We start from the raw sequence: 71029 nt of genomic DNA on the forward strand, positions 1-71029 counted from the left end.
ATCCTGGCTGCGCATGCGCGGCGTCGCGAATTTGATGACGCCACTACGGTTCTCTCACAAAGACCAAACACGTTCAACCTACAGTATCCGGGCTGCGCATGCGCGGGATTTACTTGAAAGCGGTTTAAAAACTCTTTAACGTGGAGTCAAAGTTGTCCAACAATGATTTTAAACTTATTGTGTTGTTATGAAATAAACACGTGACGAACATCCGATCTTTGTTTACTTCATTCGTATTTTGTACACATCGCTATTATTAAACGAATCATAAATAAATGTTTGGACAGAGAATAATAGAATCCAAATATAAACGTTGACTAACTGTACGATACAAACCATAGTCTGTTTGAAATGAATTGATTTATAATGAGCTTTATTTTTATTCAGTGATTTCTAAAGTAGCATTTGATGACGTACAAAACTAGCGCCTCTGTCCACCGTCGTGTCTGTGGGTTGCCATGGTTGCAGTGCTTTTTGATTTGTGACGTCGCACTGATGATGACGTTGATGGTTCTCATCTGTGCCTGAGAGAGTTCGTGTGCTCTAGCAACGTCCACTGCTTTCTCCAAGTCACTTCTGAAGGTTCAAAGGTTTCTCTCTCACTCTGAGTTGATTCCAAACACGACGCGGTCGCGGATCATCTCATCCTCACTTGCAAACACAGTCTTTCACCAGCAGCTTCAGCTCCGTGACAAACTGTTGTTTCTGTGTTACCCTGCACTTTCTCATGAAACCTGGATCTGGCAAATAGGGTGTTCTTCTTTGGCATCACGTATTCCTCGAAGTGGTGATAGTAGATCCTCACACACACAGAAACCTTCAAATAAGTTGATACAACTTTATCACCTTTACATGATCTAATTTGATCAGATATTGCTGATGTTATACGTTCTTAATTTCTTGATGTTTCTTGTTAAGTTGCTTCATTTCTGTCAGATATGTCTCATAAACAGGATAAAAAAGTTGGTGCTGCTGCAGTTGTTATGGCAACAGATGTGTCAACAACATGTTCACAGCCTGCAGATGACGTGTACATTTGCATATTTCAATGAAACAAGAGTAAAAACAGTGTAATTACCACAGAGGCGACAAAAGACGACAGTAATTGAATTATTAAAACATTGTTATACATCTTAAGCTTTCTTTGTGATTCAATATTAAACCCAAAGTATTTTAAAATGTATTTAAATATATTATCTGTAAAAACACAAGAGAAAGAAAGTCACACACGAACATGCATCGATGTCCATCAGGGCCGACGATGACGGAGAGATTATGGATCAACTTCAATCCTGTGTTTGCTGCTACACTGGTTTTCTGAGTGAAGTTGACTTTAAGATTGTTTGACAATTTTATTACAACAATTCTGAAAATTAAATGAAACACCGATAAAGTTACTTCAGGAGAACAACGTTAATATCAAAAAAAGATCACTTTAGGATATTCTACAACCATTTATTTCAAAAGACTAGTACATAAGATTTGATTTTGAAGACTCTGAATTCCTGTAAAAACACTTTCAAATCAGGGAGAAACAGATAATGACGAAATTTGTTTAAAATTGTTCATCAAATCAGTAAATCTGATTGTCATGTATAATGTTACACAATGTTACATCAAACATCCTCAGGAGGTTTACACATCCATGCATCTATAGATCGTCTCATTCATTCATGAAGGACACATGACCCCTGAATAGAGGGATGCGTCTGTACATAACCAGCAGCAATATTAACTTCCTGCTGGTATCAATCAGATCAGTTTTACTCAGTTCAGTTGTGAGAGGTGTTAAATAATTACCATTTCTTAAATGATCAGTTCTTAAGATGAGACAAATGGTGTCATCTGTGGTGGTCAGAGGGCGCAAGGTTCTCCAGTTCATGGTTGTTATGTATATTCCATAGATATATTCCAACTACAGTTGTATAGTTTTACAAAACACACTTGGATTATATTGCGGTGTAATACTTGTATGTGCATCTTAAGACTTTCCAGAGTGAAGTCTCATGTGTTTAGTACAGCCTTTACTAGTTGTAAAACCTTTACCACACTGAGAGCAGATGTAAGGTTTTTCTCCAGTGTGAATTCTCACATGTGCTTTCAGGTCTCCCCTAATTATAAAACCTTTACCACACTGAGAACAGACGTAAGGTTTTTCTCCAGTGTGAATTCTCAAATGTGCCTTCAGGCCTCCACTACTTGTAAAACCTTTACCACACTGAGAGCAGATGTAAGGTTTTTCTCCAGTGTGAATTCTCAAATGTACCTTCAGGTCTCCACTACTTGTAAAACCTTTACCACACTGAGAGCAGATGTAAGGTTTTTCTCCAGTGTGCATTCTCACATGCGTCGTTAAAGATGAACTACGTGTAAAACCTTTGTTACATTGAGAGCAGATGTAAGGTTTTTCTCCAGAGTGACCTCTCACATGTAACTTCAGCTCTCCACTAGTTGTAAAACCTTTACCACACTCAGAACAGAGGTAAGGTTTTTCTCCAGTGTGAATTCTCACATGTGCTTTCAGGCCTCCACTGTTTGTAAAATATTTACCACACTGGGAGCAGACGTAAGGTTTTTCTCCGGTGTGAATTCTCAAATGTGCCTTCAGGCCTCCACTAGTTGTAAAAAAATTGCCACACTGGGAGCAGACGTAAGGTTTTTCTCCAGAGTGAACTCTCAAATGCGTCGTTAAAGATGAACTACGTGTAAAACCTTTGTTACAATGAGAGCAGATGTAAGGTTTTTCTCCAGAGTGACCTCTCACATGTAACTTCAGGTCTCCACTAGTTGTAAAACCTTTACCACACTCAGAACAGAGGTAAGGTTTTTCTCCAGTGTGAATTCTCACATGTGCTTTCAGGCCTCCACTGTTTGTAAAATATTTACCACACTGGGAGCAGACGTAAGGTTTTTCTCCAGTGTGAATTCTCAAATGTGCCTTCAGGCCTCCACTAGTTGTAAAACCTTTGCCACACTCAGAGCAGATGCAAGGTTTTTCTCCAGTGTGAATCCGCATGTGTATCTTCAGGTGAAACTTTGAGGGACATTTCTTCCCACACTCAGAACAGGTCACTGACCTCTGATCATCTTTCTTTTTGCTGACAGCAACCATCCGATTCTTCACAGAGTTTGAAGTTGACAGAGAGTCACTGGTTTCTCTCCAGTCTTCACTGTCATCAGTGTCAGATTCAGAAGACGGTGACCTCTGGTGGTCAGAGAGTAGAATTGAATTCAAGTCTGGTTCTGGTCCTCCACATTCTTTTTCATCAGCTTCTATTTTGATGTCTTTGATTGTCCAGCTGGTCAAAGACTCTCCTTCATCTTCTTCATCTTTAACCTTCTCATGGACAGGAGTGAAGGAAACTTCGTTTTCTCTTTTGAAGACACGAGGTTCTTGTTCCTCATGACTCAGACTGGAGCTGCACTCCTCCTGCTCCTCACTAGAAACTTCTTCTTCCTTTACCAGCACCTGCAGAACATCTACAGGGACACAAACACACTTCAGTCTCTGGATCATTCCTTCTTTCTTTGAGTTCCTGTCGTGTGGGAAGCTCAAGTCCTGACCTGCTCCCCTGTGTCTATTTTATGGGATGTGTTTACACCAAAAGAGGAAAGTTATACAACAGACCGGAGCCAAGAAAACAACTTAAACGGTCATTGGCAATAAATCATGTAACTTCGGGGAAATAAACGCTAACTAAGGACTGCCCACTGTGGAAGATCTTTAAAATTAAATGTGAATAATTGTGTCTTTGTGTGTCCTGTGACAGACTGGCGTCCTGTCCAGGGTGTCCCCCGTCTCTTGCCCCAAGAAGCTGGGACAGACTCCAGCCCCCCTGTGATCCCCATAAGAGAATGAATGAATAATAATAGTAAATTGTGTTCTAAGCATTGTTAACAATTTAACATTTTAACCTTTTTTGTGTTTTTTTACTTGTTACGTTGTACAAAAATATTCCATAGATTCATGTTCTCAGCTGAAGCATATGTACATCGAGTGTCAGTGAAACTAATCGCTCAAACTATTGGATGGACTGAAAAATCTGGATCGAGACATCGTGACTTATTATAGTGCATTATGAATCCTAAGATGGATTTAATAGTCACCGCAAGACAATATGTTCACTTTAAAGCTCAGAATAGTTCTTAAGCAACAAGAGTGAAGACAAATAAAAGTTATACAACACAGTGTTTAGACATTTATATTCTTACACATATTTCACCAGCGAGTTTATTCTCAAGATTGTACTACCTCAGTATTTGTTTTGTTAGACTAGAAGAGATATATTCCATTGTATTCTGTTTTAAATGTGAATATAGAACAATTACACAGAAGATATCATTGTTGATGGTGAGTTTGTTGTGAAATATATAAGTTAAAATATTGTAAACTCAACTTTGTTTTCCTAGAGACCTGGTAAAGAGATGTATAGGTTTCACAATAAGCGTTTAACGATGTTAGAAGCCTGTAAAAACACTTTTTATTTTAGCAAAAATGCGTTTCCTTTTGTTTGAGATTTAAAATAAAGTCACGATATTTAAAATCACTGTTTCCCCAAAACGTAATAATAAAAACAATAAGGCAACAATATTAATGAATTCTCTCGGTGAACATTCGGCTCAAATACATTTCGAACAACAGTTTTAATGATATTTCTCTCTATATTTCACTACAATAACAGTGTTAGCTAGCGTTAGCCACTGTTAGCACTGTCCGCATTATAGTTTACATATACATTTAAAACACTTCAGAAACACTTCTATACATATGCGTCGAACAAGAATGTAGACTCGACCGACGTAGTGGTGAAAACACTAGTTAAAGTGGAATAAACACAACATTACAGGAGCTCAACTCACTGTTGACAATGCGCGCCGCCATCTTGGATTTTGAAACTCGGGGATGTGGATCCTGTCAGTACATCATACACTATCCTGGCTGCGCATGCGCGGCGTCGCGAACTTGATGACGCCACTACGGTTCTCTCTCAAAGACCAAACACGTTCAACCTACAGTGTCAATCAAGTGTACAATGATTTTAAACTTATTGTGCTGTTATGAAATAAACACGTGACGAACATCTGATCTTTGTTTACTTCATTAGTATTTTGTACACATCGCTATTATTAAACGAATTGTGGTAGGAGTGAAGAAGCAAGGGATGATGTAAAACACAACTTTATTCTTCACTCAGCAAAACCAAACTGGACTGTTTGTCCCGAACACACTACCCTGATGGGTGAGATAAAACCGCGCAGGTCCTAGTGCCCGCCACACCACCCCCCCACACACACAAACACAAAATACTTTGGGCCTGGCTCAAGTACCCTAAAAGGTCCATCGTATGGCGGTTGAAGTGGTGTGCGGTGCGCATCATGACGCACAAAAACAAAAAGAGCGTTCTGTAGCTGAACAGGCACAAATATTTTAGGGAAACAGTGATGAACAGGTCCCGGGACCCTAACACTGTCCGAACTATCGGTCACACGGAACTGTGGAGCAGAGTTAACAGGCAAAAATCCCCCAGGGATGCGCAGGGGCTGTCCAATGACCAACTCCGCGGCAGATGCCTCAAGATCCTCTTTCGGAGCGGAACGTAACCCGAGCAGAACCCAGGGTAAGATCCACCCAGTTCGAATCTGCAAGCGTAGCGCGTAAGGCTGCTTTTAACGACCGCTGGAACCTTTCGCACATGCCGTTCGACTGCGGGTGGTACGCTGTAGTGCGGTGTGTCTGCACGCCTAAGGATCTCGCTAGTGTCGACCACAACTCTGAAACGAATTGAGGGCCCCTGTCGGATGTTATATCAGAGGGCACCCCAAAACGAGCAACCCAGGTTGAGAGGAACGCTCGGGCAACGTCTGCAGAGGTCGTGGAGGAAAGAGGGACAACTTCAGGCCACCGAGTGGTTCTATCCACCATGGTGAACAGGTGAGTGAAACCCTGCGACGGCGGCAATGGACCAACCAAGTCCACATGCACATGATCAAACCTCTTGGCGGGAATAGGAAAAGGCTCAAGCCCGCTGACACGCAACACAAGCGGCTGCCCACTCCTTAACATCCCTGCGTAGCCCTGGCCAGACAAATCTAGCACTGACCATCTTGACTGATGCCTTAACCCCGGTATGTTAGAGGGAGTGTACCGAATTGAAAACACGACGACGCCAAGCTATCGGAAAACAAGGGGCCGTGGGCGACCGGTAGAAACGTCGCAGAGGAGCACGGGACCACCTTCTTGAACCACAGCTTCCTCAAGCTTAAGGCTTGTATCTCCCGATTGGAGAGAAACAATATCTGGGTCGGTGGCTTTGGTCAGCAGCCATGGCTGAGACATCAAACCCCAGCTGAACAGGGCACACCAGCGCACGTGACAAACAATCCGCCACGTGGTTAGACTTCCCAGCTACATGTCGAATGTCAGTCGTGAATTCTGAAACGGCGGCAAGATGGCGCTGTTGACGGGCTGACCAGGGCTCAGAGACCTTCGACATAGCAAACGTCAAAGGTTTATGATCCACGTACGCGGTGAAAGGCCGACCTTCGAGCAAGAACCGAAAATGGCGTGTAGCCAGGTACAGTGCCAGTAACTCTCGGTCGAAAACACTGTACCTGCATTCACTGTCTCGAAGCTTGCGGCTAAAAAATGCTAGAGGCTGCCACACACCTCCAACACGCTGCTCAACCACAGCTATGTCCGAAGCGTCTGTTGACAACGATAAACGTGCAGCCGGTTTGGGGTGTGCTAGGAGGGTCGCTCGAGCCAAGGCCGATTTGGCCGACTCGAAGGCCTGGATCCGTTCCGGGGTCCAGTCGATAGGATCCTTAGCTGCCCGCTTGCGCAGAGCCTCGTACAGGGGCTTCAGGATGTGGGCGGCATGGGGAAGAAAACGATTGTAAAAATTGACCATGCCCAGAAACTCCTGAAGACCTTTAGTCGTGCTGGGCAAGGGAAATTCCGCGACGGCCTGAACTTTTAATGGCAAGGGAACCGCACCTTCTGCCGAAACGCGGTGGCCTAAAAAATCAATAACGTGCAGACAAAATTGACACTTTGTATTATTGACAATTAAGCCATGTTCCTCGAGCCGCTGAAAAACCTGCTTCAGGTGGTCTATGTGCTCTTCAGCCGACGCGCTAGCCACCAATATGTCGTCAAGATAGACAAACACAAAAGCGAGGTCCCACAAAACAGAGTCCATCAATCTCTGAAATGTCTGCGCCGCGCCTTTAAGACCAAAAGGCATGCGGAGGAACTCAAATAACCCAAACGGGGTCATTACTGCGGTCTTTGCTACATCGTCTGCATGCACCGGAACCTGGTGATAACCGCGCAGCAGGTCCACTTTTGAAAACACACTAGCACCGGCTAGGTGTATAGAAAAGTCCTGAATGTGTGGAACAGGATAACGGTCGTGCGAAGTGATGTTATTTAGACGACGAAAGTCGCCACACGGTCGCCACGAGCCATCAGGCTTAGGTACCATGTGAAGAGGCGAGGCCCACGGGCTGTCAGAACGCCTGACTATGCCTAAACGTTCCATGGTGGCAAACTCTTCTTTGGCGATGGCCATTTTCACGGAATCAAGACGACGTGCACGTGCAAACACTGGAGGACCAACCTTCGGAATATAATGTTCCACACCATGGCGGGCCACTGCAGCCGAAAAAGCAGGTTTAGTAAGCGATGGAAACCCAGCAAGTAACCCCTGATAAACGTCGCCCGCAGCTAAAAAGTTAGCATGTGGTACATGCACAGATCCCCCAGTAACACATGGAAAAGTGGTGAAAGACACAGAATGAATCAAACGCCTGTTAGCAACATCTACAAGTAACCCATTTGCACACAGGAAGTCTGTGCCAATAATAGGAACAGTAATAGAAGCTACTACAAAGTCCCACTTGAATGTGTGTCCCTGAAAATTCACAGTCACGAACCTTGATCCAAAAGTTGAGATGCTTGATCCATTTGCTGCACTCAACTGCAACCCACATCCCTGAGTCTTTAAGTCCCGGTGGGTCGCAGGGAGCAAACTTTTCTGTGAACCCGAGTCCACCAAAAAACAAGTCCCGGAGACTGAATCTTTGATGAACAGCAGCTCTTCATGGTCACCAGAACCCACAGCTGCTACTGGGTGCTGGCGCTGGCGTTTCCCGAAGCCTCAAAAGAGCAAGGTGGAACACATCGTCGTGCTTTGCGGCCAAAACGCTGATGGAAATGACACCAGCTGCTCTCGCGCCTCTTTCTCACTCCCGCCACCACTCCAGCGTCGCCGACCTCCGGAACAGTGGAGACACTCTGCACGTGGAACTGTGTGGTCGCCAGCAGAACACGATCCGCTTCTTCGGCCAGACCACGACAGTCTCCCGCGGTCAAGCACGCAGAGTTTGCAAGTGCAGCGCGCACAGGAGGAGGAAGTTGACGCAGAAATAAATGAAGAAAAAGAAATCCACCTTCATCTGGTCCCAGTAGTAAAAGCATACTGTCCATCAAATCCACCGCCAACCCGTCGCCCAGACCCGACAAGGACAGCAGTCGTTCTGCCCTCTCCGCCGCCGAGAGAGAAAACCTCCGGAGCAGAAGATCTTTGAGCGCGACATACTTGTGACGCTGTGGAGGATCTCGAAGCAGCGCCATGGAGCGACGAGTCGTCTGTTGATCGAGTGCAGACACGACCAGGTAATACTTGGAGTCATCGTCGTTAACTCCGCGAAGGTGAAACAGCGCCTCGACATGCTGGAACCAGGACGCGGGATCACTTTGCCAGAAGTCCGGGAGTTAAACAGCGGAGGCGGGGCAGGCTGCGCAGGTGAGCGAGACATGTCCGAGGAGGAAACTCCGTGGTCTTCGTCACCAAACATGCTCAGAAACGGGGTCACCAATGTGGTAGGAGTGAGGAAGCAAGGGATGATGTAAAACACAACTTTATTCTTCACTCAGCAAAACCAAACTGGACTGTTTGTCCCGAACACACTACCCTGATGGGTGAGATAAAACCGCGCAGGTCCTAGTGCCCGCCACAGAATCATAAATAAATGTTTGGACAGAGAATAATAGAATCTAAATATAAACGTTGACTAACTGTACAATACAAACAATAATCTGTTGGAAATGAATTGATTTATAATGAGCTTTATTTTTATTCAGTGATTTCTAAAGTAGCATTTGATGACGTACAAAACTAGCGCCTCTGTCCACCGTCGTGTCTGTGGGTTGCCATGGTTGCAGTGCTTTTTGATTTGTGACGTCGCACTGATGATGACGTTGATGGTTCTCATCTGTGCCTGAGAGAGTTCGTGTGCTCTAGCAACGTCCACTGCTTTCTCCAAGTCACTTCTGAAGGTTCAAAGGTTTCTCTCTCACTCTGAGTTGATTCCAAACACGACGCGGTCGCGGATCATCTCATCCTCACTTGCAAACACAGTCTTTCACCAGCAGCTTCAGCTCCGTGACAAACTGTTGTTTCTGTGTTACCCTGCACTTTCTCATGAAACCTGGATCTGGCAAATAGGGTGTTCTTCTTTGGCATCACGTATTCCTCGAAGTGGTCATAGTAGATCCTCACACACACAGAAACCTTCAAATAAGTTGATACAACTTTATCACCTTTACATGATCTAATTTGATCAGATATCGCTGATGTTATACGTTCTTTATTTCTTGATGTTTCTTGTTAAGTTGCTTCATTTCTGTCAGATATGTCTCATAAACAGGATAAAAAAGTTGGTGCTGCTGCAGTTGTTATGGCAACAGATGTGTCAACAACATGTTCACAGCCTGAGGCGACAAAAGACGACAGTAATTTATTACTAAAATATGATTATACTTAAGCTTTCTTTGAGATTCAATATTAAACCCAAAGTATTTTAAAACGTATTTAAATATATTATCTGTAAAAACACAAGAGAAAGAAAGTCACACACGAACATGCATCGATGTCCATCAGGGCCGACGATGACGGAGAGATTATGGATCAACTTCAATCCTGTGTTTGCTGCTGCACTGGTTTTCTGAGTGAAGTTGACTTTAAGATTGTTTGACAATTTTATTACAACAATTCTGAAAATTAAATGAAACACCGATAAAGTTACTTCAGGAGAACAACGTTAATATCAAAAAAACATCACTTTAGGATATTCTACAACCATTTATTTCAAAAGACTAGTACATAAGATTTGATTTTGAAGACTCTGAATTCCTGTAAAAACACTTTCAAATCAGGGAGAAACAGATAATGACGAAATTTGTTTAAAATTGTTCATCAAATCAGTAAATCTGATTGTCATGTATAATGTTACACAATGTTACATCAAACATCCTCATGAGGTTTACACATCCATGCATCTATAGATCGTCTCATTCATTCATGAAGGACACATGACCCCTGAATACAGGGATGCGTCTGTACATAACCAGCAGCAATATTAACTTCCTGCTGGTATCAAAACAGATCAGTTTTACTCAGTTCAGTTGTAAGAGGTGTTAAATAATTACCATTTCTTAAATGATCAGTTCTTAAGATGAGACAAATGGTGTCATCTGTGGTGGTCAGAGGGCGCAAGGTTCTCCAGTTCATGGTTGTTATGTATATTCCATAGATATATTCCAACTACAGTTGTATAGTTTTACAAAACACACTTGGATTATATTGCGGTGTAATACTTGTATGTGCATCTAAAGACTTTCCAGAGTGAAGTCTCATGTGTTTAGTACAGCCTTTACTAGTTGTAAAACCTTTACCACACTGAGAGCAGATGTAAGGTTTTTCTCCAGTGTGAATTCTCACATGTGCTTTCAGGTCTCCCCTAATTATAAAACCTTTACCACACTGAGAACAGACGTAAGGTTTTTCTCCAGTGTGAATTCTCAAATGTGCCTTCAGGCCTCCACTACTTGTAAAACCTTTACCACACTGAGAGCAGATGTAAGGTTTTTCTCCAGTGTGAATTCTCAAATGTACCTTCAGGTCTCCACTACTTGTAAAACCTTTACCACACTGAGAGCAGATGTAAGGTTTTTCTCCAGTGTGCATTCTCACATGCGTCGTTAAAGATGAACTACGTGTAAAACCTTTGTTACATTGAGAGCAGATGTAAGGTTTTTCTCCAGAGTGACCTCTCACATGTAACTTCAGCTCTCCACTAGTTGTAAAACCTTTACCACACTCAGAACAGAGGTAAGGTTTTTCTCCAGTGTGAATTCTCACATGTGCTTTCAGGCCTCCACTGTTTGTAAAATATTTACCACACTGGGAGCAGACGTAAGGTTTTTCTCCGGTGTGAATTCTCAAATGTGCCTTCAGGCCTCCACTAGTTGTAAAAAAATTGCCACACTGGGAGCAGACGTAAGGTTTTTCTCCAGAGTGAACTCTCAAATGCGTCGTTAAAGATGAACTACGTGTAAAACCTTTGTTACAATGAGAGCAGATGTAAGGTTTTTCTCCAGAGTGACCTCTCACATGTAACTTCAGGTCTCCACTAGTTGTAAAACCTTTACCACACTCAGAACAGAGGTAAGGTTTTTCTCCAGTGTGAATTCTCACATGTGCTTTCAGGCCTCCACTGTTTGTAAAATATTTACCACACTGGGAGCAGACGTAAGGTTTTTCTCCAGTGTGAATTCTCAAATGTGCCTTCAGGCCTCCACTAGTTGTAAAACCTTTGCCACACTCAGAGCAGATGCAAGGTTTTTCTCCAGTGTGAATCCGCATGTGTATCTTCAGGTGAAACTTTGAGGGACATTTCTTCCCACACTCAGAACAGGTCACTGACCTCTGATCATCTTTCTTTTTGCTGACAGCAACCATCCGGTTCTTCACAGAGTTTGAAGTTGACAGAGAGTCACTGGTTTCTCTCCAGTCTTCACTGTCATCAGTGTCAGATTCAGAAGACGGTGACCTCTGGTGGTCAGAGAGTAGAATTGAATTCAAGTCTGGTTCTGGTCCTCCACATTCTTTTTCATCAGCTTCTATTTTGATGTCTTTGATTGTCCAGCTGGTCAAAGACTCTCCTTCATCTTCTTCATCTTTAACCTTCTCATGGACAGGAGTGAAGGAAACTTCGTTTTCTCTTTTGAAGACACGAGGTTCTTGTTCCTCATGACTCAGACTGGAGCTGCACTCCTCCTGCTCCTCACTAGAAACTTCTTCTTCCTTTACCAGCACCTGCAGAACATCTACAGGGACACAAACACACTTCAGTCTCTGGATCATTCCTTCTTTCTTTGAGTTCCTGTCGTGTGGGAAGCTCAAGTCCTGACCTGCTCCCCTGTGTCTATTTTATGGGATGTGTTTACACCAAAAGAGGAAAGTTATACAACAGACCGGAGCCAAGAAAACAACTTAAACGGTCATTGTCAATAAATCATGTAACTTCGGGGAAATAAACGCTAACTAAGGACTGCCCACTGTGGAAGATCTTTAAAATTAAATGTGAATAATTGTGTCTTTGTGTGTCCTGTGACAGACTGGCGTCCTGTCCAGGGTGTCCCCCGTCTCTTGCCCCAAGAAGCTGGGACAGACTCCAGCCACCCTGTGATCCCCATAAGAGAATGAATGAATAATAATAGTAAATTGTGTTCTAAGCATTGTTAACAATTTAACTTTTTAACCTTTTTTGTGTTTTTTTACTTTGACGTTGTACAAAAATATTCCATAGATTCATGTTCTCAGCTGAAGCATATGTACATCGAGTGTCAGTGAAACTAATCGCTCAAACTATTGGATGGACTGAAAAATCTGGATCGAGACATCGTGACTTATTATAGTGCATTATGAATCCTAAGATGGATTTAATAGTCACCGCAAGACAATATGTTCACTTTAAAGCTCAGAATAGTTCTTAAGCAACAAGAGTGAAGACAAATAAAAGTTATACAACACAGTGTTTAGACATTATTTATATTCTTACACATATTTCACCAGCGAGTTTATTCTCAAGATTGTACTACCTCAGTATTTGTTTTGTTAGACTAGAAGAGATATATTCCATTGTATTCTGTTTTAAATGTGAATATAGAACAATTACACAGAAGATATCATTGTTGATGGTGAGTTTGTTGTGAAATATATAAGTTAAAATATTGTAAACTCAACTTTGTTTTCCTAGAGACCTGGTAAAGAGATGTATAGGTTTCACAATAAGCGTTTAACGATGTTAGAAGCCTGTAAAAACACTTTTGAAAAAACACTCATTTTTAGCAACAATGCGTTTCCTCTTGTTTGAGATTTAAAATAAAGTCACGATATTTAAAACGAAAGTTACGTATGTAACTAATAGTTTGCCTAGGACTCGCAGAAACTCCACATAATGCAACCACTTGCCCCTGCAAAAGAGGGGAAGGAGGCGGGTCGTCCACCCGCTGTGGTGACGGCCAGGCCTTCATTGAGACGGTATCGAGCGTCATCTTTGTGCTCTGGAGGGAACCAGGCAACTCTTTGTAGAGTTCAACCCAAGACCTAGTCGAGACACATGGGAAAGAAGGCTTGTGGTGTCCAGGGACGGAGCACAGATGAGCCAATCATCTGGATAGGGTAGGATCTTCATGCCCTGCTACTGCAGGGGCGAGAGGGCTGCCATCACAACTAATGTTCCCTCTAATTTTTTTCGCGTCTGAGCAAACATCTCCCTGAGCCTCCATTGTACCACTGTGAGCAACAGACTGTCATCAGGCCAGTATCGCATCCATTCAATATTAACTTGGGATAATATCATTGATTTATATAATAACCATGTCATCTTTGACAATTAGTATTATGCTTCCTAGCTCCAATCATATGATTTAATTATCAATTTCTCTAAATTCTACATTCAAATGATATAATATTTTGTGGAATAGTCACATCTTCAAGAAGAGATCAATGTCAGTCCATGATTGTTACCCATGGAAAGTATTTATTTATCATAATCTTAAATTTTCTATTTAAATGATCTAAAACAGGGGTGTCACACTTTTTCGGTTTGCGAGCTACTTTTATAAAGATCAAGTCCACAAGATCTACCTTCACATCCTTCACTCAGATGACTTGCACTGAATGAAGTGAATGGACTGATAATCAGTGATGATGGAAGGATGTGTGGATTTAATCATCTTCATATTAATGCTGACTTACATAAATAACTAGATGCAAATAGTTCAGTATGTGAGGAGCATATTTCCTCATAAGAAGATACTTTTCCTCTGAGGGTAACTTACATCTTCCTCTGGTTCCAAGATGGCTGGAGGAGGAGCAGGATTACCCAACTCTCTTTCACCAGTCCCAGACTTGAAGGCCAAGAAGAAGGATTTCATCTGATTAAAATCCTCTGCTAATTGGTCCACCTTGGAAGCAAGTCCAGACTCTTTAACCTTCTTCCTAGAAGTGGGGCCTCTAGTCTCAGCAGCCCGACGTTTAGATCGGCCGGATTGAGCTGGAGTCTGTCGCTGGGCTGAGGTCAACTGCTCAGGCAATGAAACAAGGCCCAACAGTTGTTCCACCTCAGCAAGTCTAGCAGCCCTCACTCCCCGGGGCATGAAGCTGCAGTTCATGCAGGGATCGGAGCGAGAGCACTGCCTTCACCAGCTAAGGGTAACTGAATAATGCGACAACCGAGTTGGCGCCAATTAATGTAAACAATAATATGCCGAGCAAAAAAACGCAGGCAAAAGATGTCCCATATAATGAGATAGAAGTAGCACAAATGTTGGGAGAGGGAGCGAATACACTGTCGTCACCAACAAATATAAAAATATAACCAAAAGCGAGTGTAATAGGTTGCACCGGTAGTTAATAACGGTCGCTGTATATCAGCGGTAAAAATGTCGGGAGAGGGAGCAAACACACTGCCGTCACCAACAAGTAATCAAAATACAACTTAATGCTAGTACAACAGGTTGTACTGACATTCAATGATATATAAATATTGAGAGTACAATGTTGGGAGAGGGAGCAAACACACTGCCGTCACCAACAAAGAATTAATGCAACCAAAAGTGATTACAACAGGTTGCACCGAACAAAATGTAAAAAGAAAAGTTGGTAATTAGCTAAACGATGATGATCCGAGGCGGAAGTGTCCACGACAAGACGCTACAACTTCTCAGCGTCAAAGTCCTTTGCAGCCTCTGGAGGGCGAAAGGTTTGCAGCTCCGACAGAAGTCAAGAGACTACCAACGCACAAAAGAACCAATACTTTGATCTAGCTCGTGACATGCGATCTACCTGCGCAGCGAGAAGATGAAAAGGAACAGATCCTCTGATGTCACCGGAAGATATACCCTATCCGGGGTCATCAGGGGTCCCAAGCTACTTTTTGGTATTAACACTCGAACAGCGCATGCGCGAGATGGATACATTCAGTGCTTGAAGCACCGCCTCAGGCGGTCATCCAGGACTCATAGAACCGTAGTTACATACGTAACTTTCGTTGTAATATCGTGACTTTATTTTAAATCTCAAACAAGAGGAAACGCATTGTTACTAAAAATGAGTGTTTTTTCAAAAGTGTTTTACAGGCTTCTAACATCGTTAAACGCTTATTGTGAAACCTATACATCTCTTTACCAGGTCTCTAGGAAAACAAAGTTGAGTTTACAATATTTTAACTTATATATTTCACAACAAACTCACCATCAACAATGATATCTTCTGTGTAATTGTTCTATATTCACATTTAAAACAGAATACAATGGAATATATCTCTTCTAGTCTAACAAAACAAATACTGAGGTAGTACAATCTTGAGAATAAACTCGCTGGTGAAATATGTGTAAGAATATAAATAATGTCTAAACACTGTGTTGTATAACTTTTATTTGTCTTCACTCTTGTTGCTTAAGAACTATTCTGAGCTTTAAAGTGAACATATTGTCTTGCGGTGACTATTAAATCCATCTTAGGATTCATAATGCACTATAATAAGTCACGATGTCTCGATCCAGATTTTTCAGTCCATCCAATAGTTTAGTTCCAAAATAAAGTCACGATAATTTAAATCACTGTTTCCCCAAAACGTTATAATAAAAACAATAAGGCAACAATATTAATGCATTCTCTCGGTGAACATTCGGCTCAAATACATTTCGAACAACAGTTTTAATGATATTTCTCTCTATATTTCACTACAATAACAGTGTTAGCTAGCGTTAGCCACTGTTAGCACTGTCCGCATTATAGTTTACATATACATTTAAAACACTTCAGAAACACTTCTATACATATGCGTCGAACAAGAATGTAGACTCGACCGACGTAGTGGTGAAAACACTAGTTAAAGTGGAATAAACACAACATTACAGGAGCTCAACTCACTGTTGACAATGCGCGCCGCCATCTTGGATTTTGAAACTCGGGGATGTGGATCCTGTCAGTACATCATACACTATCTTGCCTGCGCATGCGCGGCGTCGCGAACTTGATGACGCCAAACACGTTCAACCTACAGTATCCGGGCTGCGCATGCGCGGGATTTACTGGAAAGCGGTTTAAAAACTCTTTAACGTGGAGTCAAAGTTGTCCAACAATGATTTTAAACGTATTGTGTTGTTATGAAATAAACACGTGACGAACATCCGATCTTTGTTTACTTCATTAGTATTTTGTACACATCGCTATTATTAAACGATTCATAAATAAATGTTTGGACAGAGAATAAAATAATCTAAATATAAACTTTGACTAACTGTACGATACAAACAATAGCCTGTTTGAAATGAATTGATTTATAATGAGCTTTATTTTTATTCAGTGATTTCTAAAGTAGCATTTGATGACGTACAAAACTAGCGCCTCTGTCCACCGTCGTGTCTGTGGGTTGCCATGGTTGCAGTGCTTTTTGATTTGTGACGTCGCACTGATGATGACGTTGATGGTTCTCATCTGTGCCTGAGAGAGTTCGTGTGCTCTAGCAACGTCCACTGCTTTCTCCAAGTCACTTCTGAAGGTTCAAAGGTTTCTCTCTCACTCTGAGTTGATTCCAAACACGACGCGGTCGCAGATCATCTCATCCTCACTTGCAAACACAGTCTTTCACCAGCAGCTTCAGCTCCGTGACAAACTGTTGTTTCTGTGTTACCCTGCACTTTCTCATGAAACCTGGATCTGGCAAATAGGGTGTTCTTCTTTGGCATCACGTATTCCTCGAAGTGGTCATAGTAGATCCTCACACACACAGAAACCTTCAAATAAGTTGATACAACTTTATCACCTTTACATGATCTAATTTGATCAGATATTGCTGATGTTATACGTTCTTTATTTCTTGATGTTTCTTGTTAAGTTGCTTCATTTCTGTCAGATATGTCTCATAAACAGGATAAAAAAGTTGGTGCTGCTGCAGTTGTTATGGCAACAGATGTGTCAACAACATGTTCACAGCCTGCAGATGACGTGTACATTTTTATATTTCAATGAAACAAGAGTAAAAACAGTGTAATTACCACAGAGGCGACAAAAGACGACAGTAATTGAATTATTAAAACATTGTTATACATCTTAAACCTTCTTTGTGATTAAATATTAAACCCAAAGTATTTTAAAATGTATTTAAATATATTATCTGTAAAAACCGAAAGAAAGTCACACACGAACATGCATCGATGTCCATCAGGGCCGACGATGACAATTTTATTACAACAATTCTGAAAATGAAATGAAACACCGATAAAGTTACTTCAGGAGAACAACGTTGATATAAAAAAAAACATCACTTTAGGATATTCTACAACCATTTATTTCAAAAGACTAGTACATAAGATTTGATTTTGAAGACTCTGAATTCCTGTAAAAACACTTTCAAATCAGGGAGAAACAGATAATAACGAAATTTGTTTAAAATTGTTCATCAAATCAGTAAATCTGATTGTCATGTACAATGTTCCATCAAACATACTCAGGAGGTTTACACATCCATGCATCTATAGATCGTCTCATTCATTCATGAAGGACATCATTTTATGAATCACTTTTCTCAATTATTGACATTCATTCCTCAACACACTGAAACTTAAAGATTCAATGCAGGTAAAAAGTGGTTGAAGTTCATGATGAACAAAAAAATGAGAAAACACATGAAAAAGAGCAGACATAGTCCATCACAGTGTCTAAAGTTTCAAAGACGAATCATCTAAATGACCAATTTTCTCCGTAACTGCAAAATACATCAATAAACATAATAGTTCAGCCAAACTTCAAATTCCACTCATTTTCTACTCAACCTTGATCTAGGGTTGGGATTATTATTATGATTAGTCATTTAATCTCCAGATGAATCAATAAAGTTAATTACCTATCTATCCATTAGTAGTAATCTGTTCTTTTTTAGAATTGAGGGAAAGTTTGTTCATTTTCATCTTCGTCCCAAAAAAAAAAAAAACACTAAAAAACATCGAAATACCTTCATTCTGCTCGTCTGTAACGTCCCTCTTGTATTGAAGCTCCACATGAGAAGAATTGTTCAGGAAAGATTCAAACAGGTCTATATTTGAAGTTTGTTTTTAGTGGAAGTGCTCAGCCTCTCAGCTGCAGTCGGAAATCTTTCCTCATTGAAACACATTGAGAGTGTCAGTGCTCATGCACAACATTTAGGATGATGGTCTCGTAGCTTTAGCTAAAAACAAACTGAAATATAGACTCAATTCAATTCCTCATGTCGATGCTTTAATTCATTTAGGAAGGAAGACGAAGACAACTGAGCTCCAGTCGCTACATTAAAATGAAAAAACATTTTTGTCTATAACTCCAAAAAGAACAGATTACTCCGATTATAATCAACATTAGTGATCATGAGGGTGAGTAAAAATAAGTAAAAATTTGAATTTCGACTCATTTAAATCAACACTAATAATAACTAAAACATTGTTAAATAAAATAACATGCCCGATATTCCAACTCCAGTAGTACAGTTTTAAGACTCACATCTGGGTTTTATTGAGGTGTAATACTTTTATGTGCCTCTAAAGTCTCTCCAGTGTGAGTTCTCATGTGTTTCTTCAGGTTTCCACTTTTTTTAAAAACTTTACCACACATAGAGCAAATGTTAGGTTTTTCTCCAGTGTGAACTCTCGCATGTCTCTTCAGGCAACTACTGCTTGTAAAACCTTTACCACACAGAGAACAAATGTACGATTTTTCTCCTGTGTGAATTCGCTCATGTACTTTCATGTCCCAACGGTTTGTAAAAGCTTTACCACACTGAGAACAGTTATAAGGTTTTTCTCCAGTGTGTATTCTCACATGCGTCTTTAGATTTAAACTATGTCTAAAACCTTTACCACAATGAGAGCAGACGTAAGGTTTTTCTCCAGTGTGAATTGTAAAATGTGCCTTCAGGTCTCCACTAGTTTTAAAACCTTTACCACACTCAGAACAGACGTAAGGTTTTTCTCCAGTGTGATTTCTCACATGTATCTTCAGGCCTCCATTAGTTGTAAAACCTTTGCCACACTGAGAGCAGATGTAAGGTTTTTCTCCAGTGTGACTTCTCATGTGTGTCTTCAGGTGTGAATCAATTTTAAAACCTTTGCCACACTGGGAGCAGATGTAAGGTTTTTCTCCAGTGTGCATCCGCATGTGTATCTTCAGGTGAGACTTTGAGGGACATTTCTTCCCACACTCAGAACAGGTCACTGACCTCTGATCATCTTTCTTTTTGCTGAGAGCAACCATCCGGTTCTTCACAGAGTTTGAAGTTGACAGAGAGTCACTGGTTTCTCTCCAGTCTTCACTGTCATCAGTGTCAGATTCAGAAGACGGTGACCTCTGGTGGTCAGAGAGTAGAATTGAATTCAAGTCTGGTTCTGGTCCTCCACATTCTTTTTCATCAGCTTCTATTTTGATGTCTTTGATTGTCCAGCTGGTCAAAGACTCTCCTTCATCTTCTTCATCTTTAACCTTCTCATGGACAGGAGTGAAGGAAACTTCGTTTTCTCTTCTGAAGACACGAGGTTCTTGTTCCTCATGACTCAGACTGGAGCTGCACTCCTCCTGCTCCTCACTAGAAACTTCTTCTTCCTTTACCAGCACCTGCAGAACATCTACAGGGACACAAACACACTTCAGTCTCTGGATCATTCCTTCTTTCTTTGAGTTCCTGTCGTGTGGGAAGCTCAAGTCCTGACCTGCTCCCCTGTGTCTATTTTATGGGATGTGTTTACACCAAAAGAGGAAAGTTATACAACAGACCGGAGCCAAGAAAACAACTTAAACGGTCATTGTCAATAAATCATGTAACTTCGGGGAAATAAACGCTAACTAAGGACTGCCCACTGTGGAAGATCTTTAAAATTAAATGTGAATAATTGTGTCTTTGTGTGTCCTGTGACAGACTGGCGTCCTGTCCAGGGTGTCCCCCGTCTCTTGCCCCAAGAAGCTGGGACAGACTCCAGCCCCCCTGTGATCCCCATAAGAGAATGAATGAATAATAATAGTAAATTGTGTTCTAAGCATTGTTAACAATTTAACTTTTTAACCTTTTTTGTGTTTTTTTACTTGTTACGTTGTACAAAAATATTCCATAGATTCATGTTCTCAGCTGAAGCATATGTACATCGAGTGTCAGTGAAACTAATCGCTCAAACTATTGGATGGACTGAAAAATCTGGATCGAGACATCGTGACTTATTATAGTGCATTATGAATCCTAAGATGGATTTAATAGTCACCGCAAGACAATATGTTCACTTTAAAGCTCAGAATAGTTTTTAAGCAACAAGAGTGAAGACAAATTGTAATACATTAAAGGCGCCGACGAGGACGGCTGCCTCTCCAGTAGCTCCGCAGCAATTTCTATAATTTTCTGTTTTTCATTAATTTTTTTTACTGTAATTTTTTTAAATGGATACTTTTGAACATGGGGAGAATCGTCCTGTTTACTCAAGAGAGGATCTACTGTCGCTGAAGTCAATGGCACGGGCTGGAGATCGCCACGAGATCCCGATCTGACTTCAGCGCCGTTATCGTGGCTGTCGGGCAGGGAAGAGGCTAAAGGCTAAGCTAACGGACAATCGGAGACGTCGAAGATCAACGATCCCAACGATCACGATGGGGAACGTCAATTCACTGACGAATAAGATGGACGAGCTGTCTGCCCTCAACAACCAGCGGATCTACAGAGAGAGCAGCTTGTTGATCTTCACGGAGACGTGGCTCACTCACTGACTTCGGACTCACTCGTGGAGCTGCCTGGTTTCAGCTCCGTCAGAGCAGGAGGTCTGATCATGTACGTGAATAAACGCTGGTGTAGTCCGGGACACGTTACTGTGAAGAAAGTCTCGTGTTGTCAAGATTTAGAACTGTTGGCTGTCAGCATGCGTCCATATTATCTACCGCGTGAGTTCAGTCACGTGATCGCGCTGTGTGTCTACATTCCTGCGAGCGCTGCGGCGCCATCTGCCTGTGAGAAGATCCACACAATGACAGCTCGGCTTCAGAATCAACATCCTGACGCGTTTATCATCATCTCTGGAGACTTTAATCAACCTGGACTCTACTCTGCCTACTTTCCATCAGGCTGTGGATTGTCCCACCAGGAAAAACAGGAAAATTGACCTTCTTTATTCCAACTTGAAGGACGCCTACAGAGCCAAATCTCTTCCTCCACTTGGAAGGTCCGATCATAACCTGGTCCACCTTCAGTCACAGTACATTCCTCTGGTGCAGAGACAGACTGTGACCACTAAGACAATCAGAAAGTGGACACCAGCTGTGGAGGACGCCATCAGAGACTGTTTTGAAACAACAGACTGGGATGTGCTGCTGAGGTCTCATGGTGAGGACATCGAGGGTCAGACACACTGTCTAACAGATTATTTAAATTTCTGCTTGGACGTTGTCGCCCCTACTAAGACTGTCCGCTGTAACCCTAATAATAAACCGTGGGTAACAAAGGAGGTCAAGGATGTCCTTAACAGGAAGAAAGTGGCATTCAGGAGCAGAGACAGGGACGCCATGAGGTCAGCTCAGCAGGAGGTGAAGCGATGCTTGAAGGAGGCAAAGGACACCTACAGGAGGAGGTTGGAGGAGAAGCTGAGCCGAGAAGAAATAAGAGAGTCTGGGATGGTGTTAAAACCATCACTGGACACAAGACCAAGGCCTCTCTGACTGCAGTGGACACGGTGGAGGAGGCAAATGGACTGAACAACTTTTTCAACAGGTTTGAGCAGGTCACCTCACCCTCACTGCTGCCCGCCTCAGGACCTGCCCCACCTTCTTGTGCCCCCCTCAGCTCCACACAACCACTTCCCAGCTTCACCTCACTCCAGGTACAGGATGTACTTCGGAGGATTCGTCCAGGGAAGGCTGTTGGTCCTGATAAGGTGTCTGCTCGACTGCTAAAGACCTGCGCTGCTGAACTAGCTGAGCCACTCCAGCATGTCTTCAACCTCAGTCTACGGCAGGAGAAAGTACCAACTCTGTGGAAGACTTCCTGTATCGTTCCAGTCCCTAAAAAGATCCGACCAAATGTGCTGAGCGATTACAGACGGTGGCACTGACTTCGCAGCTGATGAAGACACTGGAGCAGCTGGTCCTCAAATATCTCAGGCCACAAGTCCAGCACGCGCAAGACCCCATGCAGTTTTCCTACCAGCCAGCAGTTGGTGTGGAAGATGCCATCCTTCACCTCCTGCATCTACTCCCACTTGGATAAAGGAAGTGGTTCAGTGAGAATCCCGTTCCTGGACTTTTCTAGTGCCTTCAACACTATCCAACCCACTCTGCTGCAGGACAAATTGACTAAGATGTATGTGGACCCTGGTCTGGTCTCCTGGATTACGGACTATCTTACGGATATCAAGTCTGACACTGTGGTGTGCAGTACAGGAGCACCTCAGGGGACAGTACTGGCCCCTCTCCTCTTCACCATCTACACTTCAGACTTCTGCTACAACTCAGAGCTGAGTCTCGTCCAGAAGTATGCTGACGACACTGCTATTGTTGGATGCATCAGGGACAACAGCGAAGACGAGTACACTGGAGTGAGAGGAACCACTTGCAGCTGAACACCTCAAAGACCAAGGAGCTGGTCTTGGACTTCGGGAGGTCCAGGACAAAGCCATGTCCAGTGTCCATCAGAGGCAACGAGGTGGAGATAGTGGACAACTATAAGTACCTCGGTGTGTGGATGGACAGTAAACTGGACTGGTCCTGCAATACAGACCATGTATATAAGAAGGTTCAGAGTAGACTGTACTTTCTGAGGAGGCTTCGATCATTTAACATCTGCAAGAAGCTCCTCTGCATGTTCTACCAGTCTGTAAGTAAGTAAGTAAGTAAGTAATATTTATTTATATAGCGCTTTTCGAGACCAGGGTCACAAAGCGCTTAAACAATCAAAACAATACTCAAAAAAGTACATACTTTAAAGATCAAGATAATACTGAGAACAACACAGGAGTTCGAGAAATTCAAGGAAAAGCCTGAACAAATAGAAACGTCTTAAGATGTTTCTTAAAGGAGTCCGTAGATCATCAAGAGCAAAGAGAGAGAAGATCGTTCCAAAGCTTAGGAGCAACAGCCTGAAAAGATTTCTCTCCTCTGGTCCTGAGCCGTGTGCGTGGAACCATAAGTAGATTCTGATCCACAGACCTCAGAGCCCGAGCTGGGGTGTAAGGCTGGATCAGATCAGTGATGTAAGGAGGAGCCTGACCATGAATAGAACTGAAAGTAAGAACCAGAATTTAAAAGTTGATCCTGAAAGAAACTGGAAGCCAGTGAAGAGTTTTAAGGACCGGAGAAATGTGAGTTCTTCTACTAGAGCGGCTCAGAGTTCTGAATCAACTGCAGGCGAGACACATCCTTCTTGTTAAGACATGAAAACAAACTGTTACAATAGTCCAGACGAGAAGAAACAAACGCATGGATTATAAGATCCAGATCATGTTGTGACAACATTTTCCTAAGTTTAGAGATTTTTCTCAGTTGAAGGAAACAGTTTCTGGTCAGTTTTCTACAGTGTTGAACAAGAGACATGTCTTTATCAAATACAACACCCAGGTTTCTCAGGCTCAGTTTGACAGACTGACCTAAGTCACTCAAGTACTGACTCAACCCTGAACTTTATCATCAACAATCACCAGTGTTTCAGTTTTGTCCACATTTAGCTGTAAAGTGTTTTCACTCATTGTTTGATTTCTAGCAAACAATTGACTAAGCTGTTCAGCCTCTAGGGCCCAGTTGGATCAAAAGAGCACTGTGGTGGCCAGTGTCATGTTCTATGCTGTGGTGTGTTGGGGTTGAAATGTGTCCAAGAGGAGGTCAACAGGTCAACAGGTCAACAGGTTGGACAGGTTGATCAGGAGGTCTGGCTCTGTGGTTGGAATGAAGCTGGACTCACTGGTGACAGTTGCTGAGAGGAGATCATTGAACAAACTACTGTCCATCATGGATGATGACAGTCATCCTCTGAACACTGTCATCAGTGAGCAGAGAAGCAGATGAAGCACGAATGCTCCTACCCAGGTGCAACACTAATAGACTCAGGGACTCATTCATCCCTCGGGCTATTAAATTGTACAATTCTGAGTTCGGGGGCAGGAGTGGAGTGAGAGTATCTGAATGTTCTGTTCCATGTTAGTCTTTGTATCCTTTTTCTTTGACCTATGTTCTTTGTCTTTATCTTTAGACTTAGATTGTGTCATCTTGTTCTTCCTCTTATGTTATTTTCTTATTTTATTTTTTATGTATTCTTTTTTATTGTTTATGAAAAATTGCTGGCTACTGGAAAAACAATTTTCAATCAATAAAGTTTTACCTTACCTTACCTTACCTTAAATAAAAGTTATACAACACAGTGTTTAGACATTATTTATATTCTTACACATATTTCACCAGCGAGTTTATTCTCAAGATTGTACTACCTCAGTATTTGTTTTGTTAGACTAGAAGAGATATATTCCATTGTATTCTGTTTTAAATGTGAATATAGAACAATTACACAGAAGATATCATTGTTGATGGTGAGTTTGTTGTGAAATATATAAGTTTAAATATTGTAAACTCAACTTTGTTTTCCTAGAGACCTGGTAAAGAGATGTATAGGTTTCACAATAAGCGTTTAACGATGTTAAAGCCTGTAAAAACACTTCTTTTTTTTTTAGCAAAAATGCGTATCCTCTTGTTTGAGATTTAAAATAAAGTCACGATATTTAAAATCACTGTTTACCCAAAACGTAATAATAAAAACAATAAGGCAACAATATTGATGAATTCTCTCGGTGAACATTCGGCTCAAATACATTTCGAACAACAATTTTCATGATATTTCTCTCTATATTTCACTACAATAACAGTGTTAGCTAGCGTTAGCCACTGTTAGCACTGTCCGCATTATAGTTTACATATACATTTAAAACACTTCAGAAACACTTCTATACATATGCGTCGAACAAGAATGTAGACTCGACCGACGTAGTGGTGAAAACACTAGTTAAAGTGGAATAAACACAACATTACAGGAGCTCAACTCACTGTTGACAATGCGCGCCGCCATCTTGGATTTTGAAACTCGGGGATGTGGATCCTGTCAGTACATCATACACTATCCTGGCTGCGCATGCGCGGCGTCGCGTCGCGAACTTGATAACGCCAAACACGTTCAACCTACAGTATCCGGGCTGCGCATGCGCGGGATTTCCTCTTTAACGTGGAGTCAAAGTTGTCCAACAATGATTGTAAACTTATTGTGTTGTTATGAAATAAACACGTGACGAACATCCGATCTTTGTTTACTTCATTAGTATTTTGTACACATCGCTATTATTAAACGAATCATAAATAAATGTTTGGACAGAGAATAATATAATCTAAATCTAAACTTTGACTAACTGTACGATACAAACCATAGTCTGTTTGAAATGAATTGATTTATAATGAGCTTTATTTTTATTCAGTGATTTCTAAAGTAGCATTTGATGACGTACAAAACTAGCGCCTCTGTCCACCGTCGTGTCTGTGGGTTGCCATGGTTGCAGTGCTTTTTGATTTGTGACGTCGCACTGATGATGACGTTGATGGTTCTCATCTGCATATTTCTCATTTGCATATTTCAATGAAACAAGAGTAAAAACAGTGTAATTACCACAGAGGTGACAAAAGATGACAGTAATTGAATAATTAAAACATTGTTATACATCTTAAGCTTTCTTTGGGATTCAATATTAAACCCAAAGTATTTTAACATGTATTTAAATATATTATCTGTAAAAACACAACAGAAAGAAAGTCACACACGAACATGCATCGATGTCCATCAGGGCCGACGATGACGGAGAGATTATGGATCAACTTCAATCCTGTGTTTGCTGCTGCACTGGTTTTCTGAGTGAATTCGACTTTAAGATTGTTTGACAATTTTATTACAACAATTCTGAAAATTAAATGAAACACCGATAAAGTTACTTCAGGAGAACAACGTTAATACAAAAAAAACATCACTTTAGGATATTCTACAACCATTTATTTCAAAAGACTAGTACATAAGATTTGATTTTGAAGACTCTGAATTCCTGTAAAAACACTTTCAAATCAGGGAGAAACAGATAATGACGAGTAAAAATCAACAAATGAGTTGATAAAGTGTCTGATCAGAAGAAAGTGTTTCGTGTTGCCGGCTCTTTTAAGAAATGCTGAAATATGTTTAAAATTGTTCATCAAATCAGTAAATCTGATTGTCATGTATAATGTTACACAATGTTACATCAAACATCCTCATGAGGTTTACACATCCATGCATCTATAGATCGTCTCATTCATTCATGAAGGACACATGACCCCTGAATAGAGGGATGCGTCTGTACATAACCAGCAGCAATATTAACTTCCTGCTGGTATCAAAACAGATCAGTTTTACTCAGTTCAGTTGTGAGAGGTGTTAAATAATTACCATTTCTTAAATGATCAGTTCTTGAGATGAGACAAATGGTGTCATCTGTGGTGGTCAGAGGGCGCAAGGTTCTCCAGTTCAAGGTTGTTATGTATATTCCATAGATATATTCCAACTACAGTTGTAGAGTTTTACAAAACACACTTGGATTATATTGTGATGTAATACTTGTATGTGCATCTTAAGACTTTCCAGAGTGAAGTCTCATGTGTTTAGTACAGTCTCTACTAGTTGTAAAACCTTTACCACAGTGAGAGCAGATGTAAGGTTTTTCTCCAGTGTGAATTCTCACATGTGCTTTCAGGTCTCTCCTAATTGTAAAACCTTTACCACACTCAGAGCAGACGTAAGGTTTTTCTCCAGTGTGAATTCTCAAATGTGCCTTCAGGTCTCCACTACTTGTAAAACCTTTACCACACTGAGAGCAGATGTAAGGTTTTTCTCCAGTGTGCATTCTCACATGCGTCGTTAAAGATGAACTACGTGTAAAACCTTTGTTACAATGAGAGCAGATGTAAGGTTTTTCTCCAGAGTGACCTCTCACATGTAACTTCAGCTCTCCACTAGTTGTAAAACCTTTACCACACTCAGAACAGACGTAAGGTTTTTCTCCAGTGTGAATTCTCACATGTGCTTTCAGGCCTCCACTGTTTGTAAAATATTTACCACACTGGGAGCAGACGAAAGGTTTTTCTCCGGTGTGAATTCTCAAATGTGCCTTCAGGCCTCCACTAGTTGTAAAACCTTTGCCACACTCAGAGCAGACGTAAGGTTTTTCTCGAGTGTGAATTCTCAAATGTGTCTTCAGGCCTCCACTACTTGTAAAACCTTTGCCACACTCAGAGCAGACGTAAGGTTTTTCTCCAGTGTGATATCTCAAATGCGTCTTTAGCGATGAACTACGTGTAAAACCTTTATTACAATGAGAGCAGATGTAAGGTTTTTCTCCAGTGTGAATCCGCATGTGTATCTTCAGGTGAAACTTTGAGGGACATTTCTTCCCACACTCAGAACAGGTCACTGACCTCTGATCATCTTTCTTTTTGCTGACAGCAACCATCCGATTCTTCACAGAGTTTGAAGTTGACAGAGAGTCACTGGTTTCTCTCCAGTCTTCACTGTCATCAGTGTCAGATTCAGAAGACGGCGACCTCTGGTGGTCAGAGAGTAGAATTGAATTCAAGTCTGGTTCTGGTCCTCCACATTCTTTTTCATCAGCTTCTATTTTGATGCCTTTGATTGTCCAGCTGGTCAAAGACTCTCCTTCATCTTCTTCATCTTTAACCTTCTCATGGACAGGAGTGAAGGAAACTTCGTTTTCTCTTTTGAAGACACGAGGTTCTTGTTCCTCATGACTCAGACTGGAGCTGCACTCCTCCTGCTCCTCACTAGAAACTTCTTCTTCCTTTACCAGCACCTGCAGAACATCTACAGGGACACAAACACACTTCAGTCTCTGGATCATTCCTTCTTTCTTTGAGTTCCTGTCGTGTGGGAAGCTCAAGTCCTGACCTGCTCCCCTGTGTCTATTTTATGGGATGTGTTTACACCAAAAGAGGAAAGTTATACAACAGACCGGAGCCAAGAAAACAACTTAAACGGTCATTGTCAATAAATCATGTAACTTCGGGGAAATAAACGCTAACTAAGGACTGCCCACTGTGGAAGATCTTTAAAATTAAATGTGAATAATTGTGTCTTTGTGTGTCCTGTGACAGACTGGCGTCCTGTCCAGGGTGTCCCCCGTCTCTTGCCCCAAGAAGCTGGGACAGACTCCAGCCCCCCTGTGATCCCCATAAGAGAATGAATGAATAATAATAGTAAATTGTGTTCTAAGCATTGTTAACAATTTAACCCCAACTTTTTAACTTATTTTGTGTTTTTTTACTTTGACGTTGTACAAAAATATTCCATAGATTCATGTTCTCAGCTGAAGCATATGTACATCGAGTGTCAGTGAAACTAATCGCTCAAACTATTGGATGGACTGAAAAATCTGGATCGAGACATCGTGACTTATTATAGTGCATTAGGAATCCTAAGATGGATTTAATAGTCACCGCAAGACAATATGTTCACTTTAAAGCTCAGAATAGTTCTTAAGCAACAAGAGTGAAGACAAATAAAAGTTATACAACACAGTGTTTAGACATTATTTATATTCTTACACATATTTCACCAGCGAGTTTATTCTCAAGATTGTACTACCTCAGTATTTGTTTTGTTAGACTAGAAGAGATATATTCCATTGTATTCTGTTTTAAATGTGAATATAGAACAATTACACAGAAGATATCATTGTTGATGGTGAGTTTGTTGTGAAATATATAAGTTAAAATATTGTAAACTCAACTTTGTTTTCCTAGAGACCTGGTAAAGAGACGTATAGGTTTCACAATAAGCGTTTAACGATGTTAGAAGCCTGTAAAAACACTTCTTCTTTTTTTTTAGCAAAAATGCGTTTCCTCCTGTTTGAGATTTAAAATAAAGTCACGATATTTAAAATCACTGTTTCCCCAAAACGTAATAATAAAAACAATAAGGCAACAATATTGATGAATTCTCTCGGTGAACATTCGACTCAAATACATTTCGAACAACAGTTTTCATGATATTTCTCTCTATATTTCACTACAATAACAGTGTTAGCTAGCGTTAGCCACTGTTAGCACTGTCCGCATTATAGTTTACATATACATTTAAAACACTTCAGAAACACTTCTATACATATGCGTCGAACAAGAATGTAGACTCGACCGACGTAGTGGTGAAAACACTAGTTAAAGTGGAATAAACACAACATTACAGGAGCTCAACTCACTGTTGACAATGCGCGCCGCCATCTTGGATTTTGAAACTCGGGGATGTGGATCCTGTCAGTACATCATACACTATCCTGGCTGCGCATGCGCGGCGTCGCAAACTTGATGACGCCACTACGGTTCTCTCACAAAGACCAAACGTTCAACCTACAGTGTCCGGGCTGCGCATGCGCGGGATTTATTTGAAAGCGGTTTAAAAACTCTTTAACGTGGAGTCAAAGTTGTCCAACAATGATTTTAAACGTATTGTGTTGTTATGAAATAAACACGTGACGAACATCTGATCTTTGTTTACTTCATTAGTATTTTGTACACATCGCTATTATTAAACGAATCATAAATAAATGTTTGGACAGAGAATAATAGAATCTAAATATAAACTTTGACTAACTGTACGATACAAACCATAGTCTGTTTGAAATGAATTGATTTATAATGAGCTTTATTTTTATTCAGTGATTTCTAAAGTAGCATTTGATGACGTACAAAACTAGCGCCTCTGTCCACCGTCGTGTCTGTGGGTTGCCATGGTTGCAGTGCTTTTTGATTTGTGACGTCGCACTGATGATGACGTTGATGGTTCTCATCTGCATATTTCTCATTTGTATATTTCAATGAAACAAGAGTAAAAACAGAGTAATTACCACAGAGGTGACAAAAGAAGACAGTAATTGAATAATTAAAACATTGTTATACATCTTAAGCTTTCTTTGAGATTCAATATTAAACCCAAAGTATTTAAAAATGTATTTAAATATATTATCTGTAAAAACACAAGAGAAAGAAAGTCACACACGAACATGCATCGATGTCCATCAGGGCCGACGATGACAATTTTATTACAACAATTCTGAAAATTCAAAATACTAGTACATAAGATTTGATTTTGAAGACTCTGAATTCCTGTAAAAACACTTTCAAATCAGGGAGAAACAGATAATGACGAGTAAAAAACAACAAATGAGTTGATAAAGTGTCTGATCAAAAGAAAGTGTTTCGTGTTGCCGGCTCTTTTAAGAAATGCTGAAATATGTTTAAAATTGTTCATCAAATCAGTAAATCTGATTGTCATGTACAATGTTACATCAAACATCCTCATGAGGTTTACACTTCCATGCATCTATAGATCGTCTCATTCATTCATGAAGGACACATGACCCCTGAATAGAGGGATGCATCTGTACATAACCAGCAGCAATATTAACTTCCTGCTGGTATCAATCAGTTCAGTTGTAAGAGGTGTTAAATAATTACCATTTCTTAAATGATCAGTTCTTAAGATGAGACAAATGGTGTCATCTGTGGGGGTCAGAGGGCGCAAGGTTCTCCAGTTCATGGTTGTTATGTATATTCCATAGATATATTCCAACTACAGTTGTAGAGTTTTACAAAACACACTTGGATTATATTGCGGTGTAATACTTTTATGTGCCTCTTTAATGAACTATATATATATATATAATCCCCCCCCAGGATATGTGTCAACATTCCTCCAAGTCAAGACAACACCAGACCAGGTGGGATTGGCATTTCACAATAGTTGCCTGAGTAATCACAGCAGGAAGGGTGATAGTTCAAGGCCATACGTTCCTTTAGCCCGAGTTCCCAAAGCAAGAAGGGTAAGAAGTTTGACAAATGGTCAAACAAAACTTTCGTTGACCGAGGTCAACAACACTTCATGCGAGATTCTGACCAACAAGAATCAGATAAAAGGAAGATTATGGCTTCCAGCAGATGCAGAGTCTGTGAAAATGCTATTCACCACTGAAACCATCAACAGATGTCTTCACACGCAAAATGTGTGTTTGTGTGTCTTGGATTATATTCATTGAAATGTTTATTACCTGCTTAAAGAAATATACTTGTAAGTGAATGGATCTACGTGCAAGGTGTTTGAAGTTATCAAAATGAAGAAAGAAATCACATATGAAATATATGAATAGAATTAATCATTATCAAAACCTTCTTTTTGCTAATCCTTATCCTAAATGTGTCATGTTTGGTGTTGTTTTAATGTCCGCGCTCCGTGGGAAACGAATCTAGAAAGAACAAATCGATTTAAAGCATTTTTAATGTACATTTGATTTTTCTTGTGTGTCAACCAATCAGAAGGGTCTGCCCCTTTTACGATCGCTGAGTTTCAGCATAAGAACTGCTGTTCAACTTAGCAGTGTCGTGTTGTCTCCTCCTAAAGAAAGAGCGTACCTCTTAACACCAGGGTGTACGTCGTAACATCAGAGTTTATCACCTCCCGCATGATAAACTGGGTCATCACCAACTTTGCCTTCAAGACGAAACTCCGGGCTCCTGACTTCAGCTCCTGCAAGCCCAAACTGAGGACCCGCTTCCAGCATCCTTCCAGACTCCACAAAGTTTTTGTGAGTCTTTTTCAATCTTGACCAGACCGGTCCGATTGTTCCTGTTGCTTGTCTTGAGTCTTGCTCCATAATATTGCAAGGAAGGGAAAACAATCGTTCTTTGTTTGTAGCTTTTATTCTAGCTTTGTCACAGCTCCGTTAGCACACCCGTCAGCAGCTGTGACAATCACATTTGCAGTACACGCCTATTTAACATTAAGTGTCCGCGATGCGGTAAATTGACGACAATGACGTCATTCAACAATACATACATCCAGTGCATGGCAAAACAAAACATAACACAATAAACCAAAATAAACATGAGAGCAGATCACTCAACAGTTCCAATATTCGCAGCATGTCTGCCCGACTGCGAATCTCAAGCAAGTGTTCCTGATCTAAAAGACTTTCCCTCAGCGGAGTGAGCATTCCAGGCGTTCAGCGCTGTTCACTCGAGGTGTCTACAACCAGGAAGCCGACACTGTGATTCATCGGAACGTTCGGTGGACCGAACGCAATCGCTTGGCCCCCTCGTCGAAAGAACTTTTATCCCCTCGTTCCTGACTGTCATCGTCATCTCCTTCATCCCCATCCTCACCTCCAGCTCCGTTGGCATCCACTCGCTTGCCACCTTCATCTGGTCTCCAGCTGCTGCCTAAACCTCCATTCAACATCTACCGTCAAGTAAGAAGCTGATCACTTCATCTTGAACAAATTGATTTGTGTCTGCGTTGTTTAATATGCGGGTAGTCCATTAAGATTTCGTAAACGATTCTTTTCCCTTTTTCGTTTTTATTCTCGGTTCCAACCTTGCCATAACATACTAATTTTTGTCATTCATTATTCATGCCTTTTAAATAAAGGTATAAAACGTCACGTCGTTGTTCCCGTCTCTATTTTGGTGAAATTAACGGTCAATTTAAGAGCCTCTTACTCAGTAAAGAACAGATAATCACGACAAAAAAGAAGTAACTTCAGTTAAATGAGATTGATTTAAACTAGTGTTTCATAGTTAATTAATTAGGCCAATTAATTAATTATTATACACGTAAATGTAATAGTTTTCCTTGCACTATAAAACAAGGGTGGTGTCCCTTTTCTTCAGGTAAATCTTACCTAGAGGCAATTTTAAAGTTAAATCTACCAGAACTTAGATGTTCTGAAAATAAACCTTTTTATAAGGAATATAAAACTACTACACTCTTAAGACTTTCCAGGGTGAAGTCTCATGTGTTTCGTACAGCTTTTACTAGTTGTAAAACCTTTACCACACTGAGAGCAGATGTAAGGTTTTTCTCCAGTGTGAATTCTCACATGCATCTTTAGAGATAAACTACGTGTAAAACCTTTATTACAATGAGAGCAGATGTAAGGTTTTTCTCCAGAGTGAATTCTCACATGCGTCTTTAGAGATAAACTACGTGTAAAAGCTTTATTACAATAAGAGCAGATGTAAGGTTTTTCTTCAGAGTGAATTCTCACATGTATCTTCAGGCTTCCGCTAGTTGTAAAATGTTTACCACACTGAGAGCAGGCGTAAGGTTTTTCTCCAGTGTGAATTCTCAAATGTGCCTTCAGGTCTCCACTAGTTGTAAAACCTTTACCACACTCGGAACAGACGTAAGGTTTTTCTCCAGTGTGAATTCTCACGTGTGTCTTCAGGCCTCCACTAGTTGTAAAACCTTTACTACACTCAGAACAGACGTAAGGTTTTTCTCCAGTGTGAATTCTCACGTGTGTCTTGAGGCTTCCTCTAGTTGTAAAACCTTTGCCACACTGAGAGCAGATGTAAGGTTTTTCTCCAGTGTGACTTCTCATGTGTGCCTTCAGGTGTGAATCAATTTTAAAACCTTTACCACACTGAGAGCAGATGTAAGGTTTTTCTCCAGTGTGAATCCGCATGTGTATCTTCAGGTGAAACTTTGAGGGACATTTTCTCCCACACTCAGAACAGGTCACTGACCTCTGATCATCTTTCTTTTTGCTGACAGCAACCATCCGATTCTTCACAGAGTTTGAAGTTGACAGAGAGTCACTGGTTTCTCTCCAGTCTTCACTGTCATCAGTGTCAGATTCAGGAGACGGTGACCTCTGGTGGTCAGAGAGTAGAATTGAATTCAAGTTTGGTTCTGGTCCTCCACATTCTTTTTCATCAGCTTCTATTTTGATGTCTTTGATTGTCCAGCTGGTCAAAGACTCTCCTTCATCTTCTTCATCTTTAACCTTCTCATGGACAGGAGTGAAGGAAACTTCGTTTTCTCTTCTGAAGACACGAGGTTCTTGTTCCTCATGACTCAGACTGGAGCTGCACTCCTCCTGCTCCTCACTAGAAACTTCTTCTTCCTTTACCAGCACCTGCAGAACATCTACAGGGACACAAACACACTTCAGTCTCTGGATCATTCCTTCTTTCTTTGAGTTCCTGTCGTGTGGGAAGCTCAAGTCCTGACCTGCTCCCCTGTGTCTATTTTATGGGATGTGTTTACACCAAAAGAGGAAAGTTATACAACAGACCGGAGCCAAGAAAACAACTTAAACGGTCATTGTCAATAAATCATGTAACTTCGGGGAAATAAACGCTAACTAAGGACTGCCCACTGTGGAAGATCTTTAAAATTAAATGTGAATAATTGTGTCTTTGTGTGTCCTGTGACAGACTGGCGTCCTGTCCAGGGTGTCCCCCGTCTCTTGCCCCAAGAAGCTGGGACAGACTCCAGCCCCCCTGTGATCCCCATAAGAGAATGAATGAATAATAATAGTAAATTGTGTTCTAAGCATTGTTAACAATTTAACTTTTTAACCTTTTTTGTGTTTTTTTACTTTGACGTTGTACAAAAATATTCCATAGATTCATGTTCTCAGCTGAAGCATATGTACATCGAGTGTCAGTGAAACTAATCGCTCAAACTATTGGATGGACTGAAAAATCTGGATCGAGACATCGTGACTTATTATAGTGCATTATGAATCCTAAGATGGATTTAATAGTCACCGCAAGACAATATGTTCACTTTAAAGCTCAGAATAGTTTTTAAGCAACAAGAGTGAAGACAAATAAAAGTTATACAACACAGTGTTTAGACATTATTTATATTCTTACACATATTTCACCAGCGAGTTTATTCTCAAGATTGTACTACCTCAGTATTTGTTTTGTTAGACTAGAAGAGATATATTCCATTGTATTCTGTTTTAAATGTGAATATAGAACAATTACACAGAAGATATCATTGTTGATGGTGAGTTTGTTGTGAAATATATAAGTTAAAGTATTGTAAACTCAACTTTGTTTTCCCAGAGACCTGGTAAAGAGATGTATAGGTTTCACAATAAGCGTTTAACGATGTTAGAAGCCTGTAAAAACACTTTTGAAAAAACACTCATTTTTAGCAACAATGCGTTTCCTCTTGTTTGAGATTTAAAATAAAGTCACGATATTTAAAATCACTGTTTACCCAAAACGTAATAATAAAAACAATAAGGCAACAATATTGATGAATTCTCTCGGTGAACATTCGGCTCAAATACATTTCGAACAACAGTTTTAATGATATTTCTCTCTATATTTCACTACAATAACAGTGTTAGCTAGCGTTAGCCACTGTTAGCACTGTCCGCATTATAGTTTACATATACATTTAAAACACTTCAGAAACACTTCTATACATATGCGTCGAACAAGAATGTAGACTCGACCGACGTAGTGGTGAAAACACTAGTTAAAGTGGAATAAACACAACATTACAGGAGCTCAACTCACTGTTGACAATGCGCGCCGCCATCTTGGATTTTGAAACTCGGGGATGTGGATCCTGTCAGTACATCATACACTATCCTGGCTGCGCATGCGCGGCGTCGCGAATTTGATGACGCCACTACGGCTCAATCACAAAGACCAAAATTCAATCTACAGTATCCGGCCTGCGCATGCGCGGGATTTACTTGAAAGCGGTTTAAAAACTCTTTAACGTGGAGTCAAAGTTGTCCAACAATGATTTTAAACTTATTGTGTTGTTATGAAATAAACACGTGACGAACATCCGATCTTTGTTTACTTCATTAGTATTTTGTACACATCGCTATTATTAAACGAATCATAAATAACTGTTTGGACAGAGAATAATAGAATCTAAATCTAAACTTTGACTAACTGTACGATACAAACCATAGTCTGTTTGAAATGAATTGATTTATAATGAGCTTTATTTTTATTCAGTGATTTCTAAAGTAGCATTTGATGACGTACAAAACTAGCGCCTCTGTCCACCATCGTGTCTGTGGGTTGCCATGGTTGCAGTGCTTTTTGATTTGTGACGTCGCACTGATGATGACGTTGATGGTTCTCATCTGTGCCTGAGAGAGTTCGTGTGCTCTAGCAACGTCCACTGCTTTCTCCAAGTCACTTCTGAAGGTTCAAAGGTTTCTCTCTCACTCTGAGTTGATTCCAAACACGACGCGGTCGCGGATCATCTCATCCTCACTTGCAAACACAGTCTTTCACCAGCAGCTTCAGCTCCGTGACAAACTGTTGTTTCTGTGTTACCCTGCACTTTCTCATGAAACCTGGATCTGGCAAATAGGGTGTTCTTCTTTGGCATCACGTATTCCTCGAAGTGGTCATAGTAGATCCTCACACACACAGAAACCTTCAAATAAGTTGATACAACTTTATCACCTTTACATGATCTAATTTGATCAGATATCGCTGATGTTATACGTTCTTTATTTCTTGATGTTTCTTGTTAAGTTGCTTCATTTCTGTCAGATATGTCTCATAAACAGGATAAAAAAGTTGGTGCTGCTGCAGTTGTTATGGCAACAGATGTGTCAACAACATGTTCACAGCCTGCAGATGACGTGTACATTTGCATATTTCAATGAAACAAGAGTAAAAACAGTGTAATTACCACAGAGGCGACAAAAGACGACAGTAATTGAATTATTAAAACATTGTTATACATCTTAAGCTTTCTTTGTGATTCAATATTAAACCCAAAGTATTTTAAAATGTATTTAAATATATTATCTGTAAAAACACAAGAGAAAGAAAGTCACACACGAACATGCATCGATGTCCATCAGGGCCGACGATGACGGAGAGATTATGGATCAACTTCAATCCTGTGTTTGCTGCTGCACTGGTTTTCTGAGTGAAGTCGACTTTAAGATTGTTTGACAATTTTATTACAACAATTCTGAAAATTAAATGAAACACCGATAAAGTTACTTCAGGAGAACAACGTTAATATCAAAAAAACATCACTTTAGGATATTCTACAACCATTTATTTCAAAAGACTAGTACATAAGATTTGATTTTGAAGACTCTGAATTCCTGTAAAAACACTTTCAAATCAGGGAGAAACAGATAATGACGAAATTTGTTTAAAATTGTTCATCAAATCAGTAAATCTGATTGTCATGTATAATGTTACATCAAACATCCTCATGAGGTTTACACATCCATGCATCTATAGATCGTCTCATTCATTCATGAAGGACACATGACCCCTGAATAGAGGGATGCGTCCGTACATAACCAGCAGCAATATTAACTTCCTGCTGGTATCAATCAGATCAGTTTTACTCAGTTCAGTTGTAAGAGGTGTTAAATAATTACCATTTCTTAAATGATGAGTTCTTGAGATGAGACAAATGGTGTCATCTGTGGTGGTCAGAGGGCGCAAGGTTCTCCAGTTCATGGTTGTTATGTATATTCCATAGATATATTCCAACTACAGTTTTATAGTTTTACAAAACACACTTGGATTATATTGCGGTGTAATACTTGTATGTGCATCTTAAGACTTTCCAGAGTGAAGTCTCATGTGTTTAGTACAGCCTTTACTAGTTGTAAAACCTTTACCACACTGAGAGCAGATGTAAGGTTTTTCTCCAGTGTGAATTCTCACATGTGCTTTCAGGTCTCCCCTAATTATAAAAGCTTTACCACACTGAGAACAGACGTAAGGTTTTTCTCCAGTGTGAATTCTCAAATGTGCCTTCAGGCCTCCACTACTTGTAAAACCTTTACCACACTGAGAGCAGATGTAAGGTTTTTCTCCAGTGTGAATTCTCAAATGTACCTTCAGGTCTCCACTACTTGTAAAACCTTTACCACACTGAGAGCAGATGTAAGGTTTTTCTCCAGTGTGCATTCTCACATGCGTCGTTAAAGATGAACTACGTGTAAAACCTTTGTTACATTGAGAGCAGATGTAAGGTTTTTCTCCAGAGTGACCTCTCACATGTAACTTCAGCTCTCCACTAGTTGTAAAACCTTTACCACACTCAGAACAGAGGTAAGGTTTTTCTCCAGTGTGAATTCTCACATGTGCTTTCAGGCCTCCACTGTTTGTAAAATATTTACCACACTGGGAGCAGACGTAAGGTTTTTCTCCGGTGTGAATTCTCAAATGTGCCTTCAGGCCTCCACTAGTTGTAAAAAAATTGCCACACTGGGAGCAGACGTAAGGTTTTTCTCCAGAGTGAACTCTCAAATGCGTCGTTAAAGATGAACTACGTGTAAAACCTTTGTTACAATGAGAGCAGATGTAAGGTTTTTCTCCAGAGTGACCTCTCACATGTAACTTCAGGTCTCCACTAGTTGTAAAACCTTTACCACACTCAGAACAGACGTAAGGTTTTTCTCCAGTGTGAATTCTCACATGTGCTTTCAGGCCTCCACTGTTTGTAAAATATTTACCACACTGGGAGCAGACGTAAGGTTTTTCTCCAGTGTGAATTCTCAAATGTGCCTTCAGGCCTCCACTAGTTGTAAAACCTTTGCCACACTCAGAGCAGATGCAAGGTTTTTCTCCAGTGTGAATCCGCATGTGTATCTTCAGGTGAAACTTTGAGGGACATTTCTTCCCACACTCAGAACAGGTCACTGACCTCTGATCATCTTTCTTTTTGCTGACAGCAACCATCCGGTTCTTCACAGAGTTTGAAGTTGACAGAGAGTCACTGGTTTCTCTCCAGTCTTCACTGTCATCAGTGTCAGATTCAGAAGACGGTGACCTCTGGTGGTCAGAGAGTAGAATTGAATTCAAGTCTGGTTCTGGTCCTCCACATTCTTTTTCATCAGCTTCTATTTTGATGTCTTTGATTGTCCAGCTGGTCAAAGACTCTCCTTCATCTTCTTCATCTTTAACCTTCTCATGGACAGGAGTGAAGGAAACTTCGTTTTCTCTTCTGAAGACACGAGGTTCTTGTTCCTCATGACTCAGACTGGAGCTGCACTCCTCCTGCTCCTCACTAGAAACTTCTTCTTCCTTTACCAGCACCTGCAGAACATCTACAGGGACACAAACACACTTCAGTCTCTGGATCATTCCTTCTTTCTTTGAGTTCCTGTCGTGTGGGAAGCTCAAGTCCTGACCTGCTCCCCTGTGTCTATTTTATGGGATGTGTTTACACCAAAAGAGGAAAGTTATACAACAGACCGGAGCCAAGAAAACAACTTAAACGGTCATTGTCAATAAATCATGTAACTTCGGGGAAATAAACGCTAACTAAGGACTGCCCACTGTGGAAGATCTTTAAAATTAAATGTGAATAATTGTGTCTTTGTGTGTCCTGTGACAGACTGGCGTCCTGTCCAGGGTGTCCCCCGTCTCTTGCCCCAAGAAGCTGGGACAGACTCCAGCCCCCCTGTGATCCCCATAAGAGAATGAATGAATAATAATAGTAAATTGTGTTCTAAGCATTGTTAACAATTTAACCCCAACTTTTTAACTTATTTTGTGTTTTTTTACTTTGACGTTGTACAAAAATATTCCATAGATTCATGTTCTCAGCTGAAGCATATGTACATCGAGTGTCAGTGAAACTAATCGCTCAAACTATTGGATGGACTGAAAAATCTGGATCGAGACATCGTGACTTATTATAGTGCATTATGAATCCTAAGATGGATTTAATAGTCACCGCAAGACAATATGTTCACTTTAAAGCTCAGAATAGTTCTTAAGCAACAAGAGTGAAGACAAATAAAATTTATACAACAGTGTTTAGACATTATTTATATTCTTACACATATTTCACCAGCGAGTTTATTCTCAAGATTGTACTACCTCAGTATTTGTTTTGTTAGACTAGAAGAGATATATTCCATTGTATTCTGTTTTAAATGTGAATATAGAACAATTACACAGAAGATATCATTGTTGATGGTGAGTTTGTTGTGAAATATATAAGTTAAAATATTGTAAACTCAACTTTGTTTTCCTAGAGACCTGGTAAAGAGATGTATAGGTTTCACAATAAGCGTTTAACGATGTTAGAAGCCTGTAAAAACACTTTTGAAAAAACACTCATTTTTAGCAACAATGCGTTTCCTCTTGTTTGAGATTTAAAATAAAGTCACGATATTTAAAACGAAAGTTACGTATGTAACTAATAGTTTGCCTAGGACTCGCAGAAACTCCACATAATGCAACCACTTGCCCCTGCAAAAGAGGGGAAGGAGGCGGGTCGTCCACCCGCTGTGGTGACGGCCAGGCCTTCATTGAGACGGTATCGAGTGTCATCCTTGTGCTCTGGAGGGAACCAGGCAACTCTTTGTAGAGTTCAACCCAAGACCTAGTCGAGACACATGGGAAAGAAGGCTTGTGGTGTCCAGGGACGGAGCACAGATGAGCCAATCATCTGGATAGGGTAGGATCTTCATGCCCTGCTACTGCAGGGGCGAGAGGGCTGCCATCACAACCAATGTTCCCTCTAATTTTTTTCGCGTCTGAGCAAACATCTCCCTGAGCCTCCATTGTACCACTGTGAGCAACAGACTGTCATCAGGCCAGTATCGCATCCATTCAATATTAACTTGGGATAATATCATTGATTTATATAATAACCATGTCATCTTTGACAATTAATATTATGCTTCCTAGCTCCAATCATATGATTTAATTATCAATTTCTCTAAATTCTACATTCAAATGATATACTATTTTGTGGAATAGTCACATCTTCAAGAAGAGATCAATGTCAGTCCATGATTGTTACCCATGGAAAGTATTTATTTATCATAATCTTAAATTTTCTATTTAAATGATCTAAAACAGGGGTGTCACACTTTTTCGGTTTGCGAGCTACTTTTATAAAGATCAAGTCCACAAGATCGACCTTCACATCCTTCACTCAGATGACTTGCACTGAATGAAGTGAATGGACTGATAATCAGTGATGATGGAAGGATGTGTGGATTTAATCATCTTCATATTAATGCTGACTTACATAAATAACTAGATTCAAATAGTTCAGTATGTGAGGAGCATATTTCCTCATAAGAAGATACTTTTCCTCTGAGGGTAACTTCCAAAAATGTCCATGAGATCCATGAGATCCATGAGATCCATGAGTTCCATGAGATCTATGAGTTCCATGAGATCCATGAGACCCATGAGATCCATGAGACCCATGAGATCTATGAGATCCATGAGACCCATGAGATCCATGAGATCCATGAGATCCATGAGACCCATGAGATCCATGAGATCCATGAGATCCATGAGATCCATGAGACCTGGTCTTAAGTGTCAGTCTGTGTTAAATCTCATCCTCCACTGCAGACAAGTTCAGACTCATATGTACTAAGAATTGCATTGATTTCCTACTAAAAATGCTCATTAATTCGAACCCAAATGATGCACAAAAAATATTCACGTGTAAGAATCTGTTCTTGACACGAATTCAAGCCATTTTCCTTTGTTCATCAAAATCAACAAAGACTTCAGACGGGTTCATCCCTTTCCATGCTTTCAATATGTCCATCATATTTAAACGAAACAAGAGACTTAAGTTTCTCCATTTCTGTGATCATGAAAAAACAAATGGAAACATGAATTCAAACTAACAGTTTATATTTGTTAATTTTAAACATGTCTGACATGAATCACACTATTGTAAATGAGTTGAGATGTCTTCGGTGTAAATGTTTATATTTTACATACACGGTTATTAACAAGAATACTGCATTTACAGAGGCGACCAGTGGATTATTTACATTTTAATAAAACACGCATTATTTTGTTCGATATATTATTAAAAAAAACAAAGCTTATAATTCTATATCTTTTTTCTCAACTGCGTAAAATGACTGCCGGGAAGACGTTTTGCTCTTTTTATTCTCGATTCATATTAACTTTGCCGTGCGTTCACTGGAGGAGGCGGGAGCTTACATTGGCTGCTGTGCATGTCAATCAAATTGACAACCAATCGGCGCACTGCACGGTGCCACAGCGTGTATGGGCGCATACACAAGCGCTGTGTGGGAACATTGCTCACAACCCTGGTAAATACCCGTGGCGGGGTAGAGGCCCGAACGGGAGCACCCTGAACTGAAAATGACGCACGAACCTCAGCGGACAGCTGCTGTTGAGTCTGTCTAGCTTGGACAGCCTCTAGCGCTGCAGGTCCAAACAGCTCCCCCGGTTCCACTGGAACACTGCGGAGGGTTCTCCTGCATGCCTCAGTAAGAGGTGGTTGTGCCAGCCAAATCTGGCGGCGAGCCTGGATGAGAGTGGACACCAACCGCCCCAGCTCTCTAGACATCAGCGCGAATGCCTGCAAGGAAGTCACTGAAATTATGGACGGAAGCATCCAGTGAAGTCTCTTGTAGGGATGCTGATAAAGCAAGCATCAGGTGGGACATAGAATTGCCTATGCGTCCAATGCATGCCGCTGCGTCATAGGCTTTGCAGAGCAAATCATCCGTCACCCAACACTGGGGACGAGGACACCTCGCATCCGGTCTCAGAGCCTCATTAGGTGAAACAAATGACGCAGCTATTGTCGGTTCAACCGCTGATATGCGGCCCAAGCCAAACTTGGGTGCATTCTGCATGGCTGCCAGGGTCCGGCCGTCTGAAGTTGCATGAGAGAAGGCTCTAGAGTCCCTCCAGCATGCATGGAACTCCCTCAAATATTGGTCAGATGGAGGCTCAGTAAAGTTGGCGGGAGCTGATCCACGCCTGAAAAAAGCACTGGCCGAAGCTGGCTGAGCCTGCGGTATATCCAACTGTAGGCAAGCCATGGCCGCCCCCATTGAGCCGTCTTCAGAACCAACAGTAGAGCTGTGGGCTGAAGAACGGGAGCCCGCCGCGGAGGCGTGGGAGGCTACATGCTGTGGCACCACTTCCTCTCAATATTCGGCGAACTCAGTGGCTGAAGCTGCCATTGAAATTACATCTTCCTCTGGTTCCAAGATGGCTGGAGGAGGAGCAGGATTACCCAACTCTCTTTCACCAGTCCCAGACTTGAAGGCCAAGAAGAAGGATTTCATCTGATTAACATCCTCTGCTAATTGGTCCACCTTGGAAGCAAGTCCAGACTCTTTAACCTTCTTCCTAGAAGTGGGGCCTCTAGTCTCAGCAGCCCGACGTTTAGATCGGCCGGATTGAGCTGGAGTCTGTCGCTGGGCTGAGGTCAACTGCTCAGGCAATGAAACAAGGCCCAACAGTTGTTCCACCTCAGCAAGTCTAGCAGCCCTCACTCCCCGGGGCATGAAGCTGCAGTTCATGCAGGGATCGGAGCGAGAGCACTGCCTTCACCAGCTAAGGGTAACTGAATAATGCGACAACCGAGTTGGCGCCAATTAATGTAAACAATAATATGCCGAGCAAAAAAACGCAGGCAAAAGATGTCCCATATAATGAGATAGAAGTAGCACAAATGTTGGGAGAGGGAGCGAATACACTGTCGTCACCAACAAATATAAAAATATAACCAAAAGCGAGTGTAATAGGTTGCACCGGTAGTTAATAACGGTCGCTGTATATCAGCGGTAAAAATGTCGGGAGAGGGAGCAAACACACTGCCGTCACCAACAAGTAATCAAAATACAACTTAATGCTAGTACAACAGGTTGTACTGACATTCAATGATATATAAATATTGAGAGTACAATGTTGGGAGAGGGAGCAAACACACTGCCGTCACCAACAAAGAATTAATGCAACCAAAAGTGATTACAACAGGTTGCACCGAACAAAATGTAAAAAGAAAAGTTGGTAATTAGCCAAACGATGATGATCCGAGGCGGAAGTGTCCACGACAAACCGCTACAACTTCTCAGCGTCAAAGTCCTTTGCAGCCTCTGGAGGGCGAAAGGTTTGCAGCTCCGACAGAAGTCAAGAGACTACCAACGCACAAAAGAACCAATACTTTGATCTAGCTCGTGACATGCGATCTACCTGCGCAGCGAGAAGATGAAAAGGAACAGATCCTCTGATGTCACCGGAAGATATACCCTATCCGGGGTCATCAGGGGTCCCAAGCTACTTTTTGGTATTAACACTCGAACAGCGCATGCGCGAGATGGATACATTCAGTGCTTGAAGCACCGCATCTGGCGGTCATCCAGGACTCATAGAACCGTAGTTACATACGTAACTTTCGTTGTAATATCGTGACTTTATTTTAAATCTCAAACAAGAGGAAACGCATTGTTACTAAAAATGAGTGTTTTTTCAAAAGTGTTTTTACAGGCTTCTAACATCGTTAAACGCTTATTGTGAAACCTATACATCTCTTTACCAGGTCTCTAGGAAAACAAAGTTGAGTTTACAATATTTTAACTTGTATATTTCACAACAAACTCACCATCAACAATGATATCTTCTGTGTAATTGTTCTATATTCACATTTAAAACAGAATACAATGGAATATATCTCTTCTAGTCTAACAAAACAAATACTGAGGTAGTATAATCTTGAGAATAAACTCGCTGGTGAAATATGTGTAAGAATATAAATAATGTCTAAACACTGTGTTGTATAACTTTTATTTGTCTTCACTCTTGTTGCTTAAGAACTATTCTGAGCTTTAAAGTGAACATATTGTCTTGCGGTGACTATTAAATCCATCTTAGGATTCATAATGCACTATAATAAGTCACGATGTCTCGATCCAGATTTTTCAGTCCATCCAATAGTTTAGTTCCAAAATAAAGTCACGATAATTTAAATCACTGTTTCCCCAAAACGTAATAATAAAAACAATAAGGCAACAATATTAATGAATTCTCTCGGTGAACATTCGGCTCAAATACATTTCGAACAACAGTTTTAATGATATTTCTCTCTATATTTCACTACAATAACAGTGTTAGCTAGCGTTAGCCACTGTTAGCACTGTCCGCATTATAGTTTACATATACATTTAAAACACTTCAGAAACACTTCTATACATATGCGTCGAACAAGAATGTAGACTCGACCGACGTAGTGGTGAAAACACTAGTTAAAGTGGAATAAACACAACATTACAGGAGCTCAACTCACTGTTGACAATGCGCGCCGCCATCTTGGATTTTGAAACTCGGGGATGTGGATCCTGTCAGTAAATCATACACTATCCTGCCTGCGCATGCGCGGCGTCGCGAACTTGATGACGCCACTACGCTTCTCTCACAAAGACCAAACACGTTCAACCTACAGTATCCGGGCTGCGCATGCGCGGGATTTACTGGAAAGCGGTTTAAAAACTCTTTAACGTGGAGTCAAAGTTGTCCAACAATGATTTTAAACGTATTGTGTTGTTATGAAATAAACACGTGACGAACATCCGATCTTTGTTTACTTCATTAGTATTTTGTACACATCGCTATTATTAAACGATTCATAAATAAATGTTTGGACAGAGAATAAAAGAATCTAAATATAAACTTTGACTAACTGTACGATACAAACCATAGTCTGTTTGAAATGAATTGATTTATAATGAGCTTTATTTTTATTCAGTGATTTCTAAAGTAGCATTTGATGACGTACAAAACTAGCGCCTCTGTCCACCGTCGTGTCTGTGGGTTGCCATGGTTGCAGTGCTTTTTGATTTGTGACGTCGCACTGATGATGACGTTGATGGTTCTCATCTGTGCCTGAGAGAGTTCGTGTGCTCTAGCAACGTCCACTGCTTTCTCCAAGTCACTTCTGAAGGTTCAAAGGTTTCTCTCTCACTCTGAGTTGATTCCAAACACGACGCGGTCGCGGATCATCTCATCCTCACTTGCAAACACAGTCTTTCACCAGCAGCTTCAGCTCCGTGACAAACTGTTGTTTCTGTGTTACCCTGCACTTTCTCATGAAACCTGGATCTGGCAAATAGGGTGTTCTTCTTTGGCATCACGTATTCCTCGAAGTGGTCATAGTAGATCCTCACACACACAGAAACCTTCAAATAAGTTGATACAACTTTATCACCTTTACATGATCTAATTTGATCAGATATCGCTGATGTTATACGTTCCTTATTTCTTGATGTTTCTTGTTAAGTTGCTTCATTTCTGTCAGATATGTCTCATAAACAGGATAAAAAAGTTGGTGCTGCTGCAGTTGTTATGGCAACAGATGTGTCAACAACATGTTCACAGCCTGCAGATGACGTGTACATTTGCATATTTCAATGAAACAAGAGTAAAAACAGTGTAATTACCACAGAGGCGACAAAAGAAGACAGTAATTGAATTATTAAAACATTGTTATACATCTTAAGCTTTCTTTGTGATTCAATATTAAACCCAAAGTATTTTAAAATGTATTTAAATAAATTATTTGTAAAAACACAAGAGAAAGAAAGTCACACACGAACATGCATCGATGTCCATCAGGGCCGACGATGACAATTTTATTACAACAATTCTGAAAACTAAATGAAACACCGATAAAGTTACTTCAGGAGAACAACGTTGATATAAAAAAACATCACTTTAGGATATTCTACAACCATTTATTTCAAAAGACTAGTACATAAGATTTGATTTTGAAGACTCTGAATTCCTGTAAAAACACTTTCAAATCAGGGAGAAACAGATAATGAGGAAATTTGTTTAAAATTGTTCATCAAATCAGTAAATCTGATTGTCATGTACAATGTTACATCAAACATACTCAGGAGGTTTACACATCCATGCATCTATAGATCGTCTCATTCATTCATGAAGGACACATGACCCCTGAATAGAGGGATGCGTCTGTACATAACCAGCAGCAATATTAACTTCCTGCTGGTATCAATCAGATCAGTTTTACTCAGTTCAGTTGTGAGAGGTGTTAAATAATTACCATTTCTTAAATGATCAGTTCTTAAGATGAGACAAATGGTGTCATCTGTGGTGGTCAGAGGGCGCAAGGTTCTCCAGTTCATGGTTGTTATGTATATTCCATAGATATATTCCAACTAAAGTTGTAGAGTTTTACAAAACACACTTGGATTATATTGCGGTGTAATACTTGTATGTGCCTCTTAAGATTTTCCAGAGTGAAGTCTCATGTGTTTCGTACAGCGGCTACTAGTTGCAAAACCTTTACCACACTGAGAGCAGATGTAAGGTTTTTCTCCAGTGTGAATTCTCACATGCGTCATTAGAGATGAACTACATGTAAAACCTTTATTACAATGAGAGCAGATGTAAGGTTTTTCTCCAGTGTGAATTCTCACATGCGTCATTAGAGATGATCTACATGTAAAACCTTTATTACAATGAGAGCAGATGTAAGGTTTTTCTCCAGAGTGAACTCTCACATGTATCTTTAGTCCTCCACTACCTGTAAAACCTTTACCACACTCAGAACAGACGTAAGGTTTTTCTCCAGCGTGAATTCTCACATGTACTTTCAGGTCTCTCTTAGTTGTAAAACCTTTACCACACTCAGAGCAGACGTAAGGTTTTCCTCCAGTGTGAATTCTCAAATGTTCCTTCAGGTCTCCACTAGTTGTAAAACCTTTACCACACTGAGAGCAGATGTAATGTTTTTTTTCAGTGTGCATTCTCACATGCGTCATTAGAGATGAACTACGTGTAAAACCTTTATTACAATGAGAGCAGATGTAAGGTTTTTCACCAGAGTGAGCTCTCACATGTATCTTTAGTCCTCCACTACCTGTAAAACCTTTACCACACTCAGAACAGACGTAAGGTTTTTCTCCGGTGTGACTTCTCACATGTGCTTTCAGGCCTCCACTGTTTGTAAAATATTTACCACACTGGGAGCAGACGTAAGGTTTTTCTCCAGTGTGAATTCTCAAATGTGCCTTCAGGTCTCCACTAGTTGAAAAACCTTTACCACACTGGGAGCAGATACAAGGTTTTTCTCCAGTGTGAATTCTCAAATGTGCCTTCAGGCCTCCACTAGTTGAAAAACCTTTACCACACTGGGAGCAGATGTAAGGTTTTTCTCCAGTGTGAATCCGCATGTGTATCTTCAGGTGACATTTTGAGGGACATTTTCTCCCACACTCAGAACAGGTCACTGACCTCTGATCATCTTTCTTTTTGCTGACAGCAACCATCCGGTTCTTCACAGAGTTTGAAGTTGACAGAGAGTCACTGGTTTCTCTCCAGTCTTCACTGTCATCAGTGTCAGATTCAGAAGACGGTGACCTCTGGTGGTCAGAGAGTAGAATTGAATTCAAGTCTGGTTCTGGTCCTCCACATTCTTTTTCATCAGCTTCTATTTTGATGCCTTTGATTGTCCAGCTGGTCAAAGACTCTCCTTCATCTTCTTCATCTTTAACCTTCTCATGGACAGGAGTGAAGGAAACTTCGTTTTCTCTTCTGAAGACACGAGGTTCTTGTTCCTCATGACTCAGACTGGAGCTGCACTCCTCCTGCTCCTCACTAGAAACTTCTTCTTCCTTTACCAGCACCTGCAGAACATCTACAGGGACACAAACACACTTCAGTCTCTGGATCATTCCTTCTTTCTTTGAGTTCCTGTCGTATGGGAAGCTCAAGTCCTGACCTGCTCCCCTGTGTCTATTTTATGGGATGTGTTTACACCAAAAGAGGAAAGTTATACAACAGACCGGAGCCAAGAAAACAACTTAAACGGTCATTGTCAATAAATCATGTAACTTCGGGGAAATAAACGCTAACTAAGGACTGCCCACTGTGGAAGATCTTTAAAATTAAATGTGAATAATTGTGTCTTTGTGTGTCCTGTGACAGACTGGCGTCCTGTCCAGGGTGTCCCCCGTCTCTTGCCCCAAGAAGCTGGGACAGACTCCAGCCCCCCTGTGATCCCCATCAGAGAATGAATGAATAATAATAGTAAATTGTGTTCTAAGCATTGTTAACAATTTAACCCCAACTTTTTAACTTATTTTGTGTTTTTTTACTTTGACGTTGTACAAAAATATTCCATAGATTCATGTTCTCAGCTGAAGCATATGTACATCGAGTGTCAGTGAAACTAATCGCTCAAACTATTGGATGGACTGAAAAATCTGGATCGAGACATCGTGACTTATTATAGTGCATTATGAATCCTAAGATGGATTTAATAGTCACCGCAAGACAATATGTTCACTTTAAAGCTCAGAATAGTTCTTAAGCAACAAGAGTGAAGACAAATAAAAGTTATACAACACAGTGTTTAGACATTATTTATATTCTTACACATATTTCACCAGCGAGTTTATTCTCAAGATTGTACTACCTCAGTATTTGTTTTGTTAGACTAGAAGAGATATATTCCATTGTATTCTGTTTTAAATCTGAATATAGAACAATTACACAGAAGATATCATTGTTGATGGTGAGTTTGTTGTGAAATATATAAGTTAAATTATTGTAAACTCAACTTTGTTTTCCTAGAGACCTGGTAAAGAGATGTATAGGTTTCACAATAAGCGTTTAACGATGTTAGAAGCCTGTAAAAACACTTTTGAAAAAACACTCATTTTTAGCAACAATGCGTTTCCTCTTGTTTGAGATTTAAAATAAATGAATTATCTCGGTGAACATTCGGCTCAAATACATTTCGAACAACAGTTTTAATGATATTTCTCTCTATATTTCACTACAATAACAGTGTTAGCTAGCGTTAGCCACTGTTAGCACTGTCCGCATTATAGTTTACATATACATTTAAAACACTTCAGAAACACTTCTATACATATGCGTCGAACAAGAATGTAGACTCGACCGACGTAGTGGTGAAAACACTAGTTAAAGTGGAATAAACACAACATTACAGGAGCTCAACTCACTGTTGACAATGCGCGCCGCCATCTTGGATTTTGAAACTCGGGGATGTGGATCCTGTCAGTACATCATACACTATCCTGGCTGCGCATGCGCGGCGTCGCAAACTTGATGACGCCACTACGGTTCTCTCACAAAGACCAAACACGTTCAACCTACAGTATCCGGGCTGCGCATGCGCGGGATTTACTGGAAAGCGGTTTAAAAACTCTTTAACGTGGAGTCAAAGTTGTCCAACAATGATTGTAAACTTATTGTGTTGTTATGAAATAAACACGTGACGAACATCCGATCTTTGTTTACTTCATTAGTATTTTGTACACATCGCTATTATTAAACGAATCATAAATAAATGTTTGGACAGAGAATAACAGAATCTGAATATAAACTTTGACTAACTGTACGATACAAACCATAGTCTGTTTGAAATGAATTGATTTATAATGAGCTTTATTTTTATTCAGTGATTTCTAAAGTAGCATTTGATGACGTACAAAACTAACGCCTCTGTCCACCGTCGTGTCTGTGGGTTGCCATGGTTGCAGTGCTTTTTGATTTGTGACGTCGCACTGATGATGACGTTGATGGTTCTCATCTGTGCCTGAGAGAGTTCGTGTGCTCTAGCAACGTCCACTGCTTTCTCCAAGTCACTTCTGAAGGTTCAAAGGTTTCTCTCTCACTCTGAGTTGATTCCAAACACGACGCGGTCGCGGATCATCTCATCCTCACTTGCAAACACAGTCTTTCACCAGCAGCTTCAGCTCCGTGACAAACTGTTGTTTCTGTGTTACCCTGCACTTTCTCATGAAACCTGGATCTGGCAAATAGGGTGTTCTTCTTTGGCATCACGTATTCCTCGAAGTGGTCATAGTAGATCCTCACACACACAGAAACCTTCAAATAAGTTGATACAACTTTATCACCTTTACATGATCTAATTTGATCAGATATCGCTGATGTTATACCTTCTTTATTTCTTGATGTTTCTTGTTAAGTTGCTTCATTTCTGTCAGATATGTCTCATAAACAGGATAAAAAAGTTGGTGCTGCTGCAGTTGTTATGGCAACAGATGTGTCAACAACATGTTCACAGCCTGCAGATGACGTGTACATTTGCATATTTCAATGAAACAAGAGTAAAAACAGTGTAATTACCACAGAGGCGACAAAAGACGACAGTAATTGAATTATTAAAACATTGTTATACATCTTAAACTTTCTTTGTGATTAAATATTAAACCCAAAGTATTTTAAAATGTATTTAAATATATTATCTGTAAAAACCGAAAGAAAGTCACACACGAACATGCATCGATGTCCATCAGGGCCGACGATGACAATTTTATTACAACAATTCTGAAAATGAAATGAAACACCGATAAAGTTACTTCAAGAGAACAACGTTGATATAAAAAAAACATCACTTTAGGATATTCTACAACCATTTATTTCAAAAGACTAGTACATAAGATTTGATTTTGAAGACTCTGAATTCCTGTAAAAACACTTTCAAATCAGGGAGAAACAGATAATAACGAAATTTGTTTAAAATTGTTCATCAAATCAGTAAATCTGATTGTCATGTACAATGTTACATCAAACATCCTCATGAGGTTTACACATCCATGCATCTATAGATCGTCTCATTCATTCATGAAGGACATCATTTTATGAATCACTTTTCTCAATTATTGACATTCATTCCTCAACACACTGAAACTTAAAGATTCAATGCAGGTAAAAAGTGGTGGAAGTTCATGATGAACAAAAAAATGAGAAAACACATGAAAAAGAGCAGACATAGTCCATCACAGTGTCTAAAGTTTCAAAGACGAATCATCTAAATGACAAATTTTCTCCGTAACTGCAAAATACATCAATAAACATAATAGTTCAGCCAAACTTCAAATTCCACTCATTTTCTACTCACCCTTGATCTAGGGTTGGGATTATTATTATGATTAGTCATTTAATCTCCAGATGAATCAATAAAGTTAATTACCTATCTATCCATTAGTAGTAATCTGTTCTTTTTTAGAATTGAGGGAAAGTTTGTTCATTTTCATCTTCGTCCCAAAAAAAAAAAAAACACTAAAAAACATCGAAATACCTTCATTCTGCTCGTCTGTAACGTCCCTCTTGTATTGAAGCTCCACATGAGAAGAATTGTTCAGGAAAGATTCAAACAGGTCTATATTTGAAGTTTGTTTTTAGTGGAAGTGCTCAGCCTCTCAGCTGCAGTCGGAAATCTTTCCTCATTGAAACACATTGAGAGTGTCAGTGCTCATGCACAACATTTAGGATGATGGTCTCGTAGCTTTAGCTAAAAACAAACTGAAATATAGACTCAATTCAATTCCTCATGTCGATGCTTTAATTAATTTAGGAAGGAAGACGAAGACAACTGAGCTCCAGTCGCTACATTAAAATGAAAAAACATTTTTGTCTATAACTCCAAAAAGAACAGATTACTCCGATTATAATCAACATTAGTGATCATGAGGGTGAGTAGAAAATAAGCAATAATTTGAATTTCGACTCATTTAAATCAACACTAATAATAACTAAAACATTGTTAAATAAAATAACATGCCCGATATTCCAACTCCAGTAGTACAGTTTTATGACTCACATCTGGGTTTTATTGAGGTGTAATACTTTTATGTGCCTCTAAAGTCTCTCCAGTGTGAGTTTGCATGTGTTTCTTCAGGTTTCCACTGCTTTTAAAACCTTTACCACACATAGAGCAAATGTTAGGTTTTTCTTCAGTGTGAGTTCTTTTGTGTTTCTTCAGCTCTCCACTGCTTGAATAACTTTCATCACACTGAGAGCAGATGTAAGGTTTTTCTCCAGTGTGATTTCTAACATGAACTGTCAGTTGTGGACGGATTTTAAAACCTTTACCACACCAAGAGCAGACATAAGGTTTTTCTCCAGTGTGAACTCTCACATGTCTCTTCAGGCATTTACTGCTTGTAAAACCTTTACCACACAGAGAACAAATGTACGATTTTTCTCCTGTGTGAATTCGCTCATGTACTTTCACGTCCCAACGGTTTTTAAAAGCTTTCCCACACTGAGAACAGTTATAAGGTTTTTCTCCAGTGTGTATTCTGACATGCGTCTTTAGATTTAAACTACGTGTAAAACCTTTACCACAATGAGAGCAGACGTAAGGTTTTTCTCCAGTGTGAATTCTCAAATGTGCCTTCAGGTCTCCACTAGTTGTAAAACCTTTACTACACTCAGAGCAGACGTAAGGTTTTTCTCCAGAGTGAGCTCTCTCATGTATCTGCAGGCCTCCACTAGTTGAAAAACCTTTACCACACTGGGAGCAGATGTAAGGTTTTTCTCCAGTGTGACTTCTCATGTGTGTCTTCAGGTGTGAACCAATTTTAAAACCTTTTCCACACTGAGAGCAGACGTAAGGTTTTTCTCCAGTGTGAATTCTCGCATGTATCTTCAGGCCTCCACTAGTTGAAAAACCTTTACCACACTGGGAGCAGATGTAAGGTTTTTCTCCAGTGTGAATCCGCATGTGTATCTTCAGGTCAGATTTTGAGGGACATTTCTTCCCACACTCAGAACAGGTCACTGACCTCTGATCATCTTTCTTTTTGCTGACAGCAACCATCCGATTCTTCACAGAGTTTGAAGTTGACAGAGAGTCACTGGTTTCTCTCCAGTCTTCGCTGTCATCAGTGTCAGATTCAGGAGACGGTGACCTCTGGTGGTCGGAGAGTAGAATTATATTCAAGTCTGGTTCTGGTCCTCCACATTCTTTTTCATCAGCTTCTATTTTGATGCCTTTGATTGTCCAGCTGGTCAAAGACTCTCCTTCATCTTCTTCATCTTTAACCTTCTCATGGACAGGAGTGAAGGAGAACGTGGTGGAAACTTCGTTTTCTCTTTTGAAGACACAAGGTTCTTGTTCCTCATGACTCAGACTGGAGCTGCACTCCTCCTGCTCCTCACTAGAAACTTCTTCTTCCTTTACCAGCACCTGCAGAACATCTACAGGGACACAAACACACTTCAGTCTCTGGATCATTCCTTCTTTCTTTGAGTTCCTGTCATGTGGGAAGCTCAAGTCCTGACTGTGTGACTTAAGTACTCATTACAAAAGCACAACAACTATTATGCAATAAGAAGGCTGAAGAAAAATAAAAGTTAAACAAAAACATGCCTTTTTACTTACGAGTTCAGGTATTAGTTGTATTTTTTGTTTTATCAGCAATAATAAGACTTATAACACTAAAGGTAGAATACTTGTTGTTCCCTTTAGTTTGGACATTAATTAAATTCTGACAAAGCATTTCATTCTTTAAAAAAAATGACAGTTTGCCTTCCAATCGTGAACGCTTTACAGGAATGTAACAAATTACTGATATGAATCACAAATCGGTTTCGAGATGCGAGTGCATCGATACACAAGCCCCTGGACCTATCTTAATGAACCACGAATCTCCAAAAATGTTTATTTATTTCACATCCATGTTGAAATGTATTTGATTATTTTGCTTTAATTTGTGTCAGTAGTAAAAAATGAATTTTAAGTTTGTTTTCATTGTCAGAGGCTTTCAACCGTTGTTAAAGTGTAACGTGTTATAATAAACACAGTGACATGGTTCTTTATTCACGTGTCAAAAACCACAAAAAAATACTTGTTTGCTGGTCTTTTATTAAACGTATTACTATGAAGGTAGACAATATCACATTGATTGATTTAGGATCATTCATGAGCTCAAATGTCTACTTTAAACAAGGAACTATATGAAACTATTCTCTTGACCATTGAACCAGGTCAACTGGACTTGGTTTGTGTATGCGTCTCGTCCAGTGGTTCTTAACCTTGTTGGAGGTACCGAACCCCACCGGTTTCATATGCGCATTCACCGAACCCCTCTTTATTAAAAAATAAAATATGTTTTTTTTAGATTCAAGACATAGATATGTATATGATATGTATCTGTATTCCCGTCTAAAGTTTTCCTTTAGTTTTGCCGGTGCGAGACTAGAGTTGCTCAACTTGGCGTTGCAAATCATGCAGATAGTACTCACTCCCATCACATTCCGTGATACATGTGAATCCATGTTGTACATATTCGACCGACCACTTTCTTCTTTTTCCCAACATAGTGTGGATTAAAATATTAACAAAGAAATCACACCATGTACTACCACGACAGTTGCACGTTGACTACTGAGCACTAAATTCACCGCAGCACTTATTGGCCAAACAGTGTAACATGATCATCTGCAGCCAGTGATGGCCAAGTGTGTCATCATGAATTTATACGATAATTCGGGTGTGTTAAGAACCACTGGTCCAGTCAGACCTGCTAGTCTCTCCAACTGATGAAGCCACTTGGATAAGAAATGCCTTCAAAGAGAAAAGTCAAATTGAACTGATTCAACTGCCTAGAGATGCCTTTGACCTGACAAATGAGAACTTGCACAGACTCATCAGATTGCACTGATTCATAACCAATCTAATTGTTTGTTTTTAAACTGTATTGTTCTGTTCCCCGAATGGTTTCGTACCCCATGTATCTAGATACGTATCGAATCTTCTTTTAATGGAGAGATGCAAACACCAAGCGCTTTATTTATGTGCTGACCTTGAAGTGTTTTATGTAGTACATGTTTTCATACAACTTTGGTAAATACTTAGATAACCTTGTTATGATCAGACACGTTAAAAAAGACAGACAAGAGCTCAGACAGGCTGTTCTGCATGTCAATCAAGTTGTTTAAAGCTGGCTACTGCAATACTTCGATGAGTGTTCAATTGATAGACAGAAGGGATATAAACAAATGAGCGGAGCAGTTGGACCAAGAAAGAAACTATAGTCATGTAAACACACAAGCACAAACAGTTTCAAAACTTTGATTTACTTGAGCCAATCACTACATTTATGTGCTTTCCCTTCAGAGAAGATGTGGAGGTTGCTTTACTCGCATCTAAAATCTCTGCTTCACCTGAACTTGTCTGCAGTCGAGGATGAGATGTTGACTCGAAAGGCCGACATTAAGCTCAAGGCCAGGGCTCTGGAAAACCAACCATAGTGGCAGCAAGTCCACGCAGCCATGTGTTTATGTGGAATAGGTGTGTAGAATAGGTTCTTCTTTTAAGGTGGAATGTACATGTTTAAGTACTCAAGAGAGTCCTAGAGACTTAAAAGCCTTTCAGAGGATGTTGAGCTGGTGCCAAGTTAAAGGCAAGAAAGGTACAAACCATTTGTGCCATCTATAATAATGGGGAACGTCATCTCAAAACAAGTGTCTTTGGTGAAGTGAGACGGATCTTACCGGGACTGTAGACTTTTTTATTCTGTCTGAATCGTGGCTGAACGACAACATCCCTGATGAAGCGTCACCAGCGTCTCTCTTGTCAGAGCAGATGAAGATAGACTGGTGGACTTCTCATGCTCGACAACAATAATTGGTCATCTCGGTCGGATACAGATGTGACCTGCTGTCAGGATATAGAACCGCTAGTGGTGGGTATAACCATCTACACTTCAGACTTCTACTACAACTCCGAGCCGAGTCTCGTCCAGAAGTTTCTGACGACACTGCCATTGTTGGACGCATCAGGGACAACAGCGAGGACTAGTACAGGAGTCTGATACGTGACTTTGTGGACTGGAGTGAGCGCAAAAACCAAGGAGCTGGTCTTGGAATTTGGGAGGTCCAGGACAAAGTCACGTCCAGTGTCCATCAGAGGCGACAAGGTGGAGATAGTTGACAACTATAAGTACCTCGGTGTGGACAGTAAACTGGTTCTGCAACACAGACTATGTGTATAAGAAAGTTCAGAGTAGACTGTGCTTTCTGAGGAGGCTTCGATCATACTTGCATGTTCTACCAGTCTGTGGTGGCCAGTGTTTGATGCTGTGGTGTGTAGGGGTGGGAATGTGTCCAAGTGTCAACAGGTTGTTTAGGAGCTCTCTGTTGAAGCTGGACTCACTGGTGAAGAGAGATCACTGGACAAACTACTGTCCATCATGGATGATGACATCATCCTCTGAACAGAGAAGCAGATGGAGCACGAAAGCTCCTCCCATGATACAACACTAATAGACTCAGGGGCTCATTTATTCCTCTTGCTACTAGGTTGTTTAATTTGGAGTTTGGGGGCAGAAGTGAAAAAATGATTCTATTCCATGTTAATCTTTATATCCTTCGTTTTTTTTTTCTTCTTTGATCTATGTTCTTTATCTTTAGACTTGTGTCATATTGCGCTTTGTTCTTGTTTTTTATTAATCTATCTTCTGTGTGCTGGAAAAACTATTTCCTGGAGGAGACCAGGCGGTTGCAAAAAAACTCAAGTCACAGAACTCTGAAGCACTGATCACAGTATCAGGGGTCAATCATGTTAATGCGAGCTCGCATTTGGGCGGCTTTACACAACAATACACACAATATGTTAACTGTCCTCCAAGACAAGGTTTCAGACCTTTGTTATGTTAACTTGATGCATACAGTGTCAAGACAATGTCTCCTATCGGCAAGTTTGATCACAATCGGATACAATTAAAGTCAATATTTGGACTTGCCCATAATCAGATCATTCAGGAGACCAGTGATGCTATGAGGGACTGCTTTGAGTCCACTGACCAGAACACACCTCTGAACTGTAGACCAGAACACACTTCTGGACTGTAGACCAGAACACACTTCTGGACTGTAGACCAGAACACACTTCTGGACTGTAGACCAGAACACACTTCTGCACTGTAGACCAGAACACACTTCTGGACTGTAGACCAGAACACACTTCTGGACTGTAGACCGGTTCTTCAACTTCTGCCCAGATGTTGACATATAAACTGTCCGATGGTCCATTTTAAATCCAAACACATTTGATGAAGGTAGATATTTTGAACTAGACCGTTTTGAAACTGAATGTCAGATGTTATATCATGTCAGAATTCGTAAAAATAATCGACTATATTTCACTACAATAACAGTGTTAGCTCACGTTAGCCACTGTTAGCAAAGGCCGCGTTATAGTTTACATATACTACATTTAAAATGACACTTCATAAACACTTCTATACATATGCGTCGAACAGTACTGTAGACTCGCCCGACGTTGTGGTAAAAACACTCGTTAAAGTGGAATAAACACAGCATTATAGAAGCAAAACTCACTGTTGTCGAGGAAAACCGCCATCTTGGATTTCTCGGTGACGAACTTCTGCGACTTTCTCAGGAGCTGCGTCTCAAATCACATACTTGCGAACTCAAAGTTAGTGTTTTTAGTGTATAAGTGCGTCTCAATTCTTAGTATGCGATACTAAAACGCCCACAAAACTGAGTATTGGTCGCTGGACCCTCCCTAACCTAGACGGCCGCCATCTTAGTGACGTTGACGCTTTGAACGGAAGTTACGTCACTGACTACCAGTCAAATGGAGGCGGTAAAGGAAATAGTTATAGTTTGTAATTTATATTTATAGGGCTTTTCCTGACCAGGGTCACAAAGCGCTAAAACAATCAAAACAATACTCAATAATATATATAATTTAAAGGTCAAGAAATAGCCTTCGTTAAAAAGTGGGAAATCCTTAAGGAGACGTAAAGGGTTGGTTTTCATTAATGCCATCACTATAGTTTAATGTGTAAAGCATAACAACAGTGAATAATAAAAAAATTTAAAAAAAAAGGAGATACACTGAATACTGTCAGGAATGTGCAAAGAGCAACATAAACATTTTTGGGCTGCATAATTAATTGCATCATGATTGCAATATTACTGCTATTTTCAAAGGGCATAACCTTTGTTGGAGGAAACATTTAAAAAAACATTATTAAGTTATACTTGTCAAGCTGAGACGTCCTGCAGGCACACATTACTCAGATCCCAGGAACATAAGTTAAATGGCTTTATATGACAATAAGGATAGAGATGTCAAATATATCATTCCCTCTAATCCTTTCCTTCACAGAAGCTGACGTTACCCTGGACTGGAGTCCGCACAGGGGGGTGAGAATGCGGTTGAACCCCCTTCCATGCAGACCCCACCACAGACCCCACCACAGACCCCACCACAGACCCCACCACAAAGTGCATCCACAGCATCTACCCCGACGGGTTCAAGGCGGCGCTTGGATGTTGTGGATTCGCTTAATAACCTTTAAGAAATGGAAAGTTTTCGGAGCTCCAGCAGGCCAACGTCAGAACTGGAACAGAGAGAGCAGAGAGAAGGAGAAAGAGGAGAGGAAAGAACAGGGAGAGCGTGGAGGGAGAGGAGCAGATGATGAGGGCGAGGGACGAGGAGACGGCTGTCAGGGAGAAGCGTCTCATTGGTATTTCTGTTGTAAAGTTTTTTATTTATTTTGTGTAGTTTTTTGTTGAAAAAAAACAAGTGTTCATTTAGGCTTGTGTAGCGACACATTTGTGACACTTTTTAATAACCAGTCGTGACGTCTATGTACATGATTTTATTAGATGTAGTCGTGCTCGGGCGCACAACACAACATTGCCACCCTGTGCCCGTCTGATGCTCCACAGATGGCACCTGGGGCTGCTGGTTCTGCTGGTCTCCTGCTGCTCCCTCCACATCATCATCATCTGGCTCAAACTCATCGCCGTCGTTGAGGCAGATGTTGTGCAGTGTGACGCAGCAGGCGACCATCTCTGGGACATAGCCCACGTCCACCCCCAAGGCCTTCATGAAGATGGACCTCAGCCTTGTCTTTAGGACGCCAAAGGCTCTCTCCACAACACATCTGGCTTTTGACAGGCGGGCATAGAAGCAGGCCTGAAGATGGTCGTGGAGACGCTGTTGGAGGAATAAAAGTCCATGTTTTAAAAAAGTTGTATTAAATCTTCTTATTGTGTTTTCCTTTGTATTGCACGTTAAATGACTGAAGCCAGCTATGAAATGCAGAAGTGCATTAATGCACAAGTCATGATGAGTATCTACTTTAGATTATTTAGATTCACAATATAGACAACGCTCACTCATAGGATTACCGTATTTTCCGGATTATAAATCACAGTTTTTTTTCATAGTTTGTCCGGGGGTGCGATTTATACTCTGGAGCGACTCATGTGTGAAATGATTAACTCATTATTACCGGTTTATAATTTCAGATGTTATTTTCACACTAAACCACAAGAGGGCGCTCTAGGCCTGTATTGATAATTTCCACGTAGAAGAGGAAGCGCCGCAGCCGCGATCCTGTAGACTGAACGAGCTTTGTCTCTGTGAGAGAACCGTAGTGACGTCATCCAGTCTGCGACGTCACCGCACATGCGCAGCCGGGATCCTGTATTGACTACTATCTGTGGAGGATTAGTTACTAGTTAGTACGTACTAATCACATTAATGACACAATATTAATCTTCGTTCATAATATGTATTATTCCAGTTATTTGAGAAGTAACTATAGCAACTATAAAACAAACGTTACATCACAGTATTATTTATTTCGCTGTGTGTTAATATTGTTCTTTATTCATTGGAGTTGTTGTGTTCATTTGTTTGTGTGGTGTGTTTTATGAATAAATGTGATATATCAGAGTTGTGTTTCTTCTACACACCGGTTGTGTTTGTTTGTTTGTGTCTCAGTTGTTTTTATCGTTTAACGTACAGTAAAAATAAGAACATGTATTGTGGTAATAATCAAACTGTCGTTGATTCAATTGTTTCTTAGGCAGAATAACGTTGTTGAACTAAAAGTCCACTAGATGGCGCTAGTGTTTTCTCAGCGAGAGACTCCTCGAGGTCATGAATCTTTATCTGGTGATTTCGTTTCTTCGTGTCTTGGTTTAACTGTCAGTAAAAAACTTCCACTTTGGAAATAATGTGAAACTTTATAAGAAACAACAGTTGTTTTTATCCTGGTAGTTTTTTATTATGGAAGCCAAAGAATAAAATGAGTTAAAATGAATTTTATCTGCAGAAGCAAAAAGGAAAAAGAGATTTAAAGAAGAAGATCGTGTGGGTGAGGAACAACAGAACCAGAAGCTGGAGGAGAAAAGATTCTAGAAGAGTTCGTTGTCACGTTCTTGATGTCGAATCACGTATTTCTGTATTCATATTAACTGTCTGTGATGAAAACTTATTGTGTTTCTTCAGGTAATGAATGATACGAGAATATATCTGTGTTTGTGTCAACATTCCTGTAACAGATTGAACTTCACGCCTCAACATTCCTCGTTTATTTTCTGCTGACCAGGGATTTATATCCTCTCGTCCTCAGTTGGTGCTGCTGCAGTTGTCATGGCAACAGATGTGTCAACAACATGTTCACGTGTACATTTGCATATTTTAATGAAACAAGAGTAAAAACAGTGTAATTACCACAGAGGCGACAAAAGACGAGACCAGTAATTGAATTATTAAAATATTTTTATACTACTTTTCTAGAGATTTAATTCTGAACCAACAATATTTTAAAGGTATTTATATATCGTGTTTATAGTTCCACAGTGAAACGTTTTTAATTCCAAACACCTTTAAAAGGTGTCTTTAAATCAATACACTCACACACACTCACACACACTCACACACACTCACACACACACACACACATACGCGCACACACTCTCTCACACACACACACTCACACACATATGCACACATACTCTCTAACACACACACACACTCACACACTCAAACACACTCACACACACTCACACACACACACTCACACACATACACACACACACACACACTCACACACACACACTCACACACATACACACCCACACACACACACTCACACACACTCACACACATACACACCCACACACACACACACACACCCACACACACACACTCACACACACTCACACACACTCACACACACTCACACACACTCACACACACATACGCGCACACACTCTCTCACACACACTCACACACACACACACACACTCATACGCACACATACTCTCTAACACACACACACACTCACACACACTCACACACACTCACACACATACACACCCACACACACACACCCACACACACATACACACACACACTCACTCACACACAAACACTCACTTACACACTCACACACACGCACTCACACCCCCCCCACACACACACACTCACTTACACTCACACACACTCACTTACACACACTCACACTCATACTCACACACACACTCACACTCACACACATACACACCCACACACACATACACACACACACACACACTCACTCACACACAAACACTCACACACACGCACTCACACACCCCCCCCACACACACTCACCCTCACGTACACACACTCACACTCACACACACTCACTTACACACACTCACACTCATACTCACACACACACTCACAGTCACAAACACACACACACAGTCACACACACACACACACACACACCCCCACACACACACACTCACAAACATACGCACACACACACTCACTTGCACACACTCAACTGAGGCATCAGTAGAGATTATGGATCAACTTCAATCCTGTGTTCACTGCTGGTTGAACGAGAAAAGATGTTTTTAACTATTGTATTAGAAAAACTGTGAATCTTCAATGAAACTCTGATAAAGTTACTTCAAGAAATCCATGTTATTTTCAGCCAACAGTCTTTTCATGAGAGTCCACGATTGATTTCAAGACTCGGTCACGTGATTTTATTTTGAAGGTTCACTTCCTGTTAAACTTTTTCATTCATTTTTCATTTGCTACTCATTATAATTTGATAGTATTTACACATATAACTCACTATTTATGAATTCTATCTTCCTGAATAATACTATGGCACCATATAATTTAAAAAAAAATACAAATCGTCTGCTGTGATTTGATAAACTGTTAAATTGCTCATTTTAAAATGGAAGTTAAGTTTGTGCATGTTTTTGTTGAATGATTTAAAGTAAAAATGGTTCAAAGTCTGATGCAAACTGATTGAAAATGTTTAATATCATAAATATAACATAATTACATTTATTACATTTTTACCTCAAACCTGAAATAAAGGGAATAATTGTGTGTTGAGCTTTAAAACGTAACAAAAAGGCTGTAATGATGATAAGAAAGAACTGCACTGATGTTCCAACGGATCTGCTGTTGAGATGCAAACATAACGGCTGCAGTCGTCACAGAGTCGTTTCCTTTGTCACTGAAGCGGTGATTACAGCAGTTATTACAGCAGTGATTACAGCAGTGATTACAGCAGTTATTACAGCAGTGATACAGCAGTTATTACAGCAGTGATACAGCAGTTATTACAGCAGTGATACAGCAGTTATTACAGCAGTGATACAGCAGTTATTACAGCAGTGATACAGCAGTTATTACAGCAGTGATACAGCAGTGATACAGCAGTTATTACAGCAGTTATTACAGCAGTGATTACAGCAGTTATTACAGCAGTGATACAGCAGTTATTACAGCAGTGATACAGCAGTTATTACAGCAGTGATACAGCAGTTATTACAGCAGTGATACAGCAGTGATACAGCAGTGATTACAGCAGTTATTACAGCAGTGATACAGCAGTTATTACAGCAGTGATACAGCAGTTATTACAGCAGTGATACAGCAGTTATTACAGCAGTGATACAGCAGTGATACAGCAGTTATTACAGCAGTGATTACAGCAGTGATACAGCAGTTATTACAGCAGTTATTACAGCAGTGATACAGCAGTTATTACAGCAGTGATTACAGCGGTGATTACAGCAGTGATTACAGCAGTTATTACAGCAGTGATTACAGCAGTTATTACAGCAGTGATACAGCAGTTATTACAGCAGTGATACAGCAGTTATTACAGCAGTTATTACAGCAGTGATACAGCAGTTATTACAGCAGTGATACAGCAGTTATTACAGCAGTGATACAGCAGTTATTACAGCAGTTACTACAGCAGTTATTACAGCAGTGATACAGCAGTTATTACAGCAGTGATACAGCACCACAGACCCCACCACAGACCCCACCACAGACCCCACCACAGACCCCACCACAAAGTGCATCCCCAGCATCTACCCCGACGGGTTCAAGGCGGCGCTTGGATGTTGTGGATTCGCTTAATAACCTTTAAGAAATGGAAAGTTTTCGGAGCTCCAGCAGGCCAACGTCAGAACTGGAACAGAGAGAGCAGAGAGAAGGAGAAACGAGGAGAGGAAAGAACAGGGAGAGCGTGGAGAGAGAGGAGGGGAGAGCGTGGAGGGAGAGGAGCAGATGATGAGGGCGAGGGACGAGGAGACGGCTGTCAGGGAGAAGCGTCTCATTGGTATTTTGTCATCTGTTGTAAAGTTTTTTATTTATTTTGTGTAGTTTTTTGTTTAAAAAAAACAAGTGTTCATTTAGGCTTGTGTAGCGACACATTTGTGACACTTTTTAATAACCAGTCGTGACGTCTATGTACATGATTTTATTAGATGTAGTCGTGCTCGGGCGCACAACACAACATTGCCACCCTGTGCCCGTCTGATGCTCCACAGATGGCACCTGGGGCTGCTGGTTCTGCTGGTCTCCTGCTGCTCCCTCCACATCATCATCATCTGGCTCAAACTCATCGCCGTCGTTGAGGCAGATGTTAAGGTAAGGTAAGGTAAAACTTTATTGATCCCTCCTTTGGGAAATTGTTTTTTACCAATAGCCAGCAATTTTTCATAAACAATAAAAAATAATACATAAAAAATAAAATAAGAAGAACATAAAGAGGAAGAACAAGATGACACAATCTAAGTCTAAAGACAAAGACAAAGAACATAGGTCAAGGAAAGAAAAACAACAAAGACAAAGATACAAAGACTAACATAGAACAGAACATCCAGATACTTTCACTCCACTCCTGCCCCCGAACTCAGAATTGTACAATTTAATAGCCCGAGGGATGAATGAGTCCCTGAGTCTATTTGTTTTGCACCTGGGTAGGAGCATTCGTGCACTCATTCTGCTTCTCTGCTCACTGATGACAGTGTTCAGAGGATGACTGTCATCATCCATGATGGACAGTAGTTTGTTCAATGATCTCCTCTCAGCAACTGTCACCAGTGAGTCCAGCTTCATTCCAACCACAGAACCAGCCCTCCTGATCAACCTGTCCAACCTGTTGACACTCCTCTTGGACACATTTCCACCCCAACACACCACAGCATAGAACATGACACTGGCCACCACAGACTGGTAGAACATGCAGAGGAGCTTCTTGCAGATGTTAAATGATCGAAGCCTCCTCAGAAAGTACAGTCTACTCTGAACCTTCTTATACACATGGTCTGTGTTGCAGGACCAGTCCAGTTTACTGTCCATCCACACACCGAGGTACTTATAGTTGTCAACTATCTCCACCTCGTCGCCTCTGATGGACACTGGACGTGGCTTTGTCCTGGACCTCCCGAAATCCAAGACCAGCTCCTTGGTTTTTGAGGTGTTCAGCTGCAAGTGGTTCCTCTCACTCCAGTCCACAAAGTCACGTATCAGACTCCTGTACTCGTCTTCGCTGTTGTCCCTGATGCATCCAACAATGGCAGTGTCGTCAACATACTTCTGGACGAGACTCAGCTCTGAGTTGTAGCAGAAGTCTGAAGTGTAGATGGTGAAGAGGAGAGGGGCCAGTACTGTCCCCTGAGGTGCTCCTGTACTGCACACCATAGTGTCAGACTTGATGTCCTTCAGCCTGACATACTGTGGTCGATCAGTAAGATAGTCCGTAATCCAGGAGACCTGTTCCTAAGAAAGATCCTAAGATGTTGTGCAGTGTGACGCAGCAGGCGACCATCTCTGGGACGTAGCCCACGTCCACCCCCAAGGCCTTCATGAAGATGGACCTCAGCCTTGTCTTTAGGACGCCAAAGGCTCTCTCCACAACACATCTGGCTTTTGACAGGCGGGCGTCAAAGCGGGCCTGAAGATGGTCGTGGAGAGGCTGTTGGAGGAATAAAAGTCCATGTTTTAAAAAAGTTGTATTAAATCTTCTTATTGTGTTTTCCTTTGTATTGCACGTTAAATGACTGAAGCCAGCTATGAAATGCAGAAGTGCATTAATGCACAAGTCATGATGAGTATCTACTTTAGATTATTTAGATTCACAATATAGACAACGCTCACTCATAGGATTACCGTATTTTCCGGATTATAAATCACAGTTTTTTGTCATAGTTTGTCCGGTGGTGCGACTTATACTCTGGAGCGACTCATGTGTGAAATGATTAACTCATTATTACCGGTTTATAATTTCAGATGTTATTTTCACACTAAACCACAAGAGGGCGCTCTAGGCCTGTATTGATAATTTCCACGTAGAAGAGGAAGCGCCGCAGCCGCGATCCTGTAGACTGAACGAGCTTTGTCTCTGTGAGAGAACCGTAGTGACGTCATCCAGTCTGCGACGTCACCGCACATGCGCAGCCTGGGAGGATTAGTTACTAGTTAGTACGTACACTATCCTGATGATACTAACCAGAGAGATGTATGAGATGTCGATGAATAAAGTATCACATTAATGACACAATATTAATCTTCGTTCATAATATGTTTTATTCCAATTATTTGAGAAGTAACTATAGCAACTATAAAACAAACGTTACATCACAGTATTATTTATTTCGCTGTGTGTTAATATTGTTCTTTATTCATTGGAGTTGTTGTGTTCATTTGTTTGTGTGGTGTGTTTTATGAATAAATGTGATATATCAGAGTTGTGTTTCTTCTACACACCGGTTGTGTTTGTTTGTTTGTGTCTCAGTTGTTTTTATCGTTTAACGTACAGTAAAAATAAAAACATGTATAGTGGTAATAATCAAACTGTCGTTGATTCAATTGTTTCTTAGGCAGAATAACGTTGTTGAACTAAAAGTCCACTAGATGGCGCTAGTGTTTTCTCAGCGAGAGACTCCTCGAGGTCATGAATCTTTATCTGGTGATTTCGTTTCTTCGTGTCTTGGTTTAACTGTCAGTAAAAAACTTCCACTTTGGAAATAATGTGAAACTTTATAAGACACAACAGTTGTTTTTATCCTGGTAGTTTTTTATTATGGAAGCCAAAGAATAAAATGAGTTTAAATGAATTTTATCTGCAGAAGCAAAAAGGAAAAAGAGATTTAAAGAAGAAGATCGTGTGGGTGAGGAACAACAGAACCAGAAGCTGGAGGAGAAAAGATTCTAGAAGAGTTCGTTGTCACGTTCTTGATGTCGAATCACGTATTTCTGTATTCATATTAACTGTCTGTGATGAAAACTTATTGTGTTTCTTCAGGTAATGAATGACACGAGAATATATCTGTGTTTGTGTCAACATTCCTGTAACAGATTGAACTTCACGCCTCAACATTCCTCGTTTATTTTCTGCTGACCAGGGATTTATATCCTCTCGTCCTCAGTTGGTGCTGCTGCAGTTGTCATGGCAACAGATGTGTCAACAACATGTTCACGTGTACATTTGCATATTTTAATGAAACAAGAGTAAAAACAGTGTAATTACCACAGAGGCGACAAAAGACGACAGTAATTGAATTATTAAAATATTTTTATACTACTTTTCTAGAGATTTAATTCTGAACCAACAATATTTTAAAGGTATTTATATATCGTGTTTATAGTTCCACAGTGAAACGTTTTTAATTCCAAACACCTTTAAAAGGTGTCTTTAAATCAATACACTCACACACACTCACACACACTCACACACACTCACACACACTCACACTCACACACACTCACTTACACACACTCACACTCATACTCACACACACACTCACACTCACAGTCGCAAACACACACACAGTCACACAGACACACAGACACACACACACCCCCACACACACACACTCACAAACATACGCACACACACACTCACTTACACACACTCAACTGAGGCATCAGTAGAGATTATGGATCAACTTCAATCCTGTGTTCACTGCTGGTCGAACGAGAAAAGATGTTTTTAACTATTGTATTAGAAAAACTGTGAATCTTCAATGAAACTCTGATAAAGTTACTTCAAGAAATCCACGTTATTTTCAGCCAACAGTCTTTTCATGAGAGTCCACGATTGATTTCAAGACTAGTTCACGTGATTTTATTTTGAAGGTTCACTTCCTGTTAAACGTTTTCATTCATTTTTCATTTGCTACTCATTATAATTTGATGGTATTTACACATATAACTCACTATTTATGAATTCTATCTTCCTGAATAATACTATGGCACCATATAATTTAAAAAAAAATACAAATCGTCTGCTGTGATTTGATAAACTGTTAAATTGCTCATTTTAAAATGGAAGTTAAGTTTGTGCATGTTTTTGTTGAATGATTTAAAGTAAAAATGGTTCAAAGTCTGATGCAAACTGATTGAAAATGTTTAATATCATAAATATAACATAATTACATGTATTACATTTTTCCCTCAAACCTGAAATAAAGAGAATAATTGTGTGTTGAGCTTTAAAACGTAACAAAAAGGCTGTAATGATGATAAGAAAGAACTGCACTGATGTTCCAACGGATCTGCTGTTGAGATGCAAACATAACGGCTGCAGTCGTCACAGAGTCGTTTCCTTTGTCACTGAAGCGGTGATTACAGCAGTGATTACAGCAGTGATTACAGCAATGATTACAGCAGTTATTACAGCAGTGATACAGCAGTGATTACAGCAGTTATTACAGCAGTGATTACAGCAGTGATTACAGCAATGATTACAGCAGTTATTACAGCAGTGATACAGCAGTGATACAGCAGTTATTACAGCAGTGATACAGCAGTTATTACAGCAGTGATACAGCAGTGATACAGCAGTGATACAGCAGTTATTACAGCAGTGATACAGCAGTGATACAGCAGTGATACAGCAGTTATTACAGCAGTGATACAGCAGTTATTACAGCAGTTATTACAGCAGTGATACAGCAGTGATACAGCAGTGATACAGCAGTTATTACAGCAGTGATACAGCAGTGATACAGCAGTGATACAGCAGTGATACAGCAGTTATTACAGCAGTGATACAGCAGTTATTACAGCAGTGATACAGCAGTGATACAGCAGTTATTACAGCAGTGATACAGCAGTTATTACAGCAGTGATACAGCAGTGATACAGCAGTTATTACAGCAGTGATACAGCAGTTATTACAGCAGTGATACAGCAGTTATTACAGCAGTGATACAGCAGTTATTACAGCAGTGATACAGCAGTTATTACAGCAGTGATACAGCAGTTATTACAGCAGTTATTACAGCAGTTATTACTGCGACACGTGGCCACGATCTGCACGAGAGGTTCCATTATCTCACAGCGAGAGGTTCTCCTCCATCGTCTTCAATGGGTTACGGGAGATAAAGCCAGATTTATAGAGTCTTTCATTTCAGAACATGATTAATGACGTCTTGTTGTAACTTTACTAACAATTCTCTTCACCCTCAGAGCCTCTCACTGAATAACTACGTTTCTTCGTCGCGTCTTCATTCAAAGCCTCCAGAGAGCGACGTCTCTAGGTTAGTGAGGTAGAACTTTATTGATTGATTATCTAAGTCATGTTCAATCTCAGTAAACGATGCACTTTAATGAATCTACTGTAAAAACTATAGAGAATAAAGTTGAGCGTGAAGTACAACAAACATATGACAGAGGGCACATGGTGGCGCAGTGGTTAGAGCGGTCACCGCAAGAAGGTTGTTGGTTGGATTCCAGGCCGTCTCAGTTGAAGGAAACAGTTTCTGGTCAGTTTTGTTCAGTGTTGAACAAGAGACATTTGTCAAACACCAGGTTTCTCAGTTTGACTGACATAAGTCACTCAAGTACTGACTCAACCCTGAACTTTATCATCAACAATCACCAGAGTTTCAGTTTAATCCACATTTAGCTTGAAAGTGTTTTCACTCATTGTTTGATTTCTAGCAACAATTGACTAAGTTCAGCCTCTGGGGCTCAGTTGGATCAACAAAGCAGTAGAGCTGGATGTCATCAGCAAACATGTGGAAGAAACATCATGATTTGACCAGAGGAACAAACAATAAAGGACCCAGAACAGAGCCTTAAGGGACTCCACACAACAGATAAGCCGATTCAGACCACATTTGATTGACAGATACACTGAAACAGAAGGTATGATGAGAACCATTGGAACACAGACCCAGACAGTCTTCATCCCTCAGTCTTCAGGATCTGGTTCAACTGTGTCAAAGGCTGAGGACAGATCCAACAGAACCAGAACATCATGATGTCACTGGACACCTTCAGTAAAGCTGTCTCCGTAGATGTTTACGGAAGCCAGACTGAAACTTCTCATGGATGTCGCTCTGATCCAGGAACAGCTGCTCAGACACAACCTTCTCCAAGATCTTGGACAAGAATGAAGATTAGAAATAGGCCTGAAGTTACTGAGGTCAGTCGAGTCTAAGCCTGGCTTTTTGAGCAGAGGCTCTACAACGGTTTAAATGCATTGGGAAAAACCCCTGTGGAAAGGGAGAGGTTCACCATATTGGTAACCCAGGGGCCAATTACATCAAATACTTTGATAAAAAGCCTACAAGGAAGGACGTCATCTGAACAAGAGGAGGGTTTCATCTTGTTCACTAGTGCTGAAATATCACCCAGAGTTACAACCTCCTGAGGGATCAATAAAGTTCTACCTAACCTAACAATGTTAAAGAAGGACCACAAGGAGGAGACGGGCTCAGAGACAGTAGGGGTTCCAAACAAAGGGGGAGAGATTTTCTCTTTGATCAATTTAATTTTGTCAGTAAAAACCTCAACAATCATTGCTGTCAGCTTCACAGAAGACAGACATGATTTGAGGAGCAGGAGACACGAGAGAATTAATCGTGTCAAACAACACTTTGGGGTTTTTCTTATTTGCTGCTACCAGTTTTCTGATGTAATCAGATCTGGCAGTTTCCACCATCTCATTGTAAGGTCAAGTCTGTGCACCTTATGTTTAGTAGACTTCCAGAGACGCTCAGTCTTTCCACAAAGTCTCTTCAGACTCAGGAGATCTTCATTTGTCCAAGGGCACCGTTTTTCTGAATTTTCAAGTTTGATTTAACAGGTGCCA

At 40.5% G+C, this 71029-nt stretch overlaps 4 protein-coding genes and 3 pseudogenes across 7 annotated transcripts; all 7 read right to left on the reverse strand.

Moving 5' to 3' along the window:
- Nucleotides 1-2007: 2007 nt before the first annotated feature.
- LOC148068927 (uncharacterized) lies at nucleotides 2008-4895 on the reverse strand (annotated as a pseudogene). The gene is made up of 2 exons (XR_015712991.1): nucleotides 4861-4895; nucleotides 2008-3480 (listed from the first exon to the last, which is right to left on the reverse strand). The product of XR_015712991.1 is annotated as an uncharacterized LOC148068927 (transcript).
- A 5836-nt stretch (nucleotides 4896-10731) lies between these two features.
- On the reverse strand, nucleotides 10732-16324 carry LOC148068928 (uncharacterized; annotated as a pseudogene). The gene is made up of 2 exons (XR_015712992.1): nucleotides 16290-16324; nucleotides 10732-12175 (listed from the first exon to the last, which is right to left on the reverse strand). The product of XR_015712992.1 is annotated as an uncharacterized LOC148068928 (transcript).
- A 1244-nt stretch (nucleotides 16325-17568) lies between these two features.
- On the reverse strand, nucleotides 17569-25477 carry LOC148068929 (uncharacterized). Its single transcript, XM_087802600.1, has 2 exons — nucleotides 25443-25477; nucleotides 17569-20011 (listed from the first exon to the last, which is right to left on the reverse strand). The coding sequence occupies exons 1-2, from the start codon at nucleotides 25462-25464 to the stop codon at nucleotides 18903-18905; spliced, it is 1131 nt and encodes a 376-aa protein (XP_087658726.1). The 5' UTR covers nucleotides 25465-25477; the 3' UTR covers nucleotides 17569-18902.
- Nucleotides 25478-26312: 835 nt separating this feature from the next.
- On the reverse strand, nucleotides 26313-29704 carry LOC148068930 (uncharacterized). Its single transcript, XM_087802598.1, has 2 exons — nucleotides 29678-29704; nucleotides 26313-28284 (listed from the first exon to the last, which is right to left on the reverse strand). The coding sequence occupies exons 1-2, from the start codon at nucleotides 29697-29699 to the stop codon at nucleotides 27038-27040; spliced, it is 1269 nt and encodes a 422-aa protein (XP_087658724.1). The 5' UTR covers nucleotides 29700-29704; the 3' UTR covers nucleotides 26313-27037.
- An 8162-nt stretch (nucleotides 29705-37866) lies between these two features.
- Nucleotides 37867-45356, reverse strand: LOC148068931 (uncharacterized; annotated as a pseudogene). Its single transcript, XR_015712993.1, has 2 exons — nucleotides 45322-45356; nucleotides 37867-39334 (listed from the first exon to the last, which is right to left on the reverse strand). The product of XR_015712993.1 is annotated as an uncharacterized LOC148068931 (transcript).
- A 1322-nt stretch (nucleotides 45357-46678) lies between these two features.
- LOC148068932 (uncharacterized) lies at nucleotides 46679-50056 on the reverse strand. The gene is made up of 2 exons (XM_087802586.1): nucleotides 50030-50056; nucleotides 46679-48696 (listed from the first exon to the last, which is right to left on the reverse strand). The coding sequence occupies exons 1-2, from the start codon at nucleotides 50049-50051 to the stop codon at nucleotides 47282-47284; spliced, it is 1437 nt and encodes a 478-aa protein (XP_087658712.1). The 5' UTR covers nucleotides 50052-50056; the 3' UTR covers nucleotides 46679-47281.
- A 1285-nt stretch (nucleotides 50057-51341) lies between these two features.
- LOC148068933 (uncharacterized) lies at nucleotides 51342-58400 on the reverse strand. Its single transcript, XM_087802588.1, has 2 exons — nucleotides 58185-58400; nucleotides 51342-54038 (listed from the first exon to the last, which is right to left on the reverse strand). The coding sequence occupies exons 1-2, from the start codon at nucleotides 58204-58206 to the stop codon at nucleotides 52666-52668; spliced, it is 1395 nt and encodes a 464-aa protein (XP_087658714.1). The 5' UTR covers nucleotides 58207-58400; the 3' UTR covers nucleotides 51342-52665.
- Nucleotides 58401-71029: the final 12629 nt, after the last annotated feature.

This window comes from Callionymus lyra, chromosome 11 (genome assembly GCF_982586985.1).
Source record: "Callionymus lyra chromosome 11, fCalLyr1.hap1.1, whole genome shotgun sequence".
Classification (NCBI taxonomy): Eukaryota; Metazoa; Chordata; class Actinopteri; order Syngnathiformes; family Callionymidae; genus Callionymus; species Callionymus lyra.

Bases quoted from the DNA above. Each gene is read 5' to 3' on its own strand.
- LOC148068929 (XM_087802600.1), bottom strand. From the start codon at position 25,464: ATGGCGGCGCGCATTGTCAACA. The intron at 20,012-25,442 runs GTGAGTTGAGCT...GTGTCCCTGTAG, and splicing joins GGCGGCGCGCATTGTCAACA to ATGTTCTGCAGGTGCTGGTA.
- LOC148068930 (XM_087802598.1), bottom strand. From the start codon at position 29,699: ATGGCGGCGCGCATTGTCAACA. The intron at 28,285-29,677 runs GTGAGTTGAGCT...GTGTCCCTGTAG, and splicing joins GGCGGCGCGCATTGTCAACA to ATGTTCTGCAGGTGCTGGTA.
- LOC148068932 (XM_087802586.1), bottom strand. From the start codon at position 50,051: ATGGCGGCGCGCATTGTCAACA. The intron at 48,697-50,029 runs GTGAGTTGAGCT...GTGTCCCTGTAG, and splicing joins GGCGGCGCGCATTGTCAACA to ATGTTCTGCAGGTGCTGGTA.
- LOC148068933 (XM_087802588.1), bottom strand. From the start codon at position 58,206: ATGGCGGTTTTCCTCGACAACA. The intron at 54,039-58,184 runs GTGAGTTTTGCT...GTGTCCCTGTAG, and splicing joins GGCGGTTTTCCTCGACAACA to ATGTTCTGCAGGTGCTGGTA.